Raw genomic sequence first — 68,454 nt, 5'->3', positions numbered from 1 at the left:
TAAAGAACCGGCCTGCCAGTGCAGGAGGCGCGGGTTCGATCCCTGAGTCCAGAAGATCCCCTAGAGAAGGAAATGGCCACCCACTCCAGTATTCCTGTTGGGAAATCCCATGGGCAGAGGAGCCTGGCAGGCTACAGTCCATGGGGTCTCAAAAGAGTGGGACATGACTCAGCAACTACACAGCAACAACAAAGACAGTAGTACTGAAATCCCTAAAGTTCCGAGCCCACCCATCTACATGCAATACGGACACGATAAATAATTTTGAGCTCAATCTGACTGAGTGTCAACAGTGCCAGCATTTCTCTGGTTGCTTTGCGGGACCAGGGGGAGGCCCTGACCAGCTCTTTCTCAGGTATCACCCACCCCTCTCTGGAAAACAAAAAGTTACTACATGATCACAGTTTGATAAAAATAGCTCTTAAGAACACACATTTGTCTTTTCGGTAACCTGAAGTCAACATGCTGACTAATTCTCTTATTTTTTTCAAGGAGGTTTCTTTACTGGGAAGAGGATGTATGATCACAGATAGTCCATCTGCTTTGCATCCAGTTCTGTTTCTCCTCCTGATCTGTTTACATTTGTCCCAGTCAGTCTGCCTTGGCTGACTCTGGAAGTCTAACGGGGGCCTGCTTACCGATGACACACAGCTAGTGGCAGAGTGGCTCAGGGACCTGGGTTTTGGAGTCAGCTAATTTCAGCTTCCAGTCCTGCTTCAACCGCCTGTGGGCTATGGGGTCTCAGGTAAGAGACTTCACTTCTCTGGGCCCAGTCTCTCACCTGTAAAACGGGAAGAGTAATAGTACCTGCCTCACAGTGACTGAGAAGATTGAAGAAGACAGTGTCAGGCCAAGCTCTTAAGATAGGTTAGTTATTGTTCTAATTCTTCCAACTCCAGTCCTCTCTCAGCATTTAAGCATCTTCTTGTTCATCCCTTTTCTTTCAGAGTCTCGGTATTTTATCCTTCCGTCCATCAATTTCACCTAAGATACACTCACATATACCAATCACATGGACCATTAAAAAAAAAAAAAAGGTTAAGGAAAAAAAAATTCTCTTTTGCTTGCCACAAAATTTATTTAGGTAATGTTTCTTTGCCATTTTTCATAAATGTCCCTGAAGATCTGAAATTATTGAGCAGTGGAAACTTTCTGGAAAATCCACATGTGACAGCAGGGTGCTCCCTCCCACCTGGAGTCCTGTGTCCCTACCCCCACCAGCTTTGTCAGTAGTTCTGAAGGACATTCTTCCCGTCTTCTGTCCCAAGTCACTGGGCAGCTCCCTGGGCCCCTGAACACTGCTCTCAGCTCCTCTTCTACCTTCAGCAAAGTTCAGGAGCTGGCCTGCTGCCATGGGAAGCTCCTTTTTTCTCCATAGCTCTTCCTCACCTTGACCACTTCCTGGGCACGTCAGGGGATGGGAAGGGAGGGGAGTGTGTGATGAGATCAAGAGCTGGGCTTCTGTGGGCACATCCTGAGGAAGGCGGGGTGCCTGCTCTGCCCTGGATGGTGCCAGTCCCCAGTCTGCCTCTCCAGGGTCCTGCCTGACTTGAGCTTGGAGCTGCCCCAGGGATGATCCCCCTTGCAGCCCAGTCCACCTGCCACCAGCTCCAGAGCACCCACCTAGAGTCCGCTAGCTGGCCTCTATGTTGAACAGCTCCTGAGGTGGCCCCTCTCCCTCGCTCTTCTTCGAGGTCACGCCATTCTCCTGCCGCCAAGGGCCCCAGGACCCAGTCAGCCGCCCCAGCAATCCCTGGAAGTCGGCTTGGAACCCAGATGATGAGAAATAGTAGACAAGGGGGTCGACGCAGGAATTCAGGGTGCTGAGGAGTAGCACATAACTTCTCCACGTGGGGCTTTTACCCTGGATGTAGCCCACGATGTGGGACATGTTGTAGGGCCCGAAGCAGACGAGGAAGTTGAGCAATGTGGCGGCCGCCAGCCCTGCCACCCTCTTCCGACGGCGATGGCTAGCTCCCCTCCCGAGTATGCAGACCAGGCGGCTGTAGCAGTAGCTGCTGATGAACAGGGGCACCCCAAAGAGGACCACTGCCATCTCTAGCCGGACGGGCAGGAGAAGGGCCAGCTGATCCTCCCGGAACTCCAGGTAGCAGGTCCCGTTGATACCCTGGCTGGGGGAGGAGTTCCCCGAGAATTCAATCACGTAGACCACGCTGCAGTGAGCAGCGGCCAGGAGCCAGCAGGCCCCACTGACCAGGCCAGCCTGCCCTGGCCTCGGCCGAGTCTTGTACCAAAGCGGGTAGGCCACGCTCAAGAAGCGCTCTGTGCTCACGGCTGCCAGGAAGAGGGACGTGAGATAGATGGTGGTGAAGAAGAGGAACCTGGAGAAGGGGCAGAAGACGAAGGGCAGGGACCAGTGCATGGCACTGGCCGCCTCCACCATGCGGAACGGCAGGAAGAGCAACAGGACCAGATCCGAGAGGGTGAGGTTTAGCAAGAGCACGTCCACGGCCAGCGGGCGGCGCCGCAGCTTGCCCACGAAGATCACCAGGGCCATCAGGTTGAGGGGGAGCCCCACGAGGAAGGTGAAGAGGTACACGGAGAAGAAGAGCCAGTGATTGCCGAGGAAGAAGGAGTGGTCTGGGTTGGTCATGGCCACTAGTGAGAGAGAGAGAGAGAGAGAGACAGAGATGGCAGCACAGGTGGGGGTCTCGCACCATCAGCTTCCCAGCTGATGTTCCCATCGGCCAGGAACACCCCCACCCCCATTCCCTCACGCTTTCCGCAGCAGGGGCCGCCTGCCTCTCTTCCTGGTCACACCCGGTCTCCTGCCCCTTTCCTGTCCCTTTCTTCCTGGTCGCCTCCTGTCTCCTGTTCCCTCTCCCTGAGCGCCAAGGTGCCCTCCACAGAGCCCCTAAGGACCCCGTGCTCACCTGCTGCTTTGAGAACCCGAGGGCTCTGCTGCTCAACACCTTGCCGGCTCCTCCAGATCAAGTCCGGTGAGCTATTATCTGGCAGAAGTGATAAAAACCTGGCAGTGCCCATGACGTCACTCGCTGGAGAGCAACGGCACAAAAGATGCCTTTAGCTCCGTTAGCAGCGCCGCTGGGCCAGTATGCAAAATGAGGAGCAAATTCCACGACTGCCTGCATGCCTTGCTCCTCGGCGGCCTCACAGGGGATGTGCAGACTTTGTCTTCTCTCTGATCCTCCACTTGAATTTTATCTGCTCCTCTAGAATGGCACTCCTCCAGTTTGCCTTGTAAGGGCAGGAAGTGTGACACAGTCATGCAGAGCCTGGGCTCTGGATCCAGGCTGGGGTTCAATGCTAGCCCTGTCACTTGCTAGCTTAGTAATTTAGGGCCAGTAACTTAAGCCCTCTGTGCCTCTGCTTTCTCATCCATAGAACAGGATCATCAGAATACCAGTCTCATAGGTTTATTGTGTAAAGTGTTAGTTAATAACCTGTCAAAGGCTAAGTTAAGTGTGGTGAGCACTGAACAGATGTCAGTTGCCCTCACCCCACTTCCTACGGTGGGCTTGTCTCTGGGCTGATAGTAATATTAATTTTAGTGGCAATGATGGTAACAACTACCTTTTAGGGGGCCACATAATCCATAGCAGGGGCTTCCCTGGTGGCTCAGTGGTAAAGAATCCGCCTGCCAAGCAGGAGATGCGGGTTTGATCCCTGAGTAGGGAAGATCCCCTGGAGAAGGGAATGGCAACCCACTCCTGTATTCTTGCCTGGAGAATCCCCATGGACAGAGGAGCCTGGTGGGCCACAGTCCATGGGGTCACCAATAGTTGGACACAGCTGAGTGACTGACACTAACTATTGACTTAAGAGAAATGAAAACATATACCCACACAGAGACTTGCTCATAAATGTTCATAAGAATATTAGTCATAATAACCAAAAAGTGGAAACATTACCTGGTGTCCATCAGCTAGTGAATGGATAAACCATGTGACATAGCCAGACAGTGGAATACTATTTGGCAACAAAAAGGAATGAAATACCCATGCATACATGGATGCACCTAAAAACATTGTGCTGGGTGAAACAAGCCAGACATAGAAGACTATGTATGTTACCATTTTTATGAAATGCCCAGAGTAGGCAAATCTGTAGAGACAGAAAGTAGATGACTGGTTGCCTGGGGACTGAGAGTGGAAGTAGGTTAACTGTAAGTGAGCATGAGAGTTATTCCATTTTTATCAAAAAATGTCCTAGATTGCTTGATAGGGATAGTTGCACCCCTTGGTAAATGTACTAAAAATCAGGGTGGTACACTTGAAATGGGTGCATTTTATGATATGTAAATTTTATCTCAAATAAGCTGTTAGAAATCGGGCAGAAAACCAAACAAAGTTTTTGCTGTTGTGGGACTTACATGTGGTGGGAAGGGGTGTCCTTGAAAGGGACTGAGTAGGGGGACAATAATAAAGACACAAATAATACAGAGGCCGAGAGCCCCCAGAGGAAATGGTGCAAGCACAGGGAATAGGGGTGCACAGGTGGGCCTTCTGGGGCCACTGGGAGCAGGTTCACGGCACAAGGGGCGAGAGTAACCAGAGGATGCTGGGGGCAGGCTCTGCAGGGCTGCAGGGAGGAGCTGAAATCTCCCCTAAGTGGAAGAGGCACAAGTAACCGGAAGAGGTGGCCCAGCAGCTGCAGGTGCTCTGATGCGGTGGGAGGGAGCATAGTTGTTGCTTTATGGGAGGGGTCATCTGTGCTGGAGTGCAGGCTTTGACCAAGATTCTCTGGTGTCCCCACTGCACAGAGAGCAAACTTGTTTCTGGCTTCAGTGGAGCCTCTGGCCAGTGACTTCACTTCTCTGGCCTGTTTCCGTATTTGTTTATTATTGCTGTTGTTTAGTCGCTAAGTCATGTCAAACTCTGCAACCTCATGGACTGTAGCCCACTAGGCTGCTCTGTCCATGGGATTGTCCAGGCAAGAACACTGGAGTGGGTTGCCATTGCCTACTCTCATGGGGTTTTCCCGACCCAGGGATTGTACCTGCGTCTCCTGCATTGGCATGCAGATTCTTTACCACTGAGCCACCAGGAAAGCCCTCCATCTTTATAACAGGGGTAATAAAACTGTCTTTGGAGGGCTGTTACAAGCATTCACTCACTCAGCAAATATTTACTGCAAGCCTACTACGTGCTTGGCTCTCTTCTAATTGCTGGGGTTATATCAGCAAACGAAACAAGAAAAATTCTTGCCCTTGTAGACATTTGTTTTTCTTGGCCACACCATGCAGCATACAAGATCTTAGTTCCCTGACCAGGGAATCCAACGCATTCCCCTTGCAGTGGAAGCACAGAGTCTTAACCTCTGGACAACCATTAAGGAAGTTCCCCCTTGTAGACATTCAAGCATGAAAACTTGTATAATCCACAAGTGCAAGTCAGGCACGCAGCTACCAGTTTTTTTGCTTCTATGTGTTCACGTCTTTGTCATCATTAGAGGAATAAGTCTGCTTCCTACACCTCATCTCAGAGCAGACGCCCACGTGTGTGTCTCTCTCGGCCGCTGTCGTCTGCCTACTCTCTGTTGGGTTCAGGGTGTTACCACTCACCTTCACAAAAGGGACCGCAAAGAGAGGCATTAACCCCGATACCCCTAAGTTTTCCAGATGTCCCCTGACCTTTTGGGGTCCTCCTGGAAGCATCACATCTTATGTCCACTGCTCCATTGCTGTAAGGCCTTGGGCAAATTTCTTAATCCCGAGAAATGAAGATGATGGTCATACTTGGTTCCAGGACCATGGCAAACTCATGCAGCGCCTTAGTGCAAATTAGGAAAAGGCACTCCCTGCAGAGCACAGCCCTGCACCAGGGGGCGTGCGCTGCCTGACAAAGTGGGTAGCGGCTTTGTTCAAATTAGAGTAAGTCACTCCTTCTCCTGGGTGGGAGCAGCCCCACACCAGGCACGTGGCTTGGTGAGCAAAGCGCAGTCTAGAGCTCAGTCAGCGTTTGCCCCTTTGCCTGACTCCCTTGTGCAGTGAGCTGCCTGCTCATCTGTACAGCAGCTGCACGGCTAAATCAAAGGATTGTGGGAGGATGAAATGAGACAACGCTTGCAAAACTCTTAACGTGGTGACTGTCATGTATGTTTGTTTGCGACTATTTCTGGTGCTGCTAGTATTTTCCCTTCCCCCTGCCCAAGCATCTGTTGCCACCAGCTTCCTGTTCACAGTTCTAATGCTGCCCCCTTGTGAGCCCTATAGGGTATCACAGTGTCATGGTCTTGCCTCCTGCTGCTTCTTGAGAGATTTAAATGTACATTCCTAGGAAAAGATTTTGGAGTAACATCTCCCCAAGCATACCATCAGAGTGGCAGTGCCTCTGGCTTAGAAGCAAATATCCTTCCTCCTCCTCCACATGACTCGCTGGCAGTCGGGGCAGTCAAGATTCGAGGAGACGAGAGACAGGGGAGGTGGGAAGTCCTATGTGCCGGGGGCAGCTTACCTTCCTCCTGCCATCTGGCTCCAGGCCTCCATCCTTCTCTCTGACTGCAATCCTGTCTTCTTCTAGGCTCAGTTCTTCCCACAAGTGGCTCCAGGGATGCTCCCAGGCGAGGCTGCCCCGCCGTTCCTTGAGAGTGGCCCTTGCCAGGAGCCTGGAGAAGCAGCCAGGCTCTCCTGCTCCCTGCCCCTTTCCCCCCAGCAATAGCTACTATTTCTGGGATGCCCCTGCTTTTGTTTTTGCCACAAAGACTGTCCCCTGGCCAGGGTGGCCTCCCAAGTAGCCGGTCACCAAAGGGTTGAGCACCACGCTCCAAGCACCTGTGATGAGCCCCAGCTGCCGCCACTGGCCTCCAATGTCGGGGTGCAGGAAGCCAGCCACGTTGGAGGCGTTGTAGGGTCCTAAGCAGAGCAGCAATGTGAGCAGGGCCCCGCCAGCCACCCAGGCCGCCTTTAGCTTCCGTCTGTGGCTCAGGCCCGAGTGGGCCAGTGCCCGGAGGCAGCCCACGTAGCAGAAGGCTGTGATGACCAGGGGCAGAAAGAAGAGCAGAAGCGAGAGGCTAAAGCGAGCCGGGCCTGCCGATGCTGGGTCCCAGGCCTCCAGGCAGACCGGAGAGCCATTGATTGGTGTGCTGATGCCCAAGGAGCTGGTGGAATTGTCCAGCCAGCCCCCCGGGGCCTCCAGCCCAAAGACCAGCCCCAGGTGACAGAGAACGATGGCCCATATGGCCACACACACGCCCCAGGAGTAGAGCGGCCTCCGGGCAGCTTGGTAGCCCAAGGGGAAGGCAGCTCCGAGGTAGCGGCCAACACTCAGGGCGGCCAGGAAGCCCCCTCCCGCATAGAGTGGAGCGAAGTGGACCAGGGCGAAGGCAGGACAGAGAGGGGCCGGCAGGGGCCAGGTGCCCCCAGCCAGGGCCTCCACTGCCTTCAGGGGCAGAGAAGTCGCCAGCAGGAGATCAGAGCAGCCCAGGTGGAGGGCATAGACCAAGCTGGGGGTGAGGCGCAGCCGGGCGTGGGACACGGCGCCCGCGATGGCCAAGGTGTTGAGTGGAAAGCCCAGCACGAAGGCAGCCACATAGAGGGCGAAGGAGAGCTGCGGGGGCAGGTCCATGGGGCCCCTTGTGCGCCCCACTCACTTCCTGATCTCAGATCTCCTGGGACCGAGGAACGGGGGCTCCTGGAGTCACAGACTGGTCTCAGCACTGCTCAGGATGCGAGAAGCTGTCTAGTGAGATCAGTGGAGAGATGGATGCCCCATAGAGGGAGGTGGCAGGTTTTTAGCAGTCAAGCCTGGATTCAAGCAGGGACCGCTCGCTGTCAGCCCTCTGCTTTCTCTCTGCCACGTGCCCCCTTAAAATGGAGCACACGCTCGCTGGCAACAGATGGGAGACGGAACACAGGTGGGCAGGTCCCAGGAGAGGCAAGACCTCCTGATTCTTGAGCCTCTGGGAAAACAAAGGGTGGAGAGAATTCAGAACCAGAGTGAAGCCCAAGAGGGTGTTTTTCTCAAGAGAGGAATCTAGACTCCTGTGTTCATGCCCCTTTCCCAATTCCCTGTAAAGAGAGGGCTCTGCACCCCTATAGCAGGCAGTGTGGGTCAGGTGGCAACTCCCAGCTGAGGGAAGAAGTTGGGGTATGGGGAAGGTGAAGATTGTGGCCATGGGCAGGAGAAGAGGGTCGCCTGAGGAGAGTCCAGGGGTAAGCCAAGCCCCCTCAGTGTAAGGGAATGACTTTAGCTGACTTCAGGGGTTCCCCCTGAGCGGAGGCATCTGGGGATCTGGGCAATCATTCTTGCAGGGATCTGAGGAATCATTCTTATGGGGAGAGAAGCCATAGGAAGAGGGACTCACCTCCTGGTGCTGCCAGATGTCTGAGGCTCAGGAGTCCCCTGAGGGAGGGTGGCCAGGATGGGCAGTGAGCCGGAAGGGAGGGAAGGGCGGGGTGGCAGGGCCATTAGCCTGAAGCACTCACAGCCTGGATGAGCAGCTAATGGACCATCTCGGAAGGAGGTGAGGGTCCAAGGTGATGTGAACACAGGAAGGGGAGAGGTTAGAGGTGTGGGCTTTCGTTGGGTGGAGGGAGGTGTGCCTGGCCAGCACCTTTAAAGAGCAGGGTGGGTGGGGTACAACCAGAACACAGTTTTATTCCACCCTGCCCCCAACAGTTCAAACCTGCCCTGGGGGCTAAGTCTTCTCTGCTCTTGGATGAGCTCATGGGCAGGGCCAGACTCACTCTCAGAGACTAAAAAAGTCCCTCTGGTCACCATAGCACCTCCACTTGGCATGTAGTAGGTGGTAATGTGGGGTAATGAGATCATCATGCCTAGTTGGAGTTTCCCCTCTCCTCATACCTGATAACAGGCCTCTCCTCTCCCCTCTGGCCTGATGACCGTGGTTGCTTTTTTCATATTTATATTTGTTTTTTCTAAATTTATTTGGCTGTGCTGGATTTTAGTTACAGCATGCGGGATCTAGTTCCCTGGCCAGGGTTTGAACCTGGCTCCCCTGCATTGGGAGCACGGAGTCTTAGCCACTGGACCACCAGGAAAGTCCTGACGGTGGTTACTGACCCTCCCTGTGTCGGCAGGAGCAGGAGGAGGAGAGACCAGGAACAAGCAAAGTTGAGATGGACGGCACTGAAGTACCCGGGCAGTGGTCTGCCCTGCCCCTCTCTGAGCTGCACTGATGGCAGAGGGGATCCCTCCTGGGGGCACTTGTAGGGACGCTGGGTGGCCCCTTCATCTGGCTGCTTACCTTTCTCAGCCCCTGGGAACTCAGTCGTTCACCTCCCTGTTGGCGTCATCCTCCCTACGTGCCTGCTTAGTCATTTCAGTCGTGTCCGACTCTTCTCGACCCCATGGACTGTAGCCCGCCAGGCTCCTTTGTCCATGGGATTCTCCAGGCAAGAATGCTGGAATGGGCTGCCATTCCCTTCTCCAGGGGAACTTCCTGACATGGAGATCGAACTCGCATCTCGCTGCATCTCCTGCGTTGCAGATGGGCTCTTTTACCCACTGAGCCACCTGGGAAGCCCCATCCTCCCTAAGTGAGATTTAAATGGCCCCAGGCTGTCTCTGTGGTCCTGTTTCTCTGTCTCTGACACATAGCAGGTGTTTGTCTATCCATCTGTCTCTCCTGTGTGAGACTGACAATACAGCCTCTCTGGACTTCAGCTTTCTTGGGCATGTGTGTCAGTCACCAGGTCACTATGTCCTCCCCGAATTCCACGTCACCCAGAATAAGTTTCTCCGAGTGTCTCCCTGGAAATGCTTCCCATCAGGCTTCAAGTGCGGGTAGCGTGAGGTTCTCCGCAGATCCATAGCTCCCTCCAAAGAAATGGTCGTATTTCCCTTTAAATCTCAGGTTCTCTGCCGCCTCCCTTCCAAGTCCTGCATTTGTCATCCAGCACCTCCCCTGGGATATAGAAGAACTCACCACCTGCTGTTTAGGGTTCTGTCTTTTGGAAACACTCAGAAACGGACAGGGCTGGGGAAAAAATCAACAAAAGTGCCATTTTAGCTGTTGTGATGAGTGCTTGGGAGATGAACAAAGCTGGGTGCCAAGGGAGACGGCGGGTCTTCAAGCTCTTCTCCGCTGGCTCTCCTGCGTGGCAGGCCAGGTGTCTGCCAAGCATCACAGCCTCAGAGACTCCCTCGGTCCCTGCATCCTATGGGCCCTGCCTCTGCTCCCTCGGTCCCTGCATCCTATGGGCCCTGCCTCTGCTCCCTCGGTCCCTGCATCCTATGGGCCCTGCCTCTGCTCCAGCCCCTCCGCTGTCACTTTGTGTTGTTTATTCTGAGCACTTGAAACACTGAGACACCAGATTTGCCAGCTCCTCAGCTAAAATGTACGGCTTCCCTGGTGGCTCAGTGGTAAAGAATCTTCCTGCCAATGCAGGAGATGCAGGTTCCATCCCTGGGTCAGGAAGATCTCCTGGAGAAAGAAATGGCAACCCACTCCAGTATTCTTGCCTGGAGAATCCCACGGACAGAGGAGCCTGGCGGGCTATAGTTCATGGGGTCCCAAATGAGTCAGACACGGCTTAGCGACTAAACAGCAACAACTACTAGACTGTTGGCCAGTGAGGGCGAAGCTTTCTGTCTGCTCTGTCCACTGCTGGTTGCATACACAGCAGGGACTCACTGAGTCATATGAATGGTCTATTGTCTGGGTGAGGACAGTGAGGTCTGGGGCTGGATGCGGGGCTTGCATGTGTTCTGGCCTCAGGCTGCCCAGTCTCTGCTGTGCACGTCTCAGTGGGACCTGATGACAGCTACATCTCTCAGGCAATTGGTCATGAAGTAGGTTGATATCAGCAGCTAGGCATGGGGACAGGATGGAAGTCACCTGCTGGTTGCCAGGGAACCCCGTGCCAGGCCTCTGCAGGCTGCTTCCAGCTCCTTTGGTGTCTAAAACCCTCTGGGCAGCTAGACCAGAGACCCCTAAGATTAGGACCATGCTCTATCTTTTTTTTTTGGTATCCCGATAACTGGTTCTGTGCTGGATGTAGTGACAGGTGTTCAGTAGGTACATGGTGGAATGGGTTCAGTGATTCTGGTTCCCAAGCCCTTCCCCTCTCATTTCAACAGTCCTCAAAGCCTTCTCTGAAAAAAAGCATATGGTGCTCATAAGAGGTATAAACAAGGGAGTTCCCTGGAAGTCCAATGGTTAAGTCTCAGCACTTTCACTGTGAGGGCCCCAGAACTGAGATGACCCAACCCACATGGTGTGGCCAAAAAAGAAAGAAAAAAGAGGAAGAAGTCAAACCAGGGACAAGAAGTTAGATGGGGAAATCAGCACCCCACTCCTCGGGTACCCCAAGGACGACCTTGCAGAGAGCATCTGGTGCTGGGCAGGGGGGAATGTTGGGGGCAGGAAAGGAAGGTGATGTCTTCAGAACACTCATCACAGGCCAGGAATTTGCTGGGCATCTTGCTGATTGATGAACCACGCTTTCCTGCCCCGAAGGAGAATGGGCTTTGGCCCCTTGGCAGAAGTGGAACGGGTAGAGAGAGAACGGACGGAGAAGCAGAGGGCAAGTCGGCCAGGAAACATACTAGAAAACGAGTGGGGGTAAACGAAGGTAGAAAGGGTGAGAGGTCCCTCCAGGTCTTCGAGAAGCCATGCAGCTGTGGGTTGTGAAAGAACTCAGCAAGGCCACTTTTTGAGAAGTGCTGTGAGTGATGAGTTGGCTTCCCCTTTTCACAGTCTTCAAGAGATGCAAATCAGATAGGAATTTGATTTTTAGGGACTTTTGGCTGCTGTGTTAGCCTTCTTATAATATGACATAAGATTATAGCTCATTTCCTATCTCGAACCACCTGCATCTTCTTTTTAACAGATGAAGAAACTGAGGCTTAGAGAAGCCGGTGAACTCTGCCCAAGCTCATTTGGCTGGTCAGGTGGAAGAGCTGAGACCCAGACTCTGTCTGTGATGCCAGTGGACTCTCGGCAACCAGAAGATGGGCTCTCCAGTCTGGTGATTTGATCATGACCTTTCCCTTCTTCCCAAGCCCTTGGATGCCTGCCCCATCTCCCTGTCCCCACTCAGACTCTGCAGACTGGAAATCACTCACTGGCTGTTTGATGCAATATCTGAGTCAGGTTTATTGTGCAGCTCTGTGTCTCTTACACTTGTATCCACATCGGTGTACATCTCAGACCCCGAGACCTCCAAGGACAGGGGCCGCAGCAGCATAATCCTCTCCGTGGAATGCCTCCTAGAGGAGGAACTGGCCCAGGGCAGTGCCTCTCTCTACCTCTTTGTCCCGGAGGCAAAAGTTAGGCATTATATTAGTGAGTGCAGTTATCGAGCAGGGGTCACTTGTCAAAGGAACGGGATGAGAGAGAAATAAAAATAATGACCAGCTGATCCCAGCGGGGACACGGCCATCTAGGGGATGGGGTTTGGGAGGGGGCAGATGGTGGCTCAGACGGTAAAGGTTCGGCCTGCAATGCAGCAGACCCAGGTTCAGTCCCTGGTTCGGGAAGATCCCCTGGAGAAGGGCATGGCAACCCACTCCAGTATTGTTGCCCGGAGAATCCCATGGACAGAGGAGCCTGGCAGGCTACAGTCCATGGGGTCACAAAGAGTTGGACACGACTGAGCGACTAACAGACCACACACACACAGGTGGTGACAGATGGCCGGGGAGGGGCAGGGGGAAGATTTGTACAGTTCAAGGTAGGTATGTAGATGAGACGCTGAGAGGAAAGGACCAGGAACAAACCCTTTGGAGGGTTACCAGTGCTAAGAAGGGACACTGTGTCTGGGCCACATACAAAGTTCTCTGCAGCAGCTGGGCTGCAGTAACTGTGCATGCATGCGTGCACGTGTATAACGCCCCAGCAGAGCAGCAGGAGCTGAGAAGGTTTTGGCCCATCAGTGCTTGAGGGTCACGTATTCCACTCCTTCCTGGGCCAGTGCCCGCTTCCCATTCCCAAAATGGACCAGCTCCGAGTAATGAATGCCCTCATCGTCTAGGACCTCCGGAGTCACGTTCTCATAGTCGGCCTGAGGAAGCCACAGTGTGGTGAGCAGCTTTCCACTGTCCACTCCCACTGCCCCTTCCCTCCTGGCCCCCCCTACCCCCACCCCGGGGTCCCAAGGGCCCAAGACGAAGCCCTCTCGTCCAGAAACTGGCCGCAGTTGACCTCTCTAATTGGGAGATGCCTGCCCCAGCTCTGATCATGCCGGGGCCTGGGCAGCCCTCCCCCTGCCCAGCCTCTGCCACCACGGAGCCCACCGGGTCCTTCCTATCTGGGACGCAGGGGTGAGGCCAGGTTCCCTCTCCCCCCGCCTCCTACAGCCCTGCCCTCTTACCACTTGACAGTTCTGCACCACAGCATAGGTGACCCTGTCCTCCCTGCTTGGGGGAATTTCCCGCATCTCTGAGCTCCCTGCGTCTCTGAGAGGGAAGGCAGATAGATAACCACAGGTGAAGACTTTTGCATGCAATTTGCTCCTTTTTCCAACTGCCCCAGCCCCTAAGAGCACCCCCAGCCTCTCAGCCCCCTGTGTTCACAGCAGGAGCTCAGGTGTCCACCAAGTGAACGCATGTGTGTGTTTCATGAAGCCTCAGCCTTGGTGAGGGAGACTGGCCCTTGCTTGAAGGCATAGATCCAGTTCCCTAGACCATTCTCCAGGGGGTCATTACAGAGCTGGAATGAGAAGATGAAGCAAAGAGGAAGGCAAGACGGAAGCGCTACCCCCATGTCCCTCCCAGGGTGCAGGTGTCACCCCCCTGGTACCTAAGTCTCCGAGTGTCAGTCTCGCCAAGAGGAAAGCTCAAGGTAGCATAGCTGACTGCATCTTCCATCACCGGGTTGTAGCACCCCAGGGAGGCGGGGCGTTCGGCTTGGGGGGTCCTTCTAGCCTGAGAGAAAGACAAAATTTCAGCTCTTATCACTCCTCTCCCCATCCTAGCTCCCCCACCCACCCCCACAATAGTCTATCATCCATGTCCACTGTGTTTCTTTTTAAAGATTTTTTTTTTAATGTGGACCATCCATTTAAAAGCCTTTATTGAATTTGTTACAATATTGCTTTTGTCTTATGTTTTGGTTTGTTGGTCCTGTGACATGTGGGATCCTAGCTACCTGTTGGAACCCAACATGCCCTGCATTGGAAGGCGAAGTCTTAACCACTGGACTGCCAGGAAAGTTCTTTTTTATTTTTTAACTGACACATAGTTGATTTTCCAGTTTGCTTCTTTCTTGACGTCAAGACCTGCCCTGCATTCCCTCTTTCTGCCCTCCTACCTTTAAATTCCTCACAAAGAAGCTCTGTCCACTGGAACTTTCTTGAAGGCCCTGCTGTCTCTGAATCCTCTTCCAACTGAGAAATAAAGACGTGATCAGAGAGGACGAAGGGCCTGGGGAGAGCTCCCTGAGGACCCAGCATGCTGGGGGCTGCAAGGCTGAGTGACCAGGGACCCACTCACTGGGATGCGGGAGGCAAAGCAAAGGAGGCAGGTGGTGGGAGGCACTCACCTCCGCTGAAGCTTGACTCCCCAGATGGCCAGAAGGAAGATGGCCAGGCAGAACCCCACTCCCAAGGCCGCACGCCTGCTGATGGTGGCAGCACTGTCTGATGGAGAAGGGAGGTACATCAGTTGATGGCACAGCCTCAGTCGGGGAGCAGGCCTGCTCTGCCCTTTGCCTGGGAGGTATCCTCGGCTTCTCTCTGCGAGGCCACTGTCCTTCTAGCCTGTGAAACTCCTCCATGCCCCGGGCACGTGACTCAGAATAAGAGAGAGAAGCCAGCCCTGCCTTCCGGACATCTCATTAGGAGGGAGGTGCAATCGGTTTTCAAGAGGAGTGTCTGCTTTGTGACGGATTCAGGCACCCGAAGAGCATGTGACCCTCATAAATGATACTGTCTCATCAGAAGGTCTCTTGCGTGTGAACTTGTGCTAAGTCGCTTCAGTCGTGTCCGACTCTTTGCGACCCCATGGACTGTAGCCCTCCAGGCTCCTCTGTCAATGGGATTCTCCAGGCAAGAATACTGGAGTGGGTTGCCATGCCCTCCTCCAGGGGATATTCCTGACCCAGGGATCTTCCATTTCCTGCATTGGCAGGTGGGTTCTTTACCACTAGAGCCACCTGGGAAGCCCCAAGGGCCACTTGGCTTTACTTAAAATCACTTGTCCTTCAACCCAGCAAGTCCAGGCAGGAACCGAGCCTACAGTTCTCTTTGTGGGTGTGCCCGGAGCAGGAGACTGTGTCCAGCCTTGAGGAGGGCACTGGGCACATAGTTTTGCAACATTGCACCCTGAGGAAAAGAGGCAGGTCTCAGGGTGTCTGCGGAGGGGAGACCTAGGGAACGTGGTGTTAGGTCACTTTTCCGAATGACACACTTAGGTTGGCTCGCCTTAGCACCAGCTTTACATGCTGAGGATCCTCTAAGTTTAAAGTCCTGGCTCCAATCACTAATCTGAGAAAAACACAGTAAGTGAATATTTCCCCCTATGTTTCCAGACTCTTCAGACACCTGTTTATGCACAAATCTAGAACAATCTCCAAGTGCTGTTATTACATGGAAAGTGAAAGTGTTAGCCGCTCAGTCGTGTCTGACTTTTTGCGACCCCACGGACTGTAGCCTACCAGGCTCCTCTGTCCATGGAATTCTCCAGGCAGGAGTACTGGAGTGGGTTGCCATTCCCTTCTCCCGGGGGTCTTTCCGACCCAGGTATCCAACCCAGGTCCCCAGCATTGCAGGCAGATTCTTTACCATCTGAGCCACCAGGGAAGCCCCCATTACATGAAGGAAGGAAAATTCAAGGCAATGTGTGAGCTCTTCCAAAGTCTAAGTAACAAAGAAGGGTGTATGGACACAGGTCTCTAGAGGCCTATTGTGCACAAACAGAATATTTCTGCAAGGAGACATACCTAGCCAACAGTGAAAGCCTTGAGGGTGGAGAGGAGGCAGAGTTCTCAGGGAGCAAGAAAGGAGAAGTGACTGACCTTCCAGTATTTACCCTTCCATGCTGTTTCTTTTCTTTTTTTTTTTTTTTTACCATGTACTTGCATTGTCTTAAAAAAAAAAAAAAACTGGTAAAAAAAAATCAAAAGATAGAAACAAGCAACCTTTCAAGGGTGAGACAGAGAGGGAGGGGCAGAGAGAGGGAGCCAATAGGAGCTCAGGGTGTCTGAAAGGAGGGGGGCAGGCAGAGAGGGAGTCCTCCTGGAGTCTGAAGAGACTGAGCAGAAGGAAGATGGAATAGCTGTGTGTGGAGCAGGGGGGCCTCTGAGCGCAGGGTTCCCCACACCCCCGTCCGCCCCCTGCAGGAGAGGGAGGGTACGCAGGGCAGGATCAAGGATGTGATCTGAACACACAGCAGCACAGCCAAGGAGGAAGCCCCAGGAGTGGCCAGGGCCAGAGAAGAAGAAGGAGGGGGCCTTACAGTAGACAGTGAGGGTGGTGGGGGGTGACTGGCTCTGGCCCAGACGGTTGGTCCCCCGGCACCAGTAGCTGCCTGCATGCTGCAGCTTCACAGGCTCCAACCTCAGCATCTGACCGTAATAGTGAAGGTCTTGGTTTTTCCCATCAAACCAGTCGTAGTGGGAGATGGGAGGGTTGGCGTCACTCTCACAGGTCAGGACTGCCGTCTTCCCCTCCACCACCCCGTCTTTCGGGCTGATGGACACACGCAGCCTCCTGGGAGCGTCTGCAGGACAAGCAAAGTCAGGATTCAGGTCACTGGTCCTCTGCCCATCTCTGCCGTCCACCTCCAGCTCCAGCTACTCACACAGCACTTGGAGCTCATAGGCCTTAGATGAGGTCTGTCCTATGGAGTTGTTGACCAAGCAGTGGTAGGTTCCCGAATCTTCTGGAAAGATTTGGCCAAAGGTAAGTGTCTTCCCTTCCTTCAGAAGGCTTCCATCTTTCTTCCAGAAGAAGTGGACGTCCGCGGGACGGCTACTTGAGTATTGACACTGGAGGAGGACCCGCTTCTCAGATTGAATCTCTGTATTAGGGCTGATCTGAATGTTGACGTCCCTGGGGGCATCTGGAGAGCAAGGACCTCAGGCTGACCTCTGGCATCCCTTTCCCTCCTCCTGTCCCCAAGACTCCCTCTCCCCTTGGCCCCGAGGCCTGACTCTCATCCCTCAGTTCTCTGTGAGGACTGTGGTCCAGGCTTCGGGCTCCTTACTCTTAGAACCCCATTATCCCAACTGGGCTACCCCCCAGTTCCCGCGGGCCTGGGGCACTCACAGAGGACGTTCAGGTTGACAGAGGGAGACCACGAACACCACTGGTTACAGGCTTCGCATTTGACTGGCTGTGCATCCCAGGTGACTTTTTGAATCGTCAGCTTCTGTGATGTATGGTCCTGGGAGCCTGGGCTATTCCAGTTATATCGAGTAACTCTGGGGTTACTGGAATTGAAGGTGCAGGACAGGGTCACACTGTCTCCTTCTCGAATCGGTGTGGGGTTTTGAATCACCGTGGTGACCCCCTTGGGGGGATCTTGGAGAAAACCAGAGAGATGGATGAAGAAAATATAGCTACCTCTAATATCAGTATCTGTTCCTTCCGGCTTCCTCTCTGCTCTCCCCATGCCCTGCATTGACGCAGTTTGTCAGTTAGCTGAGGGAAGGCTTGTGCTTCCCTCTTGCCCTGGCCATTTGGCCTGGTTGTGGTTTGAGGTAGGATGGTGCAGTGGTTAAGAGAACAGCTCTGGGCAGAGTATATACCTATGGTGCTGAGAAAGGAGGGGCTGCTGTTTGTGGATCTCTGCATGGGTCTGGGGGCTGTCAAGGCTTGGTCATAGAGCAAGGGCATTCATTTAAAAAAGAAAAAGCATAGCTCTGGAGCTAGACTGCTGGATCCTGCCACTTGGAGGCTGCAGACCTCAGTTTACTCATCTGTCAAATGGGGTCCTGTGAGTAGCTAACCTTGTGGAACATTGTGAGGACAGAGTGAGAGGAGGCCATTAGAGCCACACGGCAAGTGGTAAACACGTTGCTGCCACTATGTAAACCATATTCGTTGTCTAGATTCCAGGATTTGGGTATCCAGTGTATTTGGCCCATACTATGACGCCCCAGGGTCCAAGGATCAAATACAGGGACTCTCTTTGTCCCGGGCTCTGCTCAGTAACAAGACTCACTGGTGCTAAACAGGGCCAGATGACAGAGAGGTAACAAGGCATTTTGCCCCAGTTCTCAAATACTTCAGGACCTCTCCAGGGACTCAGTTGCTGCATAGCAATGCCACGTCTCTGTGTCCCTCATGGGACCCTGGCAGCTTGCCGTTCATTCAGTCAACAAACATCTACTGAGCACCTCCCACGAGCCAGGCCTCTTCTGGTGCTAAGGACATGACTGTGAACTATAGCACAAGGCCCACCTCCCAGAAGCTAATCTGTCGGGAGCCCCTGGTTTCTGCTTGCTGTCCCTTCTCGGACTCTTCTATTTCCTCTGCAACTACTCACACTGGACGTTCAAGTCAGCTTCCCGGTCAACAGATCCAGGCCCAAGACTATTTTCTGCCAAGCAGGAGTACCTCCCAGCATGCTTGACGAGGACTTGAGGGATCTGGAAGGTCCTGCCGTTCTTTCCGGGTATTTCTTGCTCATTGAAGTACCAGGTGTAATTCGCTGGAGGAGGATTGGCTACTGACATACAAGTCAGCTCTACTGTAACTCCTTCTTTAATTGACGAGGGGGAGAGCTGAACCCAGGAAGGTTCTGGAGGATCTGGAAGAAGGGGCCGAAGCGGGGGGTGGGGTGAGCAGAGGCCTCTATGGGTCCCCTCCTGAGGGCCTGGGTGGCACCCCTGCTGACTCCCAGCCTGCCCCTTTTGCAGCTCCCAGGAGGCTCACAGTGCACCTGGAGATCCACCACATCTGACTGTCTTGAGCCCACATCATTGGAGACCTGGCACGTGTACTGCCCGCTCATCGTCCTGGTCACTTCGGGCAGAACGAGTGTTGTCCCCTCCTCCTTCAGTTTTGTCCTGTCCTTGAACCAGGACACACTCCAGTGCGGCGGGTTGCTGCTGATGACCTGGCACCTCATGGTCACAGACTCTCCCTCTGTGACGATGGCTTCTTGGGGGCTGACCTGGATCTCCAACTTTGGTGCGTCTGGAGGAGCAGAGGACAGTGCAGAAGGGGTAGGGAATTCTCCGAGGGTGTTAAGTGCTGAGAAGTTGCAGCTCTTTTATTCTGATAAAGTAGCAGCCTACACAGAGTGGGCCGAGAGTCTGGAGCCACTCCTTGTTGCCCTTGTCAACAAAGGTGGGCTGGTCCAAGCACCAGGGGACTGTCACAGCCTCCCGAGTCATCTCTCTGCTCCCCCCAAGCCCAGTCCCCAAAGCTCTGGTCTCTGCCAGCAGCCAGCAGCATTCCCAGGACGGTCCATCAGAGCTTGCCACTCCCCTGCTTGAAGCCATTCCATGGATTCCACACTTAGAGAAAAACCCAAACCCCTCACTGCAGCCCCTGAGATCTAGTGTCCCAGTCCCTCTCGGCCTTCCTTTCCTACCACTGGGCCCCTGGACCCCTTGCTCTGATGCAGACATGCCAAGTTCCTACCTCAAGGTCTTGGACTAGTTCTTCCCTCTCCCTGGATTGCTCTTCTCACAAAGATACTGTGTGCCCGCCTCAGTCCCTTCCTTCACTGAGTCTCAGCTTGAGTTAAGCCTCCACCCCTCACTCTGTCTGTCCTAGCCCTGATTTCCTTTTACTTTCTCTCTTTTAAAACATTTATTTATTTGGCTGAGGTGGGACTTAGCTGCAGGACATGGTCATCGTTGCATCATGTGGGATCTTTCGTTGCAGCACACAGGCTCTAGTTGTGGAGCACAGACTCTCTAGTTGCAGCACATGGACTTTCTAGTTTTGACACATGAGTTTAGTTGCTCTCCAGCATGTGGGATCTTAGTTCCCTGACTAGAAACTGAACCTGTGCCCCCCGCATGGCAAGGCAGAGTCTTAACCACTGGGCCACCAAGGAAGTCCCTATTTTTTCTTAACTACACTCAGCACCACCTAAAATTTTGTTCTGTATTCCCCTGATCATCTATTTGCTCTTCTATCCCCCACTGCAATGCTAGTTCCACGTGGGCAAGAACTTTGCTCATTGCTCTATGCCTGGCAGCCATAATATGGCTTAGCGCCTAGTAGGTTCACAATAAATATTTATTGAATGAATGAATGAACCTCCAATAATGATGTGAAAAAATTCTTCACCCCATCCCCCCAGGGGAACAAAAAACCCTTAGCCAAGTGATCCCCAAATCATGTCATGGCTTGAGGATAGATTAAATTATTTTATTCTGTTTGACTGGTGTGCGTGCGTGCTCAGTCGCTTTGGTCATGTCCAACTCTTTGTGACCCCATGGACTGTAGCCTGTCAGGCTCCTCTGTCCAGGGGGATTCTCCAAGTAAGAATTCTGGAGTGGATTGCCATGCCCTCACCCAGGAGATATTCCCGGCCCAGGGATCAAACCTGCATCTCTTATGTCTCCTGCTTTACCATGAGTGCCACCTGGGAAGCAGATGCTAACATGAATTCATGCCCTGAAACACCAGCGCTGATGATGGGAAAGATAGAGGGGGTGCCGAAGCTCTGCCTGGACCATTCCCATCTGCAGGTGCCCACAGACCCATCATGCTTCCTTCTCTGAGCTCCCATGCCCCTTTGAGGAGGTGAAGAGAGGACAAGACCCTCGTCCCTCCCACAGGAGCATCGGGGAGACTCACGCTTCACTTCCAGCAACACCGTTTTCTCCGAGAGTATCCGCTGTTTCATGGGGTCCCAGAGCTGGCAGGTCAGGTTCTTGCCATCATGAGTCCACTTGGGCTGGAAACTGAGGTGGCTCTGGGTGGTGACCATCTCCGGGGAGAGGATGGTAGAGGTGGTCACAGACCCCTCCAGGGACCACTGCAAATGGACCTGGTAATCACGGCAGGCGAAATTCAGTGAGCAGGTGACAGTGACTTCCTGGTCCTCCCGGATTTCCTGATGGAGCTCTATGTGGGGTTGAGGAGCACTCTCTGCAAAAGAGCAGGGACTCAGTGGGAGAAGGAGAGGGTGGGATGATTTGAGAAAGTAGCACTGAAACATATACACTGCCATGTGTAAAATAGATAACCAGTGTGTGTTTGGTGTGTGAAGCAGGGCACCCACAGCAATGCTCTTTGTACAACCTGGGTAGATAGGGTGGGGAGGCAGATGGGAGCGGGGTTCAGGATGGAGGGGACACCTGTATACCTGTGACTGATTCACACTGATGTGTGGCAAAAACCATCACAATATTGTAAAGTAATTATCCTCCAATTAAACAAATAAATTTTTAAAAATAAATAAAATAAATATTAATCTTATCTAAAAACATCTTCATAGAAAATCCAAAATAACATTCGATCACATTCCAGGCTACTGTAGCCCAGACATATCTACACACAAATTAGCTATCACAGGAGTGACAGGTGAAGGCACTGCAATTCTAGGTGATGTAAATGTTATAAAATTGACTGTGGTAATGGTTGAACATGTCTATAAATGCACCAAAAAATACTGAACGGAACACTTTTCATAGGTGAGTTGTATTAGACTTATCTCAATAAAACTGTTTTTTAAAAAAAGAAAAACAAAAAGAGCAGGGACCACGCTGGAAGCCTGAGAGATGGACCCACTGTAGACGCCCTGCCCCAAGTAACCCATCAGGAATCCCCAGTCACTCCATCCACCTCTCCCCAGGCCTGCCTTTCTCTGCTCAGCCAAAATACCTTCTGAAAGGGCTTGTGAAAGCTGGTCCTCCTTAGGAACTGTGTCTTATGGTTTACGCTTACTTCAGTCACACGCCCTGGTGTTTGCCTTCTGTGTTTACTTTCCTTTAGTGGAGAGGTCTGTTGTGCAGCCAGTCTCCCCTATCCCTGGGGCTGGGTCACCCTCATATTGTGGCATCTCTCACCCCAAACATAGGGCTGCATAGAACCACCCACCAAATCCACAGGCTATGGAACAGAGTGAGCATGCCGCCTGGAGTGGGGTCCCCACACCTGTGTTTTGTTCATACCCTATCCGTGTGCCAGGTAGCCACATAGGGCTAATTAGAATTAATCCCTCACATTAACACACTGGGAGGTTTCCCTTGAAAATTCAGATCTCCATGTTCTCTGAAAAAATCAGGCAACCCAGAAGCCAGATTCTAGAATGTACAGGAGCTGAGTGGCAGGCAGTCTGCTCAAGGAGGGGTGAACGCCCACACTCCAGTTTGCCATGGGCTCCACAGGGTCCTTGTGCCACGATGGTCACTCTCTGGCATCCCCGTCTGGCCTCTGCAGGCAACCCAGTTTGTGATCGGTCCCAGGAGTCGGATGTTTCCCCACCTTCCTCCCTGCTGAGACAAAGGGACCCATCCTCAGGGCCTTACCAGAGATGCTGAGGTTTAGAGATGCCATCCATTTGTCAGTCCCCGATGTCACCCTCAGCCCCAGAAGGCCGCTGTCATTGACTTTGACAGGATTGATGAGAAGGGTACAATTGTTTCTGTTGTTTCCCAAGAATTGTACCCTTTCCTGACTGGGGGTAGACTCCTTGGTTTTCAGGCTCTTATTATAGAGGATGGTCCCGTTGTAGTGCTTGGTCTTCTTGTCATACGTAAAATTGTGGTACACAGTCAGGTTATCTAGGGTGTGTCCACCACCCTTTACCGAACTGTATGTGCAAGGGATCCAGACGCAGGCTCCATCCCAGGCATAGAGGGTCTTAGGATGCCTAAAGTTCCAGGCTGAGTCAGAGAAAGTCAAGTATTCTGGAACCCACCAAAGTGAACAGAAAACACTAGTGAGGGACACTGAGAACTTTCAAAGGAATAAAGAATTTCCCCTGAAGAGACAGGGAGGGAGAGGGATCACACGTATGAGCTTCCCTGGTGGCTCAGATGGTTAAGAATCTGCCTGCGATGCGGGAGACCCAGATTCAATCCCTAGGTTGGGAAGATCCCCTGGATATGTGCGTGCATGTGTGCTAAGTTGCTTCAGTCGTGTCTGACTCCTTGCGACCCTATGGACTGTAGCCTGCCAGGCTCCTCTGTCTATGGAGATCCTCCAGGCAAGAATACTGGAGTGAGTTGTCATGCCCTCCTCCAGGGGATCTTTCAACCCAGGGATCGAACCCACAACTCTTATGTCTTCTGCCTTGGCAAGCATGTTCTTTACCACTAACGCCACCTTAGAAGCCCAAACACACGCACACACACACAGATATATATATACACATATATATACACACACACACACTGCCGGTCCCCACCCTGCCCCACATTTACTCTTCTCTTCCCCTGTCTTTCCTCCTCCTCCGGATTCCACCATCAGCCCAGACCCAAGGACCCACCGAGACTGCCATCCTTACCGAGAAGCAGGAGCGAGGGGCCAAGGAGATGCATGGTGCTGTGTCTAGGCAGGAGCCTGGGCCAGGAAGAGTTTGTCTTTGAGCCACCTGGTCGCTGACATCTTCCAGACAGCTCTTCTTGCGCACCTATGCCAACCCCTTTTCCCTGATCCCCAGAGAACAGTGACTGGTTGCACAGCAGGATAGGGAATTCCAGAAGCTCATGGGCCTTTTCAGGATATGCCATGCCTCTCCCATCAGCCCAACACCATGTAGGACTAGCACTTCTTCCTCTCTTCCAACCATCCATCCATCCAATCAATCATCCATCCAAACTTCTATAAACTTGCTGGCCAGCTCTCAAGCTTTGAGTGGCACCAAATTGCTGAGCACCTCAAATGTCAGGCCCTAGGTGACTTGGAGCTTACCTTGGGGTAACCAGGGAAGGGTTTCACATAGGAAAGAGACAGGGCCAAACTGATTTTAAAGACCAGGAAAACAACAACAACAACTCTAAAGCCAGTCATTAAGTATGATGCCAGGAGAGTATTTAGATGGATCTGAGAGGACTCAAAAGAAGGTGGTCCAAGGGACCATTCAGAGCACCGCCCCCCCCCCATACCCTGGGCTCAGTAGGAGACAAATCAACCAGGTGGGGACAGCGGCCTTGAGTAAAGGCCATGCATCTCAGTTCCAGTCAGGTGGGAACGTGGGCCCAGCACTGCTCTATCTTCTACTGTTTTAAAAGCTGCAAGAAGCCAGTTTCCTGTCTTGCTTTGAAACAAAACAAATAAACACCATGCTGGTCAAACAAAACCTGTCTGTGGGCTAGAGGTGGTCCAAGGGCCACCCATGTGCAACCACTGCCTGTGTGTGTGTGTGTGTGCACACACACAATGAGCTGGACAGCTAATGCACTAGACTTTTACACAGAGTTACATTTACATAGAGTTAAATTTAAGTCCCAATTTGCATGGTTGCACCCTTCAGGCCTGTCCCTGGGTGGGGGGGGTCACCAGGACGGGCCAACAGAGTGTGTCTCCTGTCTCAGCCCAGACCTTCGTCTCCTCCCCACCCCCTCCCTGCCCAGCCAACAGTTCCCACACATCAGCGCCCCTGCCCCCAACCGCTCCGGCTGTTTATCTCCTCCGGTTGTGTGGCTTAAGCTAAGGACTGTTGGGTGTCCACGACCAGTGTGGGGAAAGCTAGGCTGCTGGCTGAAACTAACCAGGGGGCCTATTCCCAGGCACAGAAGTCATGCTGGTCTGGCCCCAGGCATGGATGGGGTAGACACTCCATGCAAGGACCATACAGTTCTGCAGGTGTTAATCACATTACACACAAAAAAGTCTTTAAGGTCATATCCATTTGAGAAAAGCTGGATTAAAAAATGTGAAATGGGATCTTTAGCATAGACCTTTTCAGGCCCTTTAACCAGCTGTATATGCCTCGTGCATTTCCCAGCATGGACCTTAGAGTACAGCACAAGACCCCAACTTCTTTAGCCAGGGGAACTATTTTACACACTTTAGTCCTAGGGTCAGTATTCCAAGGGATGCACTTTGGGCCCCCTTTGGGTTCCCACAAAGGCCGTGGCCAGGGCCAGTGTCCATTCCTCATGGCAAAGACTAGCCTCCGGGGGTTGGGCAAGGGTGCCCCTCTGCCAGCAGCCACCAGTCACACCCTCATTGGGGACCCACTGGAGGACACCGGGCCAGTGGCAGAGGGACGCTTCTCAGAGCAGGGCTGTATGCTTATCCCCACGGAGCTTCAGGTGGTCTCTGGGGCACAAGGAGTGGGTCCCAGGCCTGCGATTGGAAGGCTGCTGAGGTGAGATGGCGTGGGGAGTCTGGGAACAGTCGGCCCTGTGCGCAAAAGCTCCCGACATGTGCTCTGCTCAACACCAGCCCACGTAGAGCCTCACAGGACCTCAGAGCTGGCCTCCCTGGGTCCGCTCTCCCTTCCTGGGCACCCCGTGAGGGCAGGGCACCCTCCTGCTCTCAGATGACTCGCCAGAGAGATACTCAAAGACAGGGGACTACTACCTGTTGTCACACTGGCAGGAGAAGGGAAGAGAGTCCCCACTGTGCTCCCAGCCCCCGAAATTGTGCCAGCTTTCAGCGGCTGCTCCATGCATGCTTGTCTAATGCAAAAGAGAACAAAATAGTTTTTACCTGTTTCCTCATGTGTCTTCCCTCTTCAGGGACCCCGGCAGCATCTAAGAGTGAAAGGGGAAGCACAGTGGAGTTGCCAGTGACCTATTTTCACTCTTCTTGGCCACACCCCCGGCCCCGGCTCGCTGTGACAGCAACTTCTGGTATTTCTCTGAAGGAAACACATCCTAACTCGAAAGGATATTGGCACCCCAATGTTCCCGGCAGATATGGAAGCAACCTAAGTGTCCATCAATGGAAATGTGGATAAAGAATATGTACACAAAGGAATATAAGAGTATCTTGCTACTTGCTACCACATGGATGGGACTGAAGGGAATTACGCTAAGTGAAATAAGTCAGAGAAAGACAAATACCGTATGATCTCACTTACAAGTGGAATCTTCAAAAAATGAAAATGAACCTATAGATACAAAGAACAGTTTGGTGGTTGCCAGAGGCAGGGAGTAGGGGGTGGGCAAATGGGGTAGAGGTGAGTTAAAGGTACAAACTTCTGGTTATAAAATAAATAAATAAATCCTGGGGATGTAAGTTATAGCATGGTGACTATAGTTACTATTGCTGTATTGTATATTTGACAGTTGCTAAGAGAGTAAATCTTAAAAGTTCTCATCACAAGAAGAAAAATTGTAGCTATTTGTGCTGATGAATGTTAACCAGACTTATTGTAGTGATTGTTTTGCAGTATATATAAATATTGAATCATTACATTACACGCCTGAAACTAACATAATGTTATATGTTGATTATATCTCAACTTTTAAAAGAAAATAGAAGTGGCTATAATACAGGTGGCTCAGTGGTAAAGAATCTGCCTGCAATTCAGGAGGCCCAGATTCAACGCCTGGGTCAGGAAGATTCCCTGGAGGAAGGCATGGCTACCCACTCCAGTATTCTTGCCTGGAGAATCCCATGGACCAAGGAACCTGGTGGGTTGTAGTCCATAGGGTCGCACAGAGTTGGACACAACTGAAGCTGTCTAAGCAGCAACAGCATAGTAGATTTCAGAACAAAGAAAATTATCCAAGACAGAGAAGGATATTATGCAATAAGGAAAGGGTTGACCCACCAAAACATAGCACTCTAAATGTGTAAGTACCAAACAGCAGAGCTACAGAATGTGTGAAGCAAAATCCAATAGAAGTGAAAGAATAGACAATCCACGATTACAGTTGGAAAGTTCAACACTCGTCCTCAACAACTGATAGAAGAACTACACAAAAAACAGCAAAGGACAATGCCATCAACCAACAACATTATCAACAAACAGTATCTAGCTGACATTCACAGACTACTGCTGCTGCTGCTGCTGCTAAGTCGCTTCAGTCGTGTCCGACTCTGTGCGACCCCATAAACGGCAGCCCACCAGGCTCCCCCGTCCCTGGGATTCTCCAGGCAAGAACACTGGAGTGGGTTGCCATTTCCTTCTCCAATGCATGAAAGCTAAAACTGAAAGTGAAGTCGCTCAGTCGTGTCCGACCCTTAGCGACCCCATGGACTGTAACCTACCAGGCTTCTCTGTCCATGGGATTTTCCAGGCAAGAGTACTGGAGTGGGGTGCCATTGCCTTCTCCGACTACTACTCCACCCTAAAACAACAAAATACACTTTATTTTCAAGTGAGCATAGAATGTATACCAAGATCAACAAATTTAAGGCCATAAAACAAGCCTCAAAAAAATTGAAATAATTGAAATAACATACAGTATATGCTTTAACCTCAATGGAATCAAACTAGAAATAAAAAACAGAAGCATCCCCCAAACACCTGAAAACCAAACAGCACACTTCTAAATAACCTATGGGTCAAAGGGAACATCTTAAGGGAAATTTAATAATACATTGAACTGAAAGAAAATGAAAATAGAGCCTATCAAACTTTGTGGGACACAGCTAAAACACAAGGGAGAAATTTATGGCACTGTAAGTCTTGAGAGTTCCCTGGTAGTCCAGTGGTTAGGACTTGGTACTTTCACTGCAAAGAGCCAGGGTTTAATTCCTAGTTGGGGAATTAAGTTCATGCAAGCCAAAAAAAAAAGTAAGCCTCAAATCAATAACGTAAGATTCCATCTCTAGAAACCAGACAAATAAGAGCAAAACAAATCTAAAACAGGCATAAGGAAAGAGATAATAAATATAAAAGCAGAAACCAATGAAATTGAAACCAGACAAATAATCAGATCAGATCAGATCAGTCACTCAGTCATGTCCGACTCTTTGCGACCCCATGAATCGCAGCACGCCAGGCCTCCCTGTCCATCACCAACTCCCGGAGTTCACTGAGACTCACATCCATCCAGTCAGTGATGCCATCCAGCCACCTCATCCTCTGTCGTCCCCTTCTCCTCCTGCCCCCTATCCCTCCCAGCATCAGAGTCTTTTCCAATGAGTCAACTCTTCGCCTGAGGTGGCCAAAGTACTGGAGTTTCAGCTTTAGCATCATTCCTTCCAAAGAAATCCCAGGGCTGATCTCCTTCAGAATGGACTGGTTGGATGTCCTTGCAGTCCAAGGGACTCTCAAGAGTCTTCTCCAACACCACAGTTCAAAAGCATCAATTCTTCGGTGCTCAGCCTTCATCACAGTCCAACTCTCACATCCATACGTGACCACAGGAAAAACCATAGCCTTGACTGATAGACCTTTGTTGGCAAAGTAATGTCTCTGCTTTTGAATATGCTATCTAGGTTGGTCATAACTTTCCTTCCAAGGAGTAAGCGTCTTTTAATTTCATGGCTACAGTCACCATCTGTAGTGATTTTGGAGCCCAGAAAAATAAAGTCTGACACTGTTTCCACTGTTTCCCCATCTATTTGCCATGAAGTGATGGGACCGGATGCCATGATCTTCGTTTTCTGAATGTTGAGCTTTAAGCCAACTTTTTCACTCTCCACTTTCACTTTCATCAAGAGGCTTTTGAGTTCCTCTTCACTTTCTGCCATAAGGGTGGTGTCATCTGCATATCTGAGGTTATTGATATTTCTCCCGGCAATCTTGATTCCAGCTTGTGTTTCTTCCAGTCCAGCGTTTCTCATGATGTACTCTGCATATAAGTTAAATAAACAGGGTGACAATATACAGCCTTGACGAACTCCTTTTCCTATTTGGAACCAGTCTGTTGTTCCATGTCCAGTTCTAACTGTTGCTTCCTGACTTGCATACAAATTTCTCAAGAGGCAGATTAGGTGGTCTGGTATTCCCATCTCTTGAAGAATTTTCCAGTTTATTGTGATCCACAGTCAAAGGCTTTGGCACAGTCAATAAAGCAGAAATAGATGTTTTTCTGGAACTCTCTTGCTTTTTCTATGATCCAGCAGATGTGGGCAATTTGATCTCTTGTTCCTCTGCCTTTTCTAAAACCAGCTTGAATATCAGGAAGTTCATGGTTCACATATTGCTGAAGCCTGGCTTGGAGAATTTTGAGCATTACTTTACTAGTGTGTGAGATGAGTGCAATTGTGCGGTAGTTTGAGCATTCTTTGGCATTGCCTTTCTTTGGGATTGGAATGAAAACTGACCTTTTCCAGTCCTGTGGTGGAAATAAAATACCTGGTTCACTGAAAAGATCAAGAAAATTGATGGATCTCTAGCAAGACTGACAAAAAGAGAGAGAAATTATTCATATTGAAAGTGAAACAGAGAATATTTCTACATACCCTGCAGATGTCAAAAAGATAATAAGGGAATATCATGAAAAACTCTATCTACTTAGAGTAAATGGATCAATTCCTCAAAAAGTACAAGCTACCACAACTCAATCAATATGAATCAGATAATTTGAATAGCCCTGTAACTACTAAAGTAATGTAAAACATGCAAAATGAGCATTCAGGTCAATATGGTTTTACTGGAGAATTCTATCCATCATTTAAGGAAGAATTAACACCATTTCTACATAATCTATTTTGTAGAAAATGGTAGAGAGAATGCTTTCCAACTCATTCTATGAAGTCAGTATTACCCTGAAACCAAACCAAAACAAAAAAGACAAATACAATACAAAACACAGAGACTCTCCTGGGACTCTGTGGGGTCCTCACAGAGTCCAGGCACCCTCCCAGAGGACTCCACAGGACTTGAAAAGGTCAGTTTTCATTCCAATCCCAAAGAAGGGAAATGCCAAACAATGTTCGAACTACAACACAATTGCACTCATCTCACACGCTAGCAAAACAATGCTCAACATTCTCCAAGCCAGGCTTCAATAATACATGAACCATGAACTTCCAGATGTTCAAGCTGGTTTTAGAAAATGCAGAGGAACCAGAGATCAAATTGCCAATATCCACTGGATAACAGAAAAAGCAAGAGAATTCCATAAAAACATCTACTTCTGCTTTATTGATTACACCAAAGCCTTTGCCTGTGTAGATCACAACAAACTGTGCAAAATTCTTTGAGATGGGAATACCAGACCACCTGACCTGCCTCCTGAGAAATCTGTATGCAGGTCAAGAAGCAACAGTTAGAACCAGACATGGAATAACAAAATGGTTCCAAACTGGGAAAGGAGTGCATCAAGGCTGTATATTGTCACCCTGCTTATTTAACTCATATGCAGAGTACATCATGTGAAATGCCAGGCTGGATGAAGCACAAGCTGGAATCAAGATTGCCAGGAGAAACATGAACAAACTCAGATATGCAGATGACATCACTCTTATGGCAGAAAGTGAAGAGGAACTCTTGAGTGAAGAGCCTCTTGATGAAAGTGAAAGAGGAGAGTGAAAAAGCTGGCTTAAAACTCAACATTCGAAAAACCAAGATCATGGCATCCAGTCCCATCACTTCATGACAAATAGATGGGGAAACAATTGAAACAGTGAGAGATTTTATTTTCTTGGGCTCCAAAATCACTACAGATGGCGACTGCAGCCATGAAATTAAAAGATGCTTGCTCCTTGGAAGAAAAGCTTTGACCAACCTAGGCAGCATACTAAAAAACAGAGACGTTACTTTGCCAAAAAAGTTCCATCTAGTCAAAGCTGTAGTTTTTCCAGTAGTCATGTATGGCTGTGAGAGTCGTACTATAAAGAAAGCTGAGTGCCGAAGAATTGATGCTTTTGAACTGTGATGTTGGAGAAGATTCTTGAGAGTCCCTTGGACGGCAAGGAGATCAAAACAGTCAACCCTAAAGGAAATCAGTCCTGAATATTCATTGGAAGGACTGATGCTGAAGCTGAAACTCCAATACTCTGGCCACCTGATGCAAAGAACTGACTCATTGGAAAAGACCCTGGTGCTGGGAAAGATTGAAGGCAGAAGGAAAAGGGGACGACAGAGGATGAGATGGTTGGATGGCATCACCGACTTGATGGACATGAGTTTAAACAAGCTGTGGGAGTTGGTGATAGACAAGTAAGCTTGGCATGCTGCAGTCCATGGGGTCACAAAGAGCCTGACACAACTGAGCAATTGAACTGAACTGATAGTATAAAAAAGAAAACTATAGACCAATATTCTTCATGAAAATGGATAGTATAAAAAAGAAAACTATAGACCAATATTCTTCATGAAAATGGATGCAAAAGTTCTTAACAAAACATTGGCAGATAGATGTCAGCAATATATCAAAAGAATTATACAACTATAACCATGCAGGGGTTATTCCAGGGATGCAAGTCTGGTTCAATATTTGAAAATCAGTCAATGTAATCTCACATTAATGGGACAAAGAAGAAAACTCACCCGATCATATAAATTGTTGCAGAAAAAGCATTTGGCAAAATTCATCACCCTTTTATGATAAAAACTCTCTGAAAACTAAGAGAAAAAATTTTTCAACTTGATTACCTACAACTAACCTTCAAAACATACTTAATTCTTAACAGTGTTAATACTCTCTCCTTCTAAGCTTGGTAACCAGGCAAGAATGTTCACTCTCAATTACTCCTATTCAATATAGTACTGGAAGTTCTAGACAGTATAAGAAAATAAAGAAAAGCAATAAAAAGCATATAGATCTGAAAGGGAGAAATAAAATCTATTCACAGATAACATAAAGGTCTGTGTAGAAAATCCCAAGGCACCTACAAAAAAATTCCAAAATTAATAAGTGAATTCAGCAAGGTTGCAGAATACAAGATAAACACAAAATTAGTCACATTTATTTATATTAATAATGAATATTTAGAAACTGAAATTTAAAGTACAATTCCAGATTTCTTGGGCTTCCAGTTCCAGAGGATGGAGAAGGATACATGCTCATCTCCTTCTTCGAGAGCACCAAAATCACAACTAGCTGTTGAACAACCATCGATAAGAGGATGCTGAACCTACTGAAAAAAGACACCCCATGTCCAAAGAAAGAAGAAGCCACAGCAAGACAGTAGGAGGGGCACAGTCATTATTAAATCAAATCCCATACCCCCCAGGTGGGTGACCCACAGACTGGAGAACAACAATACCAAAGAAGTTCTCCCACTGTTCTGAAGGTTCAGAACCCCAGGTCAGGGTTCCCAGCCTGGGGACCTAATTAAAAGGACTGGGAACCCCCAGGGATCTGACCTTAAAGGCCAGTGGGACTTGATTACAAGACTTCCATGGGACTGGGGGAAACAGAGACTTCAGTGTTGGAGGGCACAAAGAGAACCTTGCAAACACCAAGACTCAGAGGAAAGGAGCAGTGAGTCCACAGGAAACTGAACGAAAACTGCCTGCCAGTGTTGGAAGGTCTACTGTGGAGGTGTGGGCTGGGTTGGCAGGGGCTTACCACAGGAACAGGGGGACCGGCAGCAGGTGTTTGGGAAGGTCCGTTTTAGAGTAAACTCTCTTGGAGTTTGCCATTAATCAGACCATAGAGCCCATGGACCCCAGGGCTGGGTCAGTTTAGCCACTCAATTGTGTCCAGCTCTTTGTGACCCCGTGGACTGCAGCATGCCAGGCTTCCCTGTCCATCACCAACTCCTGCAGCTTGCTCAAACTCATGTCCAGTGAGTCGGTGATGCATCCAACCATCTCATCCTCTGTTGTCCCCTTTTCCTTCTGCCTTCAATCTTTTCCAGCATCAGAGTCTTTTCCAATGAGTCAGTTCTTTGCATCAGGTGGCCAAAGTATTGGAGTTTCAGCTTCAGCATCAGTCCTTCCAATGAATATTTAGGACTGATTTCCTTTAGGGCTGACTGTTTTGATCTCCTTCCAGTCCAAGGGACTCTCAGGAGTCTTCTCCAACACCACAGTTCAAAAGCATCAATTCTTTGCTGTTCAGTTCAGTTCAGTTCAGTCTCTCAGTCGTGTGCTACTCTTTGCGACCCCATGAAATGCAGCATGCCAGGCCTCCCTGTCCATCACCAACTCCCGGAGTTTACCCAAACTCATGTCCATTGAGTCAGTGATGCCATTCAACCATCTCATCCTCTGTCGTCCCCTTCTCCTCCTGCCCTCAATCTTTCCCAGCATCAGAGTCTTTTCAAACGAGTCAGCTCTTCCCATCATATGGTCAAAGTATTGGAGTTTCAGCTTAAACATCAGTCCTTCTAATGAACACCCAAGACTGATTTCCCTTAGGATGGACTGGTTGGATATCCTTGCAGTCCAAGGGACTCTCAAGAGTCTTCTCCAACACCACAGTTCAAAAGCATCAATTCTTAGGCATTCAGCTTTCTTCACAGTCCAACTCTCACAGCCATACATGACTACTGGAAAAACTACAGCTTTGACTAGATGGACCTTTGTTGGTGAAGTAACATCTCTGCTTTTTAGTATGCTGTCTAGATTGGTCAAAGCTTTTCTTCCAAGGAGCAAGCATCTTTTAATTTCATGGCTGCAGTCGCCATCTGTAGTGATTTTGGAGCCCAAGAAAATAAAATCTCTCACTGTTTCAATTGTTTCCCCATCTATTTGTCATGAAGTGATGGAACCGGGTGCCATGATCTTGGTTTTTCGAATGTTGAGTTTTAAGCCAGCTTTTTCACTCTCCTCTTTCACTTTCATCAAGAGGCTCTTCACTCAAGAGTTCCTCTTCACTTTCTGCCATAAGAGTGATGTCATCTGCATATCTGAGTTTGTTCATGTTTCTCCTGGCAATCTTGATTCCAGCTTGTGCTTCATCCAGCCTGGCATTTCACATGATGTACTCTGCATATGAGTTAAATAAGCAGGGTGACAATATACAGCCTTGATGCACTCCTTTCCCAGTTTGGAACCATTTTGTTATTCCATGTCTGGTTCTAACTGTTGCTTCTTGACCTGCATACAGATTTCTCAGGAGGCAGGTCAGGTGGTCTGGTATTCCCATCTCAAAGAATTTTGCAGTTTGTTGTGATCTACACAGGCAAAGGCTTTGGTGTAATCAATAAAGCAGAAATAGATGTTTTTCTGGAACTGCTTTATTGATGATCCAAGGTAAGTTGGATGTTTGGCCTGAGGGCTGGATCACCTTAGGCCAAAAACTACCAGGGAGGGAGCCCAATCCAATTATAAGCAGATAATTGGATTAAAGCTTTACTGAGCAAGGCCCTGCCCACCAGAGCAAGACCCAGTTTTCCCCACCACCAATCCCTCCCATCAGGAAGCTTATAAAAGCCTCTTAGCCTCTTCCATGAGAGGGCAGACAGAAGCAGGAAGAAAAACCACAATCCCACAGCAACTAAAACAAAACCACATTACAAGTTAATCAGCATGAAAATGCAGGAATTTACGTCCCAGATGAAGGGACAAGATAACCTCCCAGAAAAACAACTAAATGAAGTGGAGAGAGGCAACTTTCCAGAAAAAGAATTCAGAATAATGATAGTGCATATGATTCAGGATCTATGAAAAAGAATGGAGGCAAAGATTGAGAAGATGTAAGAATTATTTACCAAAGACCTAGAAGAGCTAAAGAACAAACAGATGAATAAAACACTAGAAGGAATCCATAGCAGAATAACAGACAGAAGCATGGATAAATGACTTGGAGGACAGAATGGTGGAAATCACTGCCGCAGAACAGAATATAGAAAAAAGAATGAAAAGAAATGAAGACAGCCTAAGGGACCTCTGGGACAACATTAAAGGCATGAACATTTGCACTATAGGGGTCCCAGAAGGAGAAGAGAGAGAGAAAGGACCTGAGAAAATATTTGAAGAGATAATAACTGAAAACATCCCTAACATGGGAAAGGAAATAATCAACCAAGTAGAGGAAGTACAGAGTCCCAGGCAGGATAAACCCAAAGAAGAACACACTGAGGCATACAGTAATCAAACCGAGAGAAAAATTAAAGCCAGAGATAAAATATTAAAAGCAACAAGGGAAAAATGACAAACAACATATAAGGGAACCCCCATCAGGCTATCAGCTGATTTCTCAACAGAAACTCTACAAACCAAAAGGGAATGGCATGATACATTTAAAGTGATGAAAGGGAAGAACCTATAACCAAGACTACTTTACCCAGCAAGACTCTCCTTCAGATTTGATGGAGAAATTGAAAGCTTTCCAGACAAGCAAAAGTTAAATGAATTCATCACTACCAAACAACTTTACAACAAATGCTAAAGGAATTTCTCTAGGTAGAAAACAAGAGAATAAAAAACCCTACCTATAGAATATAAGCCCAAAACAATTAAGAAAATGGTAATAGGATTATGCATGTCGATAATTACCTTGAATGTAAATGGGTTAAATGCACTAGTCAAAAGACTGGCTGAGCAGATGAAAACATATGTACACGTGCACTTCCACTTTGTAATTATCTTACACTATTAGGTTAATCATGTTCCCATTATGGCTTGCAATTGTAATTTTCTTTTATTTTTTTGTCTGGCTATTGATTGTGAAAACGGATAATATCTTTTACTATTGTGATTATGTAACTATTACTCACTTAATACATTGTATCATAATTGGTCAACAGTGCTCCCTGGAGGTGAGGTGACAGCCCCAGCTCACAGGCAGGACATAGCCAAAGACCCCACTCCCACCCCAGAGCTTGGTCTGCCTGGAACATCATCTCTGGGGCACAGGCGGGGAACCACAATCTGGTCTCAGAGGGCCTCTCTATCAAAATCAAGCTAGAGATGAGCAGCCAGAGGTATGTGTGATGTAATGTCACCATGGAGTACCTGTCAGGCAGAGCAAGGGACTATCAGCAATAACGACAGCACGCTTTTACAGAGTGATGCTCATTTCATGACCACCACCGTGCAAAGTGCTTTGCATGCTCCTGATAGCTCACAGCACACTCAGGAAGTCAGAACCACCCATGTCTGCACCATCCTTAGAGGGGAAACTGAGGGACAGCTCATAGTTGACAGGTGGCAGGACTGGGATTTGAACCCAGGTCTGTTCACCAGGTGCTCATCACATGTCGTATGTCATAGGCAGCTGAGTGCAGCGTGTGTGTGACCTCACTTAACCCTGTGAGAAAGGTGCTGCCGTCCCCATTGTTCAGGGCAGGTGACAGCCCAAAACAGAGACCACCTACCTCTTTGGAGGAAAAGATGTGAAGGCGCCAGAGCTGCATTCTCAGGAATCCTGATTCCTTAGCCCTGCCTCCGCCATGCAGCCCTTGACCTCCAGAAATAAAGACATGCCCTTGAACTCCCTGAACAATTTCTTCCTGCGACCATCAGCAATGCCTGGAGCTATGCCAGCAGATACTCCTAGCTGGTGAGGCAGAATATACATCCCCAGTAGGTCCCCTGTTGAAGACTGGGATCTTGTTCCCTGGCCTGGGAGTCCTGCACTGAGATCACTGGGTTGGTGGGGTTTTTTTTAACTTTTTATTTTGAGATAATTATAGACTCAGAGGAAGTGACAAAGATAGAAAAGTCTGGTGTGCCCTGTGATGAGTTTCTTCTCATGGTTACTTCTTACATAATTAGGTGTAGTACAACCTGTATGTGGTTCTAAGTCTTTTTATCTCATATCTAGATGTACATAACCATTGCAGACAAGATACAGAATTATTCTATTATGGCCAAGATCACCCTTGTAGTCACATCCACCTCCCTTTCCTCCACTATCTCTAACCAGTAATCTGTTCTCCATCTCTACCATTTTGTCATTTTGATAATAGTACATAAAGGGAGTCATATGGTACATGACCCGTTAGGATTTTTTAAATATTTATTTATTTGTCTGCACTGGGTCTTAGTTTGGGCATGCGATATCTTTAGTTGCACCAGGGTAACTCTTTGTTGCATCACGTAGGGATCTAGTTCCCTGACCAGGGATCGAACCCGGGCTCCTTATATTGGGATCGCAGTGTCTTACCGCTGGACCATCAGGGAAGTCCTTGGACTGTTTTGTTTGTTTGTTTTTAACTCAGTTTAATGCCCTTCAGAACTTTCCAAGTTGATGTCTGTCCCATACCTCATTCCCTTGCTACCTAGTACTTGCTACATAGTAGTCCTTGATATATCACAATTGTTGGCTGTATCCCAGGGAGTTGTGATACATCCACAGAGTACTATGTAGCAATGGAATGTATTATGTACATTGTACTGTGTAGCACATAGATGTATCACAACTGTTGAACCATTTAGTATTGAGGCACATGTAGATTATTTCCAATTTGGGGCTATTACAAATAAAGCTGCTTTGAACAACCGTGTACAGGTTTTGGTGTAGACATGAATTTTTATTTATTGAGCATCAATGCCTAGAAGTGCAATTGCCAAGTCATATGGTAGGATTATTTCATTAGTTTTTCAAGAGTGGCTGTACCATTTTACATTCCCACCAGCCATGTATGAATGATCCAGTTTCACGGCATCCTCACCAGCATTTACTATCATTATTATTTTTAATTTTAGTTATTTTATTGGTATGCAGTGATTTGCACAGACTTGATTTGCATTTCACTAATGGCTAGTGGTGCTGAACATCTGTTCATGGGCTTCTGTGCCTTTTGTGTATCCTCTTTGGTAAAGTATCTTTTTAGGTCTTTTGCCCATTTTCTAATTGCCCATACAATCCACCTACTTAAAGCATACCCGTCAATGGTTTTAAGTGTAGTCACAGCATTGTGCAAACCATCACCACAGCCAATTTTAGATCATCTCATTACCCCAAAATGCTCATCACCATTAGCAGTCACCCCCTGTTTCCTCTCGACACCTGCACCCCAGCCCTAGGCAACAATGAAATCTACTTTCTGTCTCTACAGATTTTCTTTTCCTGGTCATTTCACAGGAATGCAATCATACAATATGTAGCTTTTTGTGACTGACTTCTTTCGCTTAATGTTTTTAAGTTCATCATTTTGCAGGATCTGTACAGTACTCCATTTCTTTTCATTGTCAAGGAGTGGTATTTCATTGTATGGATAAATCATATCTTCTTTATTCATTCATCACTCGATAGACATTTGGGTTGTTCCCATGTTTTGGTTTTTATGAGTAATGAGCTATCAACAGTTGTGTTCAAATTTTGGGGTGGATATGTTTTCATTTCTCTTGGGTATATACCCTAGGAATAGAATTTCAGAGGCAGATTGGAACTCTAGGTTTAACCTTCTGAGAAACTGTCTTGAGACTGTTTTTCAAAGTGGCTGGACACTTTTACATTCCCACTAGCAATGGATAAATGCTTTCATTACTACACATCCTTTCTAGCATTAGTTGTTGTCACTGTTTTGTATGGTAGCTGTCTAATAGGTGTATGAGAATGATAGCTCATTGTGATCTTAACTTGAATTTCTCTAAAGGTTAATGATGTTGAACATCTTTCTATATGATTCTTTTCTATCCAAATACCATCTACCATCTTCTGTGAAATGTCTCTTCCTGCCTTTTGCACCCCCCCCCCTTTTTTTTTTCTCTCATCTTTTAGTTGTTTGATGTTTGGTGTTTTTGAATGTTGAGAGTTCTTTATATACTCACTCTAGACATGAGTTCTTTGTCAGGTTAAGTGACTTGAGCTATTTTCTCCTAGTCTATAGTTTGTCCTTTCATTCTCTTAAAAAAACTTTCCCGGAGCAAAAAGAAATTGATTTTGAAGTCCAATTTATATTAGGGGTCATGTTTTGCAGAGTGAGGAAGGTGGGGAAAGAAGGAGGTGTGGCTCCTCCCGGGCAGAGCTGTGGGGTTCCTTCTCCCACCCCCAGGAGAGTAGCCAGCACACAGCCTGGAGCCCTTTCTTCATTGGGTATGTGGAGCTGCCTGCCCCAGGCACCAGTTCTCAAGACAGGCTGGGAGACCCTGCTGGCCGCTGTGTAGAGGGTGAACACAGGGGATCATCAGGCCAGGGGCTCTGGAGGCCATGACTCCTGTCCAAGAGAGATGTTCGGGGATGGCTTTTCTCAATCAGGAATGACCAAGGAGTTTGGTGGGAGGGGAGGGACAAAGCAGTCCTTGTTGACATGCCCCGGTGCCTGGCCCCTCCTTCACCAAGTGGCCCCTCCTTCCTGACAGGTGCAGCTGTGAGACTAGCCCAGCCTGGCCAAAACTCTTCTCCTGCTTGTGTCCCCGGCTCTGAGTCATTGTGTCATGGGGGCTAACTCTTCCTCAGCTTGATGTGTCCTGAGAGAAGAGTCCTGTCAGCCTTGCCTGTCCTTGAACATACTGAGTGCTGTGTTCTCCACCAAGCTAGCGCCTCTCAGCCTCTTTAGCACCTAAGGAAGCTGTCAGCATCTTGGGATCCTCTCTTCCTTCCCCTCCATATCAGCCGGTCTCCTCAGGGCCCCCTCCAGAACAGGTCCTGACTCTCTTCCCTCTCACCACCCACTTTCCCTGTCTCTTGGACAGGAGTCATGGCCTCCGGAGCCCCTGGCCTGATGATCCCCTGTGCTCACTGTCTAAACAGGTGCCAGCAGGGTCACCAAAACCCTCCCTAATGCTCCGCCTTTGTGTAAGTCTCCAGCAGCTCCCCAGTTCACTCAAAGTCTGAGTCCTGACTGTGGCCTAAAACCCTGCTGTGATCCAGCTCCCTTGGGCAACTGCTCAGACTCCTATACACCACTCCAGGCATGCTGGTTGGTTTCCTTCTTGTTCCATGACCACCGCAAGTACATTCCTGTGCTGGACATTTGCACCTGATCTCGACTTTCCCGGGACCCTCATTTCCCAGAAATCGACTGAGCTCCCTCCCTCCCTCTCTTCCTTCCGGTCTCTACTCAGTTGACTGCTCTCTAAATCAGCCGACTTGCAGGCACATGCTGTCCTTCTATCTCTTTTAGCTTCCTTCTTAGCCCACTCACTATCTGACCACACGTTTATCTGGTTTTTGTCTATCTCTTCCATTTGATGTCAGTCCCAGCAGCCAGAGTGTGGGTCTTTTGGTCTGTACAGCAGCCCTACAAGGAAGTGCTCAGTAACCTCGTGTTGATGGAACTGGCGAATTCTGGGGGGTCCAGGCGCTGGGCAGAGTGTGATAGCTGAGTTGAGTGTCATCACTAAATGTTAGCCTAAGAGATGGTCTTTGTGTCAGATCACCTCACTGTAACCCAAACTTTAATGGTTTGCCTGTGACCTTTAGGATTTTTGTTCTGTCTGTGAACCACCTGAAGTATTGTTATTTTGTACGTTTCTTGAAGTCAATTCACTTGATTGGTTTTTAAACTTACTTCTTCCTAAGCTTTTAGCAAAAAAAAAAAATCAAATTTCTAAATATCCCTTTGGGGATGGGCATGTACACACTGCTGTATTCAAAGTGGATAACCAACGAGGACCTACTGTATAGCACGTGGGACTCTGCTCAATGTTATGTGGCAGCTGGATGGGAAGGGGGTTTGGGGGAGAATGGATGCATGTATATGTATGACTGAGTCCCTTTCCTGTTCACCTGAAACTATCATAACATTGTTAATCAGCTCTACTCTGGTATAAAGCAAAAAGGTTTTTGAAAAATTTAAAAACAATCACATTTGGCAACCTAGTTTCCTTTTGCTTGGACATAGACTAAGTGAAGTATGACTATCACCTAGAAGTCCCTCCACACCGCTCCCCGGGACACCCAGCTCACCCGGGTGGCACTCTGGCTGCACCTCAGGCAGCACAGGGTTACTCTGATGGCTCCAATTATTGACATTGCTCTGCCTCTCAGGGCGAAGTCCTTAGGGGCATTCCTCCCCAGCCAGACCTGCTGGAGCCAGGGGTTGTTGTCAGGGGACAGGTGCGTCAGGGCAGGTTCCCACACATGCACAGGAGAGCTGGTCAAAATGTCTAGTGGGGCAGCCTTGAAGTCCCTGCTGTTCTCTGCCCCCCTCTCCAGTTTTGGTTCAGCTCCTGGAACTTTGCCAAACGTGTTTCCACTTGGGAACTTCACACAGGGTGTCCCTGAGTGACATTCCTGCCATACAGACACTTCCCCAACCCCGAGACCCTAAATCTGCTTTCGTTCTAGTCTCCACTAGCCTTCCCTGTTGGGAGCAGGTGTTGCGTGTAGTGGCCAGGTGTTCTGTCTGATGTCATTTATTTAATGTCCTTCTCCCTGAGTGACTGCCAGCACAGGGAGGAAGGGGCAGGCCTCAGGGTGGGGTCCCGCCCTGCTACCACCTGCCTGTCTGCCTTTCTCCTGCATGGGGACAACCCATTCCAGCTAAAGTAGCCTTGTCCCCTTCCCACTCAACAGTGTAGTTATTTCTGCCTCTAGACCTTGACTTTGGTCTCTGATGTACCCCCCACCTTCTCCAAAAAAAAAAAACCAGGGCACAACCACCTTCCTTAGGAATCGCCCAAATCCCCCATAGCCCTGAAGCTCTATTCTTACTGCCCCTTCGGCACCTTCATACTCACAAGCTCCTGCTGCTTCTCCCTGAAACGGCAGTGCTGTACAATGGTCAGTGCAGGGGAGGGGGTGGGACTCTAGGGCCAGGTCCCAGGTGGGTGCTCAAGTCGGGGCTGCACAGTCCTCCGCTGGGGGCCCTCAGGGAAGTCATGTCACCTCATTGCCTCGGCTCCTCCAGATTCTCCACATCAGTGCACAAGAATCACCAGATGTGTACGTGCATGCTGAGTCACTCAGTCGTGTCGGACTCTTTGCAGATCTGTGCATTGTAGCTCACCAGGCGCCTCTGTTCATGGACTCTCCAGGCAGGAATACTGGAATGGGTTGCCATGCCCTTCTCCACCAGGAAGAGTCATGAAAACACAGACTGCTAGGCTTGGGTATGGCCTGAGAATCTGCCTTTTTGGCAGGTGCCCAGGTAAGGCTGATGCTGGTAGTGCCAAGACCCCACTTGGAGAACAATTGTCAGAGTCGTCAGGGAAGGTGGATGGAGATTAATTCATGTAAACCAGGTAGAATCATGGGGCACATAGTAAGCACTCAGCAAAAATGTTAGTTGTTGATAACAATTCATGCTAGAGAGTCTGGCCTTCTTTAACTTCAAGAAGACTTGAGTCCAGGGTCTGGCCACACCATTTCCTGGCTCTGGGACCCTGGGAAAAATCACAGGGCTTCTCGGAGCCCCAGAGTTCTCACAGGGTTGTCCTACAAGAGGTGGGGGTTCCCTTCCCAGGATAGCCTGAGCTTCCTAAAGGGGTTCAATACACAGCTGGTGCCTGATGGATATTTCTTGATTCAAATGAGGTTTGAAAGATTGAGAATTTCCTGGTGGTCCAGTGGTTAAGATGCAGGGCTTTCACTTCTGGGGCTAGAATTTGATCCCTGGTGGGGGAAACTAAGATCTCACAAACGACATGGAGCAACCAAAATAAATACTTCACTTAAAAAGAAAGATTGAAGCTGCAGAATGCAGCATAAATGTGAGGCATGGCAGTCAAGCTGATACAGGCTCAGGAAACACTGAGACCCGGGGTCCCCCTGGGACCCACAGGGGGCAGGGGGGAAAGTCAGTGAGTGAAGCCAACCGGGTGGGGGACCGGGGAATGGTGGGCACTGTGGCAAATCGGGAGCCAGGCTCCTTCCGAAGAAGCAGCCGCCATCTCTGTCAGTGAGACACGGTGGTACGGAAGTGGGAGCCTTGGGCTATTGGTTACTCTGACTGTGGCACAAGCAGGAATGAGGGTTGTTAGGTGAAATCACCCAGCAGTCAAACATGACCTCCTGTGGACCAAACCCAGCCCACAGCTGCCAGATTAGAGCAGGAACAACTTAAGAATGGCTGGCCTGGGTGCCAGGCTAGAATCCCAGAGGACTCAGGGGGAAGGCAAGGAGGTGAGTGGCAGGCTTCCCAAGGATGGGTCAGAAATCATCAGGAACTAGGTGGGTATTTGGTTTCAGGGCATTTATTTCACATCCCTCCATACAGGTCCTGGGGCCAGGTGTGGGGGCAGGAGACCAGGCAAGGGGTAGCAATAAATAACATGGACAGACAGAGCTCCCCTCCAGACAGATGAGGTTAAAGGAGGTTAGAGGGAAGCCACAAGGTGGGGGTGGGGTGCTGGCGGGCGGGGGGCAGCTGGGAAGGAGAGGGAGGCCAGGCCCAGAGCTCTCCGTCACCTGCCCCAGCCCTTCCCTGCCCCAGCCCCCACGACTTTGGGGAGGAAGGGAGCCCACAGCCAGTGGGGGCCAGTGAGGGTCTTGGAGGGGGTGGGTGACCGCACAGGGTGCCCCCAGCTCCCTCACTTGACGCGGATTTCAGCATACTCGGCTAGCTCCTCCGTCAGGGTATAGCTGTCCTTGGTGGGTCGTTTTCCCAGGTCCGAGTGAGAATAGCTCAGGTCCAGCTCCGGGGGTTCTCCCCGAAGACCCAGCAGCCTCCTCTCTGATCCCAGGCGCCTCTCACTCTATGAAGGGAGCCAACCCATTAGGCGGTCCTGTCCCACCTTTCCCAGCTGCAGATGCTGGGTTGCTGGCACACCCATGGCTCTAGAGCATGTGTGAGCCTCCTTCCTCAAGGACCACCCACCCAGCCGACCCCATGGTCCTGGGTTGCTCTTGGGAGCCCTGCCTGCACCAGTGCCCCCTACACAAAACAACCTCCTCGCTGCTAAGCCTGAAAGCTGCCCACAAATTCACTGTCCCCGAGAAAACTTCATCAACCTGGGAATTTGCGGGGCACCCAATTCAACCCATAACGCCTTTCTAGATGGAAGCCACCTGTCGGGAAGCCACTTTTCCCAGTTGTTGTAAGTGCCTGGCTCGGCAGGTTCGGGTCTGGTGTGGTCCCTCCTCAATCTGGGACATCCTCCAGGTGCAACTTCAGCTTCCCCATCACGCCTGCCATCCTTGACCTCCCTCCTTCAGACACACACGCACACAGGACAGTGGCCACAGACAGACAGACGGGAGCAGTAGTGGGACAGAACAGACAAGGCCAGGGGCTGCTGGGCAAGGCCACACTCAACTGGGGACCAACCTGGACGCCTGACGGGGACGCACACACATGCCCGCCAACCCCGAGGCCCAACACGGGCCCAGAGGTGGGCACACTGAGGCCCCCGGAACCTACCTCCTGGGGTGCTCATTCCAGGGTAGAGACCTCTCTGGACTATTGGAGAAGGAAATGCAGTCATAGACCCAGGCAGGGAGGGTCAGGGCTTCTCGTGGGCCCCGAACTCTACAGCCCCGCTTGCAGCCTCAGCCTGAGCGCCCTGTCCCAGCCCAGGGCCGAGCCAGGCTCAGCAGATCCTTTCCTCCCTTTCTTTGGGGCCAGCTCCCCCTCCACCCAGGGCCTCCCAGGCCCCTCCCAGGCCCTCAGTGTCCCCGGCACCCAGGATCTCCAGCCAGCTTGGCGCCACGGGGCTCTGGCCTCACCTCATATTTCTCCGGCGCCCCGGAGATGCGGAAGTCGCTGCTGAACACGACCGGGGGGTTGTCTGCCCCCGAGAAGCTGGGGCTTTCCGTCACGTTCTTTCTGCAGGGCAGGACATGTCAGCCCCAGTGCGACTTTTGGGTTCCCTACTCCTCTCTCTGTCTGCAGTTCCCTCTACCTTAGGAGTTTGGCCCAATCTCTAAGATGGGGTGGGCAGCCGCTTCGGTGAGCAGCCTCTTCCCATCCATCCTAGCCCATCCCTCTCCTGCTTCATGGCTGAAGACGAGCCACCCCTGGGCCCCAGTCTCTGCCACCTTCAGGACCCCTGCCTGGCTCCTCTCGGTTCTCTGGGGCCATCTGTACCCCCTGGCTGCCAGGATGCGGAATGGGGAGATTAATTCCTTGTCGGGAGTGCTGATGGGTGTGTGACACAAGGAAGAGAAACAGCAGCAGGCGGGTGTGACTTGGGACTGGGGAGCGTTTACTGATACCACAGATTATGTGTAGTTGTTGGAGTTTCTGGAACCCACTGTGGCTGATGCTGTGCCCGCAAGCCAGGGTACTGGCTCTCCACATCACAAGGGAGGGGCAGGAGGAGACAGCAGAGAATGTGGGGCACCCGTGATGACTGGTGGGAAGGGTCCCATCCAGGCACCGACACCTGTGACCTGACCTGCTCCTGTTAGCCGGAGTCCACTGTCCTCCACCCAGCTGAATTCTCACAGCGGAACCCGCCCTCTGTTACCCACGCCCAGCCTCCAACTGGTCTGCCCTGCCCTGCCCCTGGAGGCTTCCTGCACCCACCCCCCGCCCTTCCACCCCACTACACTCCAGCTCAGCCCACTCACTTTCTGCGCGTCTGGGTGATGTAGCACACAATGGCGATTAGGATGGCAAAGGCCACCACGGCTCCCACAGGCCCGATCTTGGCCCACATGAGGCGGTCTGAGGAAAGAGAAGACCCAGGTGCCCTCAGGGCTGCTGGTGGGAGGAGGACACCAGGGTTCTTAGGAGACGGGCTAGGGCAGGGGCGGGAGTGAACATGTTTACACAGCAGGCACACCCTTGCACTGACTGGTCAGTTGAGCTGTTGGAGGGGCCCGCGAAGTGTCAGCAGGCTTGGGGCAGCCTCTCCTAACTGGCTGGAAAGCACATCTTGACCATTCGATCAACGGCATAGCCGGACCATTGCTCAGCGCCCGATAATCAGCCTGGGCGAGGGGAGCTTAGATCCAACGGGGGTCCCATCTGTTCCCTGACTCCCAGCCCCAGGCCACATCACTCACGGGCTCCCTGGAAGGGCAGCTCCAAGCTCTTGGTGCCGTAGAGGTTGTGGGAGGTGCAGATGACCCGGGGTGGGGCCTGGGCCTGCCCCCGCAGCGTCAGGATGCTGGTGAGCAGGAGGCCGCTGCGCTCTGAGTACACGAACTCGCGCTCTGTCTCGTTCACCGTCACGTTGCGCAAGGGCAGCTCGAAGGCCACGGAGGGCTCTGGGTTGGCTTTCACCACACAGAGGCACTGCACTGTGTCACGGGCTGCCGCACAGTGGGACTCCAATAGGATCACAGGAGCGACTGTGGGGGCAAGACCAAGACCTGGTAGGCTGGAGATGGGGACTTAGGGGCTTCTGGGCTGAGATGAGCTGGCTGTGCCCCCTGCACCCTCTCTTGTGTGTGCTCACTCAGCCATTTCAGTCACGTCCGACTCTTTGAGACCCCGTGGACTGAAGCCCGCCAGGCTCCTCTGTCCGTGGGATTCTCCAGGCAAGAATCCTGGAGTGGGTAGCCATGCCCTCCTCCAGGGGATCTTCCCGACCCAGGGACTGAACCTATGTCTCCTGCATTTTCTGCATTGCCAGCAGATTCTTTACCACTGAACCACCAGGGACACCCCACACTCTCTCTAATGCCCTCTCCAATGCTGCTCACTTTGTAAAATATAAATCAGATCATAGAGACTTCCCTGGTGGTCCAGTGGCTAAGACCCTGCACTCACAATGCAGGGGGCCAGGTTCAATCCCTGGTTAGGAGCTAGATCCCATGTGCTGTAACGAAAACATCTCACATGCTGCAGTGAAGATCTCGAGTGTTGCAACTAAGACCTGGCCCAGCCAAATAAATAAATATATATTTTAAAAACATGAGGGGCTTCCCTGGTGGCTCAGTGGTAAAGAATCCACCTGCCAATGCAGGAAACACGGGTTCGATCCCTCACCCGGGAAGATCCCGCGTGCCACGGAGCAACTAAGCCTGTGCTCCACAACTACTGTGTTCTCTAGAGCCCAGACCTGCAACTACAAAGCTCACATGCTGTAGCTACTGAAGCCTGTGCGCCCTAGGGCCTGTGGTCCTGCAACAGGAGAAGCCACCTCCATGAGAAGCCCAGGCACCGCAACTAGAGAAAAGCCCATGCAGCAACGGAAGCCCAGCACAACCAAAAATAAATACAATTTAAACAAAAAAAAACTGAAATAAAATCTTTAAAAGTGATCATTATAATATAAATAAATAAATCAGATCACGGCACTCCCTGCTTAAACTCACCCCCTCCAACTGCTTCCTGTGTCACTTAGAATAAAACCCCAATACTTTGCCTTGGTCTGCAAGGCCCTGCAGGACTTGGCCACACTCAGATCTTCTGCTTTCACTCTGGCTCACTCTCTTCTGGCCACACCAGCCTCCTTGCTGTTTCTCATACTCGTGGAACTTTTTCCCACACCCAGAGTCTTCCGTTTCTCCCTCAGCCTTGAGCACTTCCCTGACACCTGCAGTGCTCACACCCTCACTCCAGGCAGCCTCTGTGCAGACCACGCTCTTTCTCTGACCACACCATGTAAGCGGCACCTCGCTGCACTAACCATTCACTCGGGTTTGCTCCTCAGCACTTACGTCTACTGGGGTTACATACCGATGTGACTGCTCTCTTATTTCCATCCAGACAAGTACTTGCTCTGTCTCCACTCTGTCCCCACTGTTAGAATATCCTTTTCTTTTTTCTCTTGTTGCTACACTGAGAAGCATGCGGGATCTTAATCCCCTGACCAGGTATCAAACCCATGCCCCTTGCAGTGGAAGCTCAGAGTCTTAACCACAGGAAGGTTTCCAGAACATCCCTTTCACCTGGCAGGAGCTCTGGGAAGACTCATGGGATGAGAGACTGAGTTCAGCCAGCTCCGCCTCCTGGCCATCCTGCAGATGCCCCCACTCACTCCCCAGAGACCCTGCGTCCTGACCCTCCCTCCCTCATAGGACACACCAGACACCACCCTCCACTCAAGATAATTTTGTTGACCTTTGCTGCCATTTGAATTACAAAAGTGATACTGGATAAATTTAAATTAAAAAAGAAAAAAAGAAGTGATACCGGGATGGTTTTTCCCCTTTCATTTCCCAATATGAAATTATAATAGAACATTGAATGCTGCTTTTTAATCTATGTTCTCTTTCCTTCTGAGAGTTTGGCACTCACCTCTGCTCACTCTAGTCTGACCTTCAATTTCCATCCAAAAAGAATATGCAGGTAACAGTGATGGGGCAGGGAGCCATGAGACTTGGGTATTTGCAATAGGGATCATTCCATTTGGAATGGGTACATATCTCTAAGTCTAGTAAATCAAAAGTTAAATAGTCCAAATTCTGCTTAGGTAGACATGTATATGCTTGCTATGTTGTTGTTTAGTTATTAAGTCACGTCCAAATCTTTTGGGACCCCATGGACTATAGCCTGCCTGCCTGTCTCCTCCCTCCATGGGATTTCCCAGGCAAGAATATTGTAGTGGGTTGCCACTTCCTTCTCCAGGGGATCTTTCCAAACCAGGGACTGAACCTACGTCTCCTGCATTAGCAGGGGGATTCTTTACCACTTAGCCACCAGGGAAGCCCGATGCTTACTATAGTATTAACGAATTAACACACCACAGAGTAAATTAGTAATGACCAACCTGAACTGACAGTGATTATTTTAAAAAGTAAAAACCTTTTCATTCTAGACTGTACCGCTAGTACAGCTGTGACGGGGCTGCGGGAATGCTGACACCCTGCAGTGTGCTCAGCATCTTTGCAGAGTTGCCGGCAGCCCCGAGACCTGTGAAACCCTGACTGATACTAGACAAACCCCAGGTCCCACAAAAGATGGGAGGTTCGGGGCGTGAGACAGCTTTGGCTTGAATTCCAGCTCTGCCATCTACTGGCTGGTGGCCCGAACCAGGCCACTCAGCTTCCTGGACCTACAAGATGGACTTCTCTTCTGTGCAAACAGGGGTAATGGGTGCTTGACTTGACAGGGGCTACGGAGAATACACTCTGAAGTGGGAGTACGAGTGTGTTGAAAAGAAAGCTTAACATCCCATCTAGGGATTTAGGATTAGATAAAGCGACTGAGCCGGGCACGACTGAGCGACTTCACTTTCACTTTTCACTTTCATGCACTGGAGAAGGAAATGGCAACTCACTCCAGTATTCTTGCCTGGAGAATCCCAGGGACCGGGGAGCCTGGTGGGCTGCCGTCTATGGGGTCGCACAGAGTCGGACACGACTGAAGCGACTTTGCAGCAGCAGCAAAGCGACTGAACACGCACGCATGTACATAGAACTATTCCAGCAGAGGGCGCATGTGAGCAATGCCTTGGCAGCAGGAAGGCAGTGGATATCCATCCAGCCAGGAGTTCAGGGAGATGAGTGGGAAATTAAGAGGGTGTCTAAGACTTACAGGGCACGTGGGCTCCTTAGTGTAAGATACTGTCACACCCATTTTTCAGAGAAGAGAATCAGAGCTCAGCAAAGGTGAAGTCACTCGTCTGGGATCACACAGCAAGACGGAAACAGAGCTTGGATTCAGACCCAAGTCCATTCAGCTCTGTCAGGAGCTAGACACCAGTAACACTTCCACTTCTTCATATCAAACTGGGGTGACAAGCGATCCCTACCCCCAGTCACATTGCTGTGAGAACGAAACAGGTCAATATGTGCAAAGGGCTTGGACCTGCTCGTCACAAGATCTCAGTGAGGGTGAGCGCCCTGCAGGTCCCCTGCTGAGACCCCCTCCTCAGGAGCACCCACCGTTGTCAGCGAGCATGGAAGCCCCAGTACTAGGAGACACAGACTTTGGGGACAGAGAGGGGACTGAGGGATAGCTCTGCCCAGCAACCTGGGGCTGGACTCCCAGAGTGCAAGCACTGTGACCCAGACCTCGGAGCCCAGCGACGGGCTCAGCAGGAGTGGGGGTTGGGGGCACAGCTGCTTGTCCCCTCTGGCACATTGAAGGCCTTGAGTCCTTGGGTTCCAGGGACTTCAGGGGAACTGAAACAGCCAGAGGTTTACGAACTGGACAGACAGGGTCCAGAAGAATCTTGACACTGGCCAGCCTCCCAACTGCATGGCCTTGGGGAATTCTGTCCTTCCGTTTCTCCTCAGTGAAGGGAGATGATGACAATATGCAGCTGCTTCAAGAGGTGACCAGGGAGGGGGATGGGGACTTAGTGTTTAATGGGGACAGAGCTTCAGTTTAGGAAGGTGAAAAATTGGGGAGATGGGTGATGGTGAGAGTTGCACAACAGTATGGATGTACTTAGTGCCACTGAGCTGTACAGTTAAATGTGGTTAAGATAGTGTGTTTTATATTATGTGACTTTTACAACAACAAAAAAAAAACATTAAAAGAAAAGAAAGAGGCCACCACAATAACACGTGCTGGGGATGCAGTCCTGGCTCAGGGTAGGCCCTTCAGCGTTGTTTGCTGCTGCCACTCTTATTGTGCTTCTCTGGTGGCTCAGGTGGTAGAGAATCTGCCTGCAATGCAGGAGACCAGGGTTCAAACCTTGTTGGGAAGATCCCCTGGAGAAGGAAATGGTAGCCCACTCCAGTATTCTTGTCTGGAGAATTCCATGGACAGATGAACCTGATGGGCTACAGTCCATGGGACAGGATGGTCTGTGACTGAAAATGTACATGAAGTGCAGTTGTGTGTACATTCAGGGGCTTCCATCAGGTTCTCAAGGGGTTCTCTGGCTCTTACACCTAAGAAGCTCTGATTAAGGAAGTAGATATAATGGGGAAGACCAAGAGGAAGAAGGAGGGGCATGTATGAAGAAGGCAGAGTATACACAACCCATACACATATCACATATTGATGCTGGGAGGGAGCAAACTGGGAGGAAAGATGTCCCCAAGATGAAAGGTCAGCAGAGCAGTGATGGCCATCACATTGCCGTGGAATAATCTGTCTCCACTTTGCTGACAAAGCCATAGTCAAAGCAATGGTTTATCCAGTAGTCATGTATGGATGTGAGAGTTGGACCATAAAGGAGGCTGAGCACCAAAGAACTGATGCTTTGGAAATGTGGTGCTGGAGAAGACTCTTGAGAGTCCCTTGGACTGCAAGGAGATCAAATCATTCAATCCTAAAGGAAATCAATCCTGAATATTCACTGGAAGGACTGATGTTGAAGCTGAAGCTCCAACTTTGGCCACCTGATGTGAAGAGCTGACTCATTGGAAAAGACCCTGATGCTGGGAAAGATGGAAGGCAGGAGAAGAAGGGGGCAACAGAGGATGAGATGGTTGGATGGCGTCTTTGACTGAATGGACTTGAGCTTGAGCAAACTCCAGGAGTTAGTGAAGGACAGGGAAGCCTGAAGTGCTGCCATCCATGGGGTTGCAGGGTCAGACTCGACTTAGCAACTGAACAACAATTGACTGTGGCCACTTGCAGACTGTTGAGTATGGACTGTACTCAACACCTTCTAACAGACTTGTGTGGTGGGGACCACAGTAGGTGGAATAAGTAAGTCTGGAAGTGGTGACTTTGGAGACAAGTGCCAGAGGCCAGGCTGGGGTTGGGGAGGAAGCAGAGAGAATGGAAATATGGAGGCGACATTCCAGAAGGAGGTGCTGGAGGAGGGGAAGTGGAAACCATGACTTCGGAGCTATGACCTGAATGATGGCTGGGGTGGGAGCGGGGTGTTGCCAGTGCTGTCCAGAGAAGGGAGGTCACGAAGGGGACTGGTTGGCAGTGGAACAATGAGCTCCATTCCCGAGACAGTTAGCTTTTTATCTGCACCCGTCTCATCTCTCTGGCTGTGCTATATCTGTTAACATGCTTTGCGTCCTCTCGGTCCTATCCCCCACCTCCCACTGAGCCACACAGCTCATGCACATAACAACAGCTTGACCAATGTATTCTGATGTCATAACACAGGATGAGGTCAGCTTTGGGCATTACAGAAGAGTGGAACCAGACTCCTGCATCTGAATCTCAGTTCTGCCTGGGTGACCTGGGGTGAGTGACATAACCCCTAAGGGCCTCAGTTTCCTTCTCTGGAAACTGGGGACAGTAAGAGAATCTCCCTCACTGGGATGTCAAAGAGGTGAAAGAGTAGGTTCCTGTCAAGAGCTTCCAGCAGTGCCTGACTCCTAGCGATGCTCCACAGGGTTAGAGGTTGCGGTTTTTGTTTTAGTTAATGCATGTGTGCTTCCCTGGTGGCTCAGACTGTAAAGAATCTGCCTGCAGTGTGGGAGACCCGAGTTTGATCGCTGAGTCAGGAAAATCCCCTGGAGAAGGGAATGGAAACCCACTCTGGTATTCTTGCCTGGGAAATCCCACGGACAGAGGAGCCTGGTGGACTACAGTCCATGGGGTCGCAAAGAGTTGGACATGACTGAGGGACTAACACTTCTGCACTTCAGAGAAGCAGTGGCCACAGGATTCAGAAATATCCTTGGTCAAAAGCCCATCCCAGGGTGTGGGAATATTATATTCTCAGGTGGGACTTTTTTTTTTTTTTTGGCCAACCTGCACGGCATGTGAGATTTTAGTTCCCCAACCAGGGATTGAACCCATGCCCCTGCATTGGAAGTGTGGAGTCTTAACCACTGGATTGCCAGGAAAGTCCCTTAGGTGGGCCTTTTCTTGCTGTGGATTTAGCTTCCCCACCCCCATCTGCTGGAGCAAAGCTGACCCTTGGTTGGGATGCTGAGTGTCCCCCATTGAGCTCCACCACAGGGGTGGGTGGGCAGGAATCAAGCCCACCTGCTCTCATCAGGGGAAGAGGGTCGAGGAGGGGGGTACTCACACTCCACAGACAGGTTGAAGGCGGTGGCCCTCTGGCCGTACTGGTTCTCGGCCACACACCAGTACTCTCCGTCGTCCTCAGGGGTGACGGCCGGCAGCTCCAGCTGCAGCTCACTCTCATAGATAACCGTGGCCAGAATCTGCTTCTCCTTGAAGATGGTGAGAATAGGATCCGGGTTGCTCTGTGTGGAGCACAAGATGGAGACTGTCTCGCCCTCCACGGCCACCACTGTCCCGTTCACCATCGGCTTCCAGGGTGCATCTAGGGGGCAGGACAGGGGGCCAGTGGTCAGAAGCCAGGGGGGCCTCTTCTGCCAGCCAGCTCTCACCCCTAAATGTGACCCTCAACACCCCAACTGGAACACACCACCTCAGGACAGCCCGGGTAACCTCAGGCCTGGCTGTCTCGTTTACAGAGATTCTGCAGACACGGTGCTTGTGTCTGAGTCCCGGCTGTACTCCTTCCCAGCTGTGTGTGGACCCATGTCTTAACCCTTCGGGGCCCCATTTTTTAAATCTGGAAACTAGACTTAAAAATATTCCCGATTTCATAAGGGGTCACTGAGAATAGACTATGACATGCACTGCTTTAGCCTGAACAAGGCAGATGAAGATCTCTGTCCATGTGGACAGGTGCTGTATAAGGAAATCAAGTGTATAGTTGGCAAGATGGGGAGGAGCTCTTTGGAGAAAAATAAAAGTGGGATGGGAAGTCAGGGTAGTTATGGCTTTAACTAGGATGCGGAGGGAAGGCTCCCTCCAGACTAGAAGCGGGCCGGGAGGAGGCAGCCAGCTGTGGGGATGTCTAGGGAAGGACCATTTGCATAGGGCACTCAGAAACTGCTGAGGAAATCAAACGCTGCCTGGCGCTGCCATTTTTATTATCCCCAGTCCTGGGCACTTTGCCTCAATAAATATTTGTGAGCGAATGAATGAATGAATGACCTCTCCTTGGCTCCCAGCCAAGAATCCTGTTTGACCCGCCCCCTCCTCCTGAAGCCCCATAATGTTCCAGGGTGCCCACAGGGGCTGGATCAGGCTTGGGTTCCCCTCAGCCCTCCCATTGGAACTGTAATAGGGCTCATTTTAAAATGCAGATTTCAGGGCTTCCCTGCTGGTTAAGAATCCACCTTGCAATGCAAAGGACATGGGTTTGACCCCTGGTTGTGGAACTAAGATCCCACCTGTGTTTGTTCAGTCGTGTCCGACTCTTTGTGACCCCATGGACTGTAGCCTACCAGGCTCTCTGTCTGTGGGATTCTCCCAGAAGGAACTGGAGTGGGTTGCCATTTCCTTCTTCAGGGAATCTTCCCAACTTAGGGATCAAACCTATGTCTCCTGCATTGGTGGGCAGATTTCTTATGATTGAGCCGTCTGGGAAGCCCCTGAGATTTTAGGCCCGCATGATACAGCCAAATAAACAGATATTTTAAAAAATAATAATAAAATGCACATTCCTGGGGCCAAGCCCAGCTCTACCCCCCAGGAAACTGAATTTAACAGGCTTTCCTGGGTGCGCAGAGACCAACTCTGATTCTCTCTTCCTATCTCCATGTCCTCCTAGCCAGGAGATAGATGCCCAGTAGGTGTTCAAGAATGAAAGAACTCTTTAACCTGAAACTTCCTCTCCATCTTCATCTCAACTGCAGGCATGGACCTGACCGCCATCGCTACCCTCAGCCCCCGCCCCCCAGCTCTGCCCTGGGCGAGGTTGGTTCCCCAGTGCCCTGTGTGTGGGGCGCACAGGGCGGCGACTCACACATGACGCTGAGCTCTACGGTGCGGTTGTCCTGGCCGTAGGTGTTCTCAGCCAGGCAGAGGTAGACGCCGTCTTCAGCAGGGGTCACTTCGTCCACCTCCAGGGACAGGCTCTCGGCCACGGCCTCGCGGAGCACCGTGCCATCCCGCATCCAGGTCAGCAACGGCGGCGGGTTGCTGTCGGCCCCGCAGAACAGGCTGACGTGGGAGCCCTCGATGGCCTCCACGGTGGAGTTTATCTCCACGATCACCGGGGGGTCTGCGGTGTGGTGGGAGGACACAGGACTTCAGGGGGCGCTCGCGCATTTCCCGCCCCCGGCCCTGACCCCGCCCCCTCCCTGACCCTGACCCTGCCCCGCTCCGCCCCGCCCCTGGCCCGCACCCAGGCTCACACTTGATGTCCAGGCTGGCGTAGCCCTCGAACTGCAGGGTAGTGTTGGGGAACGAGGCCTGGCAGCCCAGCCGGTGGCCGTTGGTCTCCCTGGTGGGCACAAAGTGCAGCAGCGACACCTGCACCCAGGTACCCTCCTCCTCGCGCAGCCGCCCCAGCACAGTCGGCTCACCGAGCCCCTCGTGGCCCAGCCAGCTCAGCTCTGGGTGCAGCTCCGGGCAGTTGTCAGGCACCATGCAGCTGACCTCCACTTCTGTGCCAGCCATCACTTCCGGGGGGACCACGATGTTGGGGGTGTCTACATGAGCCCGGGAGATGGAGGGTGAGGAAGCAGCGTCGCCCACCAGCCATCCCTCACCCGCAGGCCGCTGTCGGACTCCATTCCTGGCGCCTGGTTCCCTCCCCGCCCTTGGATGCAGAGTTCCCCACAACCGGCTCTTCTCCTGGGTACGGTTAACCCAGAAGCCCTCCGCAGATCCAACGAGGGATGTAATAATAATGGAAACAACAATATAGTGTTCTGAGTACTTCACTGGTGTTTGACTTGCCAGTCCTTCCAGCCATGCTGAAACTAGAGGGTGAGTAATGTTATTTTGCTCATTTTACGGATGAGGAAGCTGAGGCCACAGCTGGTACCAGATAAAACTGAGCTTCAAACCCTGTTGCTCTTGCTTCATCATCTGTGCCCTATGTGTGCATGCTCAGTCACTTTCAACTCTTTGCAAGTCCATGGACTATGTAGACGACTAGGCTCCTCTGTCCATGGAATTTTCCAGGCAACAATACAGGAGTGGGTTGCCATCTCCTCCCCCAGGAGATCTTCCCAACCCAGGGATGGAACCTGAATCTCTTGCATCTTCCTTCATTGACAAGCAGATTCTTTACCAACTTTGCAACCTGGGAAGCTCTGTGCCCCAGACAATATATTATATTCCTCAAGAAACTTTTCTCCTTCTCATGTTTGCTTTGCTTTACCTTCCACATGTGTGCGCGCGCGTGTGTGTGGTGTGTCCTGGAGCTGTGTCTGTCTGTCTGTGGCAGTTTGGAGTTGGAGGCGGGGTCTCTTTCTGCATCAGGGCTATAATCTGGCTCCTCACATGGTCTCAGAGCTGATGGGGAACCTGAATCTAAGGATTCCATGCCTCTCAGGGCCTCTCAGAAATGAGGCAGTGGACCCTACTCTGCCCAAACTGGCCCAGAGCTGCATTTTATTTGGCGTAAACTTAAGACATAAAAAAAAAAAAAAAAAAATCTGAAGTAGCAGCCTATGCTGAAAACACACAGTTCTGGTTTCCCTTGAAAATTCAGAGAATTTCCTGGCCATTCAGTGGTTAGGACTCCAAGCTTCCACTGCAGGGGATACGGGTTCTATCCCTAGTCAGGGAACTAGGATCCCCCATGCCACTTGGCATGGCACAAAACAAAACAAAACAACAAAAACTCAGACTGCCTGAGATCTATGGCCCTGCATTCTCATGCTACCCCATTTAGCTCGAGCCAGGCTCCATGTGCCAGGCACTGTTTTTAGCACTTGACAACTATTCCCTTATTGAACTTTAAATGCTGTTCTTATCCCCATTTTACAGAAGAGGATAACAAGGCCCAGAGAATTTCAGCAAACTGCCTACAGTAGCCCAGGTAATACAGGGATGCAGAGGCCTTACCGCAATCCCCAAGCCCCACTGTCTTTCTCCCGGGTGTCTCTGAAAAGTAAGAGCCACTGCTTTCCTCTGGGGAGGACAATACAACTTGGGGCCCTGCTTTGCCCCTTTCTGTCATCTGCCTGGTCATGTGGGCCAGAGGCTTGGCACCCCTCCCTCCAGCCAAACTAGCAAGTCCTTGGTTCTGCCGACCAGACCTTCCCAGAAGGGCACTGGGAGGGCTTCCTGTTTCCCATGGTCCCCGCCCCCGGCACAGCCCCCCGAGACTCACTGATGATGTCCAGGACGCTGTGCTCGGAGAAGGTGTACTGGTTGTAGCCCCCCAGGTCCCCTCGAAAGTAGTATTTGCCGCCCAGCTCGGGGCTTAGGTTGCTGAGCAGGAGGGTGCAGTTGCGCAGGCCCAGGTCCCCCAGGAGGCGGCTGCGTCCCTGGAAGCTCTCGTGCACCACCTGCGTGCGTGACTTGAAGACCACCGGAGGGTAGTTTTTCGGATAGGGGCTATTGAAGTACCAAACGCCATGCACGACGGCCGGCCGCAGCTCATCAGGGAAGCTGAAGCGGCAGGGGATGGAGACGCACGTGCCCTCAAAGGCCGAGATGGACGATGGCATCCAGGCGCCCCACTGACCCCCACGAGAGGCTGTGGGTGAGCAGGACCGCTGAGGCTGAGAGACACATTCTGCCCAGGTGCCCCCAACCCCCACTCCCATCACCTCCCACCACCTGAGGGGTCCAGGGACCCCAGCCTGCTCAGGGGCCAGGACCCACAAACCTCCAGATCCCCATGCATTATTACCTGAAATCATAATCCAAAATAGAGACAGTGCCGTGAGGAATATCATTTTGTACAGCAAGTGAGCAGAGCTGGAGAGGGGAGAGGAGAGTGTTGAAGGCCCAGAGAAGTGAAAAGTAAGACTTCTGGTAAGATTTTGGGAAGCAGCCCGTTCAGATGAGAGCTGCTGCTGCTGTTAGTATTTATGATCACAGACACATCTATGGCATCAACCATGTACCACCCGAGGTACTCTACTATACAAATTCATTTGAGGTAGGTGCAATTATTATCCTGTTTTTGTAGCTGAGCTCCAGCAAGATTGAGTAACTTGCCCAAGGTCACACAGCCAGCAAGCAGCAGAGCTAGGATTCAAGCCCTGTCTGCCTGTCCAGGGTTGTAGACTTCACCACCAAACTGTCCTGACTCTCCATGGGTTTGTTGTTATTCAGTTGCTCAGTCACGTCCAACTCTTTGCAACCCAATGGACTGCAGCATGCTGGGCTTCCCTGTCCTTCACTATTCAGATTCACGTCCATTGAGCTGGTGAAGATATCTACATGGTTAGTGACGTGCTAATAATTATCTTTATCACCATTATGCCCTTGGGGATCTCCAGAAAGTAAGGATAGAGCCAAGTTTGGATGAACAAGAGGAAGCAGGAAAAGCCAGGAGGAAGGGAAGTTGGAACCCTCCCCGCTCACCTCTGTCTCCCTGAGTTGGGAATGCCTTCTGGTCCCGCTTGCAGCTGTCAGCCGGCCAACCTGGAGCAAGAATCAGACAGGTGCAAGGAAGTGGGGGCCCGAACATCCCCACCCCCGTTCACAGGATCCAGCACGAGTCGTGGCCGTTGCCAGGCTGCCCACACAGCCTCTGTCGCCCATGGCCTCTGGATGTTTGAGACCCTCCCACACAGCCTCAAAGCTACTCTGTGGTCACCTCCCGTGGCAAGCCATGATGGAGAACTCCAGGGAAGCCAAGGGGAGCAGCAGTGCCTTGGGGTGGGGGGAGGCGAGGGGTGTGAATGGGGCAAGGGAGCACTTGTCCCATGGCTGAGACCTGGGGGTGGCAGGCAGGGACCCAGCCCCATCAATGACTGGGTTTCACAGCATCAGCATTCCCAACATGCCGCGGGAATTCCTGCCGCCCTCTCCCGCCCCACAGATGGCCCCTGGTGTCCTCACCCTCCAGAGGCCAGAGCCCGGTTACAAAAGAGGCCTGTTCCCTCAGGGTGAGGGCGCCTCGTCCTGGGGGGCTTCTGAGGTAGGTGGGGTCGAGAGAAGAGCTGGGAACGCCTGGCCGGGCTCTGAGTGGAGCCAGGAAGGACCAGGGACTGGGGTTAGTGAGTCCCTGGCACCCGGCTGCTCCGTGGGTCGCCTCGGGTTGGAGCCAGAGTTTCCAAGTGGTTGCTTTTTTGGCCTCTGACACTGTCTTCCCACGGACAGATGCATGTAGTCAGACACATGCAAATGCTGGCATGAAATGTTACAGATCTGGACAAAACCAGAAGGAGCTGGCTCACCCCAACAGCACTGCTCAGGACCCTGCACACACCAACAGGCACCGGGACCCACGTGCAGCAGATACCCACACACACCTCACCCTCCTGCCCACCACACCCCTGCACAGCTACAGGCATGGCCATCAGGCACACACACTGCACACTGCACACTCCCAAAGGCACTCGGACCAGCACACACATGGAGGTGTGGCTGTGGCCAGACCCACCCAGACCCATGCCGAAGAACACACGGCAGATGCCATCTTTGTGTCTGCCGCAGGGAGGTACGGCGGGTAGACACAGGTGAGGGCCACGGGCCCAGACTCATGAACCAAGCGTGTAGATCATGCATTCTGAATAAGGATGAAAACTGGTTCTTGGGGATGGGGTCCAGAAAAGCCTGAGTTATTATGATGGTTTGTGGCTCTCTAAAGGGCTGTGTGGTACATAAACACAGTCCATCCATTATCTTAAGATTTCATGGAGGAAGTGGGTTTAGGAAAAGCAAGTCTGAAAGGTTTCCTTAGTGAGATGTTAAAAAAAAGATGGAGAAACACTGACGTGGATTAAGGCTCACTCAGAGAGGTGCACGCGCCTGTGCACACACACCCCTGTCGTGTGCTCAGTGCTGCAACTTGCCCACTCAACCCCCCCACCCCCATCCCCTCCCGGATGGCAGGATACAGACCTCTGATTACCTGGGCATCCTTTCGGTCTTCTCCTGGCCCTGGACCACTTCCACCCCAACTGCCACAAACCTAGGAGCCCCAGGGCAGAATCTCCACCGGAGGGGTCCCAAGGAGGGTGCCTCATTCTCTCTCTCTCTCTGTGGTTTGCTCCCAAAGCTCAGTCAGTGTCCGTGCCATGATCCCAGCCCACGCCCAGCGCGGTCCTGAGCAGCACCCTCCCCCATCCTAAATTAGTGGCAGCTCACAGCCACCATCCACGGCCCAGAACGCCCTGCGTTGCACGCGCCTTGGGTGACCCTGCCCTGTGCTCTCAACCCAGGTCCTCTGCTCTCCTCCCCGTCCCCAGCCCTCTCAGCTGCAGTACTCACTTGATGCCCTTGCTTCTGCACCCTCTGCTCCACCGGCCCTGCTCGCCGTCCCCTGGCCTCCCAGGGTCTAGGCCCCCACTCGCCAGCCCCTCCCCTCCCCCCGGGTGCCAGGGGCCGCCTGCCTCCAGGGCCCAGCTCCTCCCTGCCCCCGGGGGAGGGGGGCACAAAGGGCCCTTGTCACCACAGAGCGAACTGGGCAGCCTGACGCCTGGGTTCCACGAGCTCCTTCCTGGAGGGGCTGGGGGTGGCTGCCTCACTCGTTCCCCGCTCCATCCCTGCGCACCCTAGTTCTGGGTCCCTGGGAGGAGGGCGGGGGTGCGTCTCTAACATATCTGGAAGTCTCAGGCTGAGAGGCAGAACGTGTTGTCCTCAGCTTCTGGGGAATCTTGGTGGCAATGCTAGTAATAATCTTAGGCCCGGGAGGCCACAGAGGCCAGTGTGACCAGAAGGAGGCAGGCTCTAGAGCTCGCTCTCGGCTTTAGTCCCCTCCATCCTCCCTAGAGGGTGTCGTCTTTGGTGCCCACACCCTGGTCTATTCTCTTCCAGGCTCTTCTTGCCATTGGAAATGACTTTATGTGTTAACTGTTTCCTCCCGTGAGAACATGACCTTCAGGAGGACAGGGCTTTGCTTCCTCCCAATCTGCGCTGCGGGCAGACGGACTCCTGAGTTAAACTTCCTAACCACAGAGTGGGTGCACGAGTGTGTTCCTCAAATACCCTCACTGGAGGCCTTGGCACTGTTCCTTCCTCCTGGAAACTCCCCTGCCCCATTCTACTTCCTGATCTGCTGCTGACCAGCCCCTCTCCGCCAAGCCGAGCCCCGCTGTTTAAAAGCTGCCCCAGGGGCTTCCCTCATGACTTAGTGGAAAAGAATCTGCTTGCCAACACAGGAAACATGGGTTCGATCTCTGGTCCAGGAAGATCCCACACGTCACGGAGCACCCACGTCCTTGTACCACAACTACTGAGCTTGTGTTCTAGAGCCCATGCTCTGCAATAAGAGAAGCCACTGGCAAGGAGAAGCCCTCATTCCACAATGAAGAGTAGCCCCCACTCACCTCAAGTAGAGAAAGCCCGCGAGCAGCAGTGAAGACCCAGCACAACCATAAATAAAATATTTAAATACTGCCCGGTCCTTCCATGGCCCTCAGCACCTCGTTTGCACACCTGCACCCTCAGTGAGCTGCTTCCCCACTGGTATCTGAGCTCAGGCTTCTGTCTGTCCGCCTGTCTGTCTGTCTTGTTCACCCCCATGTTCCCTAGCACAGTGCCTGGTGCACGAGGGTGCCCAACCCGGGCTGTGCTGACTCTCTGAGCTGGGTGGGGACCCTCTGTGTGCAGATTCTATGGTGATCCTTCTGCTGCCCCAGGCCCAGTCATAACCTTTGCCTGGTGGTGGTGTGACTAAGTGTTCAGTTCAGTTCAGTTACTCAGTCATGTCTGACTCTTTGATACCCCATGGACTGCAGCACGCCAGTCCTCCCTGTTCATCATCGACTCCTGGAGTTTACCCAAACTCATGTCCAGTGAGTCTGTGATGTCATCCAATCATCTCATCCTCTGTCGTCTCCTAAGTGTAGTAGTGGCTTGATCGTGAGCTGCTCAGCCACACTAGGGCATCTTCTGTCCTTCGGGCCAGAGCAGTGGGGAGGAAGGGAGGGAGAGAGGGCCCTTTCTCCCAAGGGAGAACCCCGCCCTGAGGCACAGGGATGGGTCGAGGCGGGGAAATCCCCAGACTGGGGAGTGAGGAGTCAGAGAAGCCTAGGGGCGGGCGGGGGGGGGGCGGGCGGTGGGGGATGAGGAGTCCCACCCCCACCTCAGGCTTCATGATGTCAGACTCTGCCCGTGCCTTTCCCAGGCAGGGACAAAGGCCCATTGAGATTGGGGTGGGGCCTGTACGCCTGGGTCCCAGAGAAGAGAGGGACCTGGTGCTTGGGCTTTGGGGGAGGACACGGAGATCTTGGAGGACTCAGATGTCACAGCCTTCCACATCAACACCAGCCACGTTGGAGTTGTGTGTCTAGTTTGAGGGGTCCACCATCTCTCTGGGGGTGAACCGAAGGCTGTCCCTGGGGGCGGGCTGCACAGGTGAGTGTGTCCCACAGGGGGTGCTATTGCTGAGATCTGCACCCGGGTCCCCAGCCCACTGGAGGACTCAGGGACCTGAGAGCCTGTGCCCGCAGAAAGGTGAGGTGCCACTCAGATCCATCTACCAGTGCTGCCCAATCACCAGGTCTTTCCAGGAAAGGCAGGTTTGCTAGGGTGATTGTGACAAAGCCTCATAAATCAGGTGGCTTAAAAAATAGAGTTTATTGTCTCATGGCTATGGTTTCACCAGTAGTCATGTACGGATGTGAGAGTTGGACCATAAAGAAGGCTAAGCGCCAAAAGACTGATGCTTTTGAACTGTGTGTTGGAGAAGACTCTTGAGAGTCCCTTGGACTGCAAGGAGATCCAACCAGTCCATCCTAAAGAAGATCAGTCCTGGGTGTTCATTGGAAGGACTGATGCTGAAGCTCCAATACTTTGGCCATTGATGCTAAAGAGCCATCTCACTGGAAAAGACCCTGATGCTGGGAAAGATTGGGCAGGATGAGAAGGGGATAACAGAGGATGAGATGATTGGATGGCATCACTAACTCAGTGGACATGAGTTTGAGCAAACTCCAGAAGATAGTGAAGGAGAGGGAAGCCAGAATCAGACACGACTTAGCACTGAACAACAGCAACAAATTGTCTCATGATGCTGGAGACTAGAGGTCTCCACATCCACATGGTGTTCTCCTATATGTGGGTCTCTGTGTCCAAATTTCCACTTTTTATTAGCACAACAAAGCTACTGGATTAGGACCCACCTAATGACCTCATTTTAATGTGATTGTCCTTGTAAAGACTCTATCAAAGGACATCCCTGATGGTCTAGTGATTAAGATTGATCCCTGGTGCAGGAACTAAGACCCCACATATTGAGCCAAGCAATCAAAAGAAGAAAAAAAAAAAAGAGAGACCTTATCACCAAATAAGGTCACAGAATTGCATTGGGGGTTAAGATGCCAACATTTACATTTAATTAATTAATTTAATTATTGGCCACATGGCTTGCAAGATCTTAGTTTCCCAACCAAGGGTTGAACCCAGGCCCCAGCAGTGAAAGCACTGAATTGAGTTCTAACTACCAGACTGCCAAAGAGTGAAAGTCACTCAGTCGTGTCCGACTCTTTGCGACCCCATGGACTATACAGTCCATGGAATTCTCCAGGCCAGAATACTGGAGTGGGTAGCCATTCCCTTCTCCAGGGGATCTTCCCAACCCAGGGATTGAACCCAGGTCTCCCGCATGGCAGGCAGATTCTCTGTATCATCTGAGCCACCAGGAAAGCCCTGCCAGGGAAACCCCAGCATATAAATTTCAGACGGACCTAGTTCAGTCTGTAACAGCAAGAGTTCAGATTTCTATGTGAAATATCTCAGTCTTTAGGTATTTGCCCAATTTTTACCTAAAACACTGTACAGACTGAGCAAAACTCATCTTAGGACAGAATCAAGCCCTTGCACCCCCTTGGTCCACGTGCTCTTGACTGGGAGCAGGTGCTTAGTCTAACCCAGAGGCGCTCTCTGCCGTCAGCCAACAACAGGAGTCTTCGAAGTGTGGCCCCCAGGCCAGCAGCAGCGGTATCAGCTGGGAGCTTGTTAGAAATGCTCATTCCAGGGCCCCACACTGGACTTGCCAAGTCTGCCTTTCACTAGGCCTTCTGGGAGATTCGGGTGCACACTGATGTTTGGGTACCTCTGCTTCCCATCACTAGGACCACCTGGAGGACTGGCTAAGCTGAGAGAAGAGCACTGGTGTGGGGATGACCCTGGTGGTCCAGTGGCTAAGACTCTTTGCTCCCGATACAGGGGGCCCAGGTTCACTTCCTGGTCAGGGAGCTAGATCCCACATGCTGCAACAAAGATTCCGCATATCACAATTAACACCCAGTGCAGCCAAATAAATAAATAAAAATAAATATTCTTTCAAAAAGCTCTGGTGTCATCAAATGCAATCAGCAATTTCGAGTTTCACACCTCCGGGGTATTTATTTATGAGGAGAGTCTGAGAGGCCTCCACCTCCTGTCAGTACGAATCCTTCCCGTTGATGAGGCATTGGACGGTTTCCAAAACCGCTTCACACTCTTCTGTTGCTGAGCATCATGACAGTCCAAAGAACTGAGGACTCTAGAAGCTTCTCTCCTTTTACAGATGAGGAGGTGGGGTTTCACAGTGGGGCGAGGACGCCTCAGAAATCCCACAGCTGAGAGGTGCGGCCAAGCTCCCCACACAGTCCTTCCATCTCTGTTTAGGAAAACTTCTGGCAGACGACGAGCCTCTTGTGGCTTCCAAGGCAGAAGCTGATGGTGTGCAGAACCAATCTGGCTCCCAGCTGGGTTTAGTTTGGCTCCCAGAGTGTTGATTTTTAAAAAATTGGATTCCTTTCATCAGTTGCCAAGATTTTAGGAATCAGGAAATTTCACATAAAAATAAGGATCGCCACCTTCTTTTGAAAAGTAGCTCTAGTGATGTTTGGCCTGCCAGTGGGTGCGGCAGCCCTGCCTGGCAGCCCTCGTTGAAGGGGGCCCCCAGCCTCCCCAGTCCCTATCTTTACACGACTCTGAGGCCAAGTGGCTGAGGCCCTTTATCATCGTGCTAGCGCCGATGTGCTCTCACGGGCTAAGATGATAATGAAATGCATCTTGCATCTCCTCTTCTATCAAAAGTGGGCAAATCACATAAATTGAGAGGAATGCAGTTTTCAAGAAGAAAGGGAGGAAATTCAAGCCCTGTGGAGGTGAATGGTATTGTCCTATGGGTCCTAGGCCAAGCGTGTCCTAGCTGAGAGCATACAACTGAAGACGCTCCTATGAAACAAATCCGTCAGGCCTCACTCATTTACTGCACCTGTCTGCTCCCTGAAGGACAGTGCTTCTCAAACTTTTTGGTCTCAGGACCCCTTTATACTCTGAAAACTTGTTGAGAACTTCAAAAACCTTTTGTTCTCGTGAGTCATCGCTATAGTTGCTTTATCTATTAGAAATTGAAACTAGGTATTTTTTATCTTTTATTATTTTTTTGGCTGCACTGGTTCTTCGTTGCTACGAGTGAGCTTTCTCTACTTGCAGCCAGCGGGGGCTACTCTGTAGTTGTGATGTGCAGCCTTCTCATTGCCGTGGCTTCTCTTCTTGTGGAGCCTGGGCTTAGTTGCCCCACAGCATGTGGGATCCCAGTTCCTGTAGTAAGGATCGAGCCCGAGACTCCCAGATTGGCGGGCAGACTCTTAACCACTGTATCACCAGGGAAGTCCCAAAACTGGGACATTTTTAAAGCACAAGACACAGAGCACACCATCAGCTAGCTGTCAGAAGGATAAGATCAACACATGTCATGGAGCCTCTGGAGAGCTCCACAGTCTCTTCTCAAGAGAATGAGTGTGAGAAAGATAGGTAGCATCTTTAGTTGTCTCCACTTTGTGGGGCCCTGGAGGAGTCCCCAGATCTTGCTCTGAGAACCCTTGCTAGGGATCTGAATTTACCCGTTTTTAAGAAGATTCCAAAGAGGAAACTTGAACTTTCACTCCCTGCTGTTGCAAAGTAAATTCAAGGTCTTTTGAAGTAGGGGAAGAAGAGAAAACATATCCTTCACCAAGCTTCCTTGCGACCTCCCAGTACACACAGACCCTGCACACCCCACTGAGGAGGACTGGCCCTCCGAGACAGGGCCCAAGACAAGCCTCTGGCCTAGACCTGGGCAGGGAGCAAAGACAACAGAGACTCTGGTTTGGAAAACAGGAGCTGGAACCAGCCATTTTATTTCAAGACTATTCATCGAGTGTTGGAGGGCAGCAGGAATAAATAAGGGAGGAGGGCACGGAGGGCGGGGGTTTGGGGGGGTGGTCTATGTCCTGCAGCACATCCCACACGTGCCTTTACGACAGCAGCCACAGCAGAAGATGCAGATGGGAAAGTGGGTGTCTCGTCTCCGTCTCTGGAGCACGGGCTGTGGGAAGGAAGGGCAGTGAGCTGGGCGTAGGGGGCGCAGGCACGGGAAGGCGGGCGAGGCTCAGAGGGGAGTCCCAGGGACTCTCACCGTCAAGCCAGCTGCCGCTCCAGCTGTGTCCTTGGTTTGGAGGTCTGTGAGCTGTCGTGTCTGTGAAAAGCAAAAGGGGGTACTGAGGATGGCAGGGCACTGGCAGAGCTCTCAGTCTAGCTCCCCGGAGCAGTGACTCCCCAGGGGTTGGCATCTCCTGGCCCAGCTGGAGTCCCAGGAGTGGCCTCTCGTTCGGACCTTTCCTCTCCTTCCCACAGGCGGTTCTCCTGTCTGCAAACATCCCAGATCTGTCTCCTCCCCTCTCTGCAGCTGCTCACTCTTCTATAGGACCCTCCATGGCCTGGAGGCCTGTCCCCACCCTGTATCTTGCCCCTCACAACCCATTCCCCACGTGTTATCAGTCAGATCTCAGCTTTCTCCTTTTCCCAAGCCTGCAGGGCTTCCTCTGCACTTGCCTATAAGACTTGGCACGGCCACCCCTTGGTCTCATCCCCAATTACCATCTCCTTCACTCACCCAGCCCTCTGCTCCTCGGGTCCACCGTGCTTGCCCCCACCTCGGTCTCTGCTGGCTGCCCCCTTCTCTTATCCTCCCAAATAGGTCAAATAACATTTTCTCACAAAATAGCCAACCCCCACCATTACTCTCCCACCATCTTTTACGTTATTCATGGAATAGCATTTCCTAAACACAAGTATTTCCTTGTTTTAAGTTCATTGGCTGGTTTCCTGCCCTGGATGTATGAGAATATTCATGAGAATATTCAAGCTCCATGAGACTATTACAGCTTGGTCACCGCTGTCTAGAACAGGACTTACTGCTGAGCAGGCACTCAGTAAATCACTGTGGAATTAGATCAGGGCTCCCAGACCCTGCCGCTTAGTACCCCATCTCTGTGCTCTGAACAGCTGTCTGTCCCCCCTTCCCTTGCCCTGAGCTCTGCCCACATGCTGGGGGTCTCCCTCTGCCCTCCGCAGTCGTCTCCCAGGGGCCGTAGCGATTCCGGCTGCCCTCCGGGGCCCCAGGCCCTGTGGGCTCTCACCTGGGGAGGGAGAACGGAGCCGCTGGTCAGGCTGAGCAGGACAAGGAGCAGAAGGCAGGTGGCCCGGATCTGTGTGTTCAGCGCCATTGTGCCGTCTGTCTGGCCGTCCTGCCGTTAGGTCTAGGACCTGCTCTGGTGTCTGGGAGCCCAGTTACAGTTGCTTTTATGGGTCCTCCTGGGGGAGGCGGGGATGCGAAGCCCTCTCCCCTTTGGCCCGACTCATTTCCAAGAAGGTGGTGGCGCCGAAAAGGCGGGAGAGATAAGCGGGAACAGAGGTGACAGGGAACAGGGTTGTGTCACCCTCAGCCGACAGAGGTGTGTCCAGGAGGTGGGGCAGACACGACCACGGACACACGCCTCTAGTCAGCCACCTGGGAGACACTTTCCCTGACATGACATCACCTTGTTGATTTCAGGAAAAACATTCCCTCTTTTGCCCCTGCAGTAGAACGGATCGAAGAGCAGGAGTAAGGTTTCTTCCACCTCACACGGTTCCTGACCTCGTCATTCATAAGCAGTATGGCTGTCACTTCCCGGGCCCCTCATCACTCTCCCACCATCTTTTATGTTATTCATGAACAGCATTTCCTAAACACAAGTGTTTCCTTGTTTTTAAGTTCACTAATTCCCTGACCAGGATGTCAGCTCCATGAGAATATTCTTCTGTCAACTACCTTGTTCACAGCTTGGTCACCACTCTCTAGGATAGGACTTCATGCAGAGCAGGCACTCAGTAAACCACCGTGGCGCTGGACTGAGGTTGGCTCCTGGGAGGGAACACCGTGATGCCCATGTGCAGGAGCTCATGTCCACAGGAGCCCCCAGCACACGTGTGGGGTTTCTCAAGGGTCAGAACCTTAAGACGTGGCCCTGTGGATCTGGGAAATGTTCCTGTGAAGTTTTGGCCAAAAAGGACAGTGGTGACGGTAACAGCGAACACCCGATGACTGCACCTCACAAGCCAACAGATACACTGACTCATTTCTGTGTTAACTCAGCCCGTGCGACCTTGCCTCTGAGCAGCTCCTGCCTGCCCCATCCCGGGCTCTGTTCTGCTTTCAGGGCCCTAGCTGCCTTCTCAGCCACCGACCCCCCGGCTTCCCAAACCCTGCTCCTGGGAGAGGAGCCCACCATGCCCACCTAAGACTTTTTAACTAAAGATTTATTATTTATTTATTTATGGCTGCCCTGGGGTCTTTCATTGCTGCACACGGGCTACTCTTCCTTGCGGTGCCTGGGCTTCTCGTTGCGGTGGCTTCTCTTGTCACACAGCAGGGGCTCTGGAGTGTGTGCGCTTCCGTAGTTGCAGCGCACAGGCTCAGTAGTCATGGAGCATGGGCTAAGTCACCCCGTGGCTTGTGGACTCTTTCCCAGACTGGGGATCAAACCCACGTCCCCTGCATTGGCAGTTGGATTCTTAACCACTGGACTCCCATCAGGGAGGTCCAGAGACTCATCTTTTTCACTGTTTAGGGAGAGGAGCTGAAGGCAAAGATTTAAGACACTGCCAAAGCTTGGTCATCCAGAGGCAGAGCTGGGCCTCCAGCCTGGGTCCTGTGTCCTCAGCACCAGGCTTTCCTGCTTCCAGAAAACACAGGAGGGCATGGTGGGTCTGCTAGACCACGCTTGTACTGGCTCAATGAGCACACTGTGTGCATCCCAACTCCAGTCGGGAACATCATGTTGGCACCTTGAAACCCCCACTGGTGGGTGTACTTACACCACAGACATTGGCAAACACTACAAATCAGGCTTTTCTTTGGAGGGCTGGCTTCCTGCATACGATGGAAGAGGAGCTGAACCAAGGATGCCTGGCTGCGGCAATCTCATTGCCACGTATGACCTGAACCATCTTAGGGTGCTCACGGCCCAGGGGAACAGCAGATCGTGACTTCAGAGATAGGTCCTTGGCTGTCTTCTCTCTCTCACTCCTGGGCCACCCAGTGACAACCCTACAAGCCTGGGGATGGTGCTGCCAAGGAATGAACTCTTCTTCCTGGCCCTGAACTGCTGCCAAGGCCCACTCGCAAAGCATGAAAACACGGGACCCTGGGAAGTAACAGTTTCCTGCCATCTGTT

The 68,454-nt window shown here is 51.2% G+C and overlaps 5 protein-coding genes across 11 annotated transcripts; all 5 read right to left on the bottom strand.

Annotated features, from left to right (window-relative positions):
* Window positions 1–1,058: 1,058 nt before the first annotated feature.
* On the bottom strand, window positions 1,059–3,188 carry FFAR3 (free fatty acid receptor 3). Its single transcript, XM_086352145.1, has 2 exons — window positions 2,895–3,188; window positions 1,059–2,619 (listed from the first exon to the last, which is right to left on the bottom strand). The coding sequence occupies exons 1-2, from the start codon at window positions 3,004–3,006 to the stop codon at window positions 1,634–1,636; spliced, it is 1,098 nt and encodes a 365-aa protein (XP_086208271.1). The 5' UTR covers window positions 3,007–3,188; the 3' UTR covers window positions 1,059–1,633.
* Window positions 3,189–6,510: 3,322 nt separating this feature from the next.
* Window positions 6,511–7,693, bottom strand: FFAR1 (free fatty acid receptor 1). The gene has a single exon (XM_086352159.1). The coding sequence runs from the start codon at window positions 7,545–7,547 to the stop codon at window positions 6,645–6,647; it is 903 nt and encodes a 300-aa protein (XP_086208285.1). The 5' UTR covers window positions 7,548–7,693; the 3' UTR covers window positions 6,511–6,644.
* A 4,324-nt stretch (window positions 7,694–12,017) lies between these two features.
* Window positions 12,018–25,558, bottom strand: CD22 (CD22 molecule). 6 transcript variants are annotated; one of them, XM_086351819.1, is made up of 14 exons: window positions 25,457–25,558; window positions 23,304–23,359; window positions 22,324–22,704; window positions 20,648–20,941; window positions 18,764–19,027; window positions 18,375–18,638; window positions 17,153–17,407; window positions 16,686–16,946; window positions 16,341–16,604; window positions 14,428–14,524; window positions 14,197–14,272; window positions 13,687–13,811; window positions 13,259–13,343; window positions 12,018–12,949 (listed from the first exon to the last, which is right to left on the bottom strand). In XM_086351819.1, the coding sequence occupies exons 2-14, from the start codon at window positions 23,335–23,337 to the stop codon at window positions 12,818–12,820; spliced, it is 2,532 nt and encodes an 843-aa protein (XP_086207945.1). In that variant the 5' UTR covers window positions 23,338–23,359; window positions 25,457–25,558; the 3' UTR covers window positions 12,018–12,817. The 6 variants fall into 6 exon arrangements, with proteins under 6 accessions (XP_086207945.1, XP_086207944.1, XP_086207943.1 ...); XM_086351818.1 differs by having other exon boundaries at window positions 23,304–23,448; window positions 25,457–25,506; XM_086351817.1 differs by lacking the exon at window positions 25,457–25,558 and having other exon boundaries at window positions 23,304–23,731.
* A 16,998-nt stretch (window positions 25,559–42,556) lies between these two features.
* Window positions 42,557–59,292, bottom strand: MAG (myelin associated glycoprotein). 2 transcript variants are annotated; one of them, XM_086351958.1, is made up of 11 exons: window positions 58,890–59,292; window positions 57,395–57,454; window positions 56,715–56,782; window positions 56,190–56,558; window positions 54,259–54,555; window positions 53,868–54,125; window positions 52,110–52,370; window positions 45,328–45,615; window positions 44,890–44,986; window positions 44,044–44,143; window positions 42,557–43,073 (listed from the first exon to the last, which is right to left on the bottom strand). In XM_086351958.1, the coding sequence occupies exons 3-11, from the start codon at window positions 56,758–56,760 to the stop codon at window positions 42,909–42,911; spliced, it is 1,881 nt and encodes a 626-aa protein (XP_086208084.1). In that variant the 5' UTR covers window positions 56,761–56,782; window positions 57,395–57,454; window positions 58,890–59,292; the 3' UTR covers window positions 42,557–42,908. The 2 variants fall into 2 exon arrangements, with proteins under 2 accessions (XP_086208084.1, XP_086208083.1); XM_086351957.1 differs by having other exon boundaries at window positions 59,249–59,292.
* Window positions 59,293–65,062: 5,770 nt separating this feature from the next.
* HAMP (hepcidin antimicrobial peptide) lies at window positions 65,063–66,568 on the bottom strand. Its single transcript, XM_086352252.1, has 3 exons — window positions 66,376–66,568; window positions 65,373–65,432; window positions 65,063–65,282 (listed from the first exon to the last, which is right to left on the bottom strand). The coding sequence occupies exons 1-3, from the start codon at window positions 66,460–66,462 to the stop codon at window positions 65,181–65,183; spliced, it is 249 nt and encodes an 82-aa protein (XP_086208378.1). The 5' UTR covers window positions 66,463–66,568; the 3' UTR covers window positions 65,063–65,180.
* Window positions 66,569–68,454: the final 1,886 nt, after the last annotated feature.

The sequence above is a fragment of the Bos grunniens genome, chromosome 18 (genome assembly GCF_055505025.1).
Source record: "Bos grunniens cultivar Pamir isolate PY7600 chromosome 18, Bosgru_T2T1.0, whole genome shotgun sequence".
Classification (NCBI taxonomy): Eukaryota; Metazoa; Chordata; class Mammalia; order Artiodactyla; family Bovidae; genus Bos; species Bos grunniens.
The sequence above is the reverse complement of the archived record's forward strand: the minus strand, read 5'-3'. Positions and strand labels throughout refer to the sequence as shown.

Bases quoted from the DNA above. Each gene is read 5' to 3' on its own strand.
- CD22 (XM_086351817.1), bottom strand. From the start codon at position 23,592: ATGGATGGTTGGAAGAGAGGAAGAAGTGCTAGTCCTACATGGTGTTGG. The intron at 16,947-17,152 runs GTGAGTGCCCCA...CTTGCTCTCCAG, and splicing joins TGTCAACCTGAACGTCCTCT to ATGCCCCCAGGGACGTCAAC. The intron at 13,812-14,196 runs GTAGGAGGGCAG...TCTTTCTCTCAG, and splicing joins TCTTTGTGAGGAATTTAAAG to GCTAGAAGGACCCCCCAAGC.
- HAMP (XM_086352252.1), bottom strand. From the start codon at position 66,462: ATGGCGCTGAACACACAGATCCGGGCCACCTGCCTTCTGCTCCTTGTC. The intron at 65,433-66,375 runs GTGAGAGCCCAC...TGCTTTTCACAG, and splicing joins GCTCCGTTCTCCCTCCCCAG to ACACGACAGCTCACAGACCT. The intron at 65,283-65,372 runs GTGAGAGTCCCT...TCCTTCCCACAG, and splicing joins GAGCGGCAGCTGGCTTGACG to CCCGTGCTCCAGAGACGGAG.
- MAG (XM_086351958.1), bottom strand. From the start codon at position 56,760: ATGATATTCCTCACGGCACTGTCTCTATTTTGGATTATGATTTCAG. The intron at 44,144-44,889 runs GTGAGTGGGCTG...CCTGCCCTGCAG, and splicing joins ATCACCCAGACGCGCAGAAA to AAAGAACGTGACGGAAAGCC. The intron at 43,074-44,043 runs GTGAGGCCAGAG...CTCCCTTCATAG, and splicing joins GGGCGCCGGAGAAATATGAG to AGTGAGAGGCGCCTGGGATC.
- FFAR3 (XM_086352145.1), bottom strand. From the start codon at position 3,006: ATGGGCACTGCCAGGTTTTTATCACTTCTGCCAGATAATAGCTCACCG. The intron at 2,620-2,894 runs GTGAGCACGGGG...CTCTCTCACTAG, and splicing joins TCGGGTTCTCAAAGCAGCAG to TGGCCATGACCAACCCAGAC.
- FFAR1 (XM_086352159.1), bottom strand. From the start codon at position 7,547: ATGGACCTGCCCCCGCAGCTCTCCTTCGCCCTCTATGTGGCTGCCTTC.